The sequence below is a fragment of the Meriones unguiculatus genome, chromosome 4, assembly GCF_030254825.1.
Source record: "Meriones unguiculatus strain TT.TT164.6M chromosome 4, Bangor_MerUng_6.1, whole genome shotgun sequence".
NCBI lineage: Eukaryota > Metazoa > Chordata > Mammalia > Rodentia > Muridae > Meriones > Meriones unguiculatus.
The window spans coordinates 53,540,177-53,612,265 of NC_083352.1; the positions used below are offsets into that span (position 1 = coordinate 53,540,177).

The 72,089-nt window shown below is 42.7% G+C and overlaps 1 protein-coding gene across 3 annotated transcripts; it reads left to right on the plus strand.

Moving 5' to 3' along the window:
- Positions 1–3,831: 3,831 nt before the first annotated feature.
- Positions 3,832–48,266, plus strand: Mfap3l (microfibril associated protein 3 like). Of its 3 annotated transcripts, none has more exons than XM_060381817.1 (4): positions 3,832–4,144; positions 28,885–29,311; positions 31,112–31,207; positions 41,682–48,266. In XM_060381817.1, the coding sequence occupies exons 2-4, from the start codon at positions 29,014–29,016 to the stop codon at positions 42,611–42,613; spliced, it is 1,326 nt and encodes a 441-aa protein (XP_060237800.1). In that variant the 5' UTR covers positions 3,832–4,144; positions 28,885–29,013; the 3' UTR covers positions 42,614–48,266. The 3 variants fall into 3 exon arrangements, with proteins under 3 accessions (XP_060237800.1, XP_060237799.1, XP_021513380.1); XM_060381816.1 differs by lacking the exon at positions 3,832–4,144 and adding an exon at positions 4,504–4,742; XM_021657705.2 differs by lacking the exons at positions 3,832–4,144; positions 31,112–31,207 and adding an exon at positions 4,506–4,742.
- Positions 48,267–72,089: the final 23,823 nt, after the last annotated feature.

The following is a 72,089-nucleotide window of genomic DNA, read 5'->3' on the forward strand; positions in this document are numbered from 1 at the left end:
TCTATCAGGTCAACTTCTGTTGATATTGAAAACACAGATGGCTGAGGTGCAGCCCTTGCTGCCAAGTTTCCAACACTGCAGTGAAGACAGTTAATATATATATATATATATATATATATATATATATATATATATATTCAAGGTCAGATGTCAAAATGGAGACAAGAGGCAAAGTATAAATGAAGTATACAAGTGGAAGTTACAGCAGAAAGGCCAGAGTGTGCCCAGCCTGAACACAATCTCAAATGCTTAATATCTGGCAGGTAAAGTAAGATGACAGAACAAAAGCAGTGTCAAGCCTGTGGAAGTGTCTGTCGGCTTTGCACGATGGGTCATTTGGATTGGCTAGGATACTGGATGTCAGAGAACTCTGGCTGGAAGCATACCTCATGGTTGAGGCACACATCGTGATATAATTTGCCGAAAAGGGAAAATCTAAGGAGGCAGGAGGAGGAGGTATCAAAGAACACCGTGGAGCCTTTTTTAGCAGATCACTGCACTATAGTTAATGATTTCTAGTGATGAGGGGGAGGACTGAAGAGGGCAGTGTAGGTGGGGACACGAGGGACAGGAGCTATTCAGAGATACCCACAGGCAGGTGGGTAGCACCTGTGACCAGCAGGCTGACAAAGGAAGCCAGGTGGCTAGATGTAGAATTTCCAGATTGGTGATCTCTGGCTTGAGTGGAGATACCAGCAGCCTTGCTAGAAAACACTGGCAGCCACGGCTCGTAGACTCTGTGCAGCACATACTGGGTTTGAGTTTCCTGAGGAATACCAGTTGTGCTGTATTGTTAGATTGCATATAAACGTCTGAAATTAGGGAGAGAAAGAAAAAGATACAGTTAGGGACAAAGATGATATAACGTATATGGACAGACACTGACCAATCAAAGCAGGTGTTTGAACCACGTGAAAAGATTGGATATGGCCAACTAAGCCAGGTTGGCCCTGACCATCTTCCAAAGGATGAGAGATCACAGGGCAACAGGAGAAAGCACAGAGAATACCCATAATAGGTTGGGGCAAAGAAGAGAACATGAATAAACAGGATGTGGAGGAAAGGTCCCAGGGATTTAAGAGCTAAGCCGATGCCACACATGGTAGACTGCGGGGGAGACAGCTTCAAACAAAAGTTCCAAGATAGCTGCCAAAGAGACATCCTGCCACCTTTCCCAGGCTTCACTGTTTGTGATACTCATGTCAGTGGAGATCTGAGCAAGATCCAGGGCATCTTTCTAGACCCAAGCAATATCAGATTCTATAAACCCAGAGGGTGAATTAAAATGGCCCCAGGAAGTTAGGATTCGAAGGGGAAGCACAACATAACCATCCTTCCAGGAGGTAAACTCCCAACCACACTGAAGCTGAACTGGGGTTGGCTCAAGCCAAAAGGCTGATATGAAGGCCACTCTCACTCAGGCTATTTCCTAGAATCTTGACAAATTTCATTGGGACATTCAACTTTTTTTTAATACTTTATTAATTACACTTGATTCACTTTGTATCCCTCCTGTGGTTCCCTCCCTCCTCCCATCCCAATCCCTCCCTTCCTCCTCCCTCTGCATGCATGCCCTCCCCAAGTCCACTGATAGGAGAGGTCTTCTTTTCCTTCCTTCTGATCCTAGTCAATTAGGTCTCATCAGGAGTGGCTGCATTGTCTTCTTCTGTGGCCTGGTAATGCTGTTTCCCTCTCAGGGGGAGGTAATTAAAGAGCAGGCCAATCAATTCATGTTGGGAGATAGTCCCTCTTCCTATTACAATGGAACCCATTTGGATACTAAACTGCCATGGGCTACATCTGTGCAGGGGGTCTTAGGTTATCTCCATGAATGATCCTTGGTTGGAGTTTCAGTCTCAGGAAAGACCCCTGTGCTCAGATTTTTTGGTTCTGTTGCTCTCCTTGTGGAGTTCCTGTCCTCTCCAGATCTTACTGTTTCCCACTTCTTTCCTAAGATTCCCTGCACTCTGCCCAAAGGTTGCCCATAAGTCTCAGCATCTGCATTGATAGTCTGCAGGGCAGAGCCTTTCAGAGGTCCTCTGTGTCAGGCTCCTGACTTGTTCCCTCTTTTCTCCTTCTTCTGATGTCCATCCTCTTTGCTTTTCTGGATAGGAATTGAGCATTTTAGCAAGAGTCCTCCCTCTTGATTAGTTTCTTTAGGTGTACAGATTTTAGTAGGTTTATCCTATATTATATGTCTATATGAGTGAGTATATACCGTGTGCCTCTTTCTGCTTCTGGGATAGCTCACTCAGGATGATCTTTTTCAGATCTCACCATTTACCTGCCATTCCTGATCTCAAGCTGTGCTATAGAGCAACAATATTAAAAACTGCATGGTACTGGAATAGAAACAGACTGGTGGATCAATGGAATCTGAATAGAAGACCCTGACATAAATCCACACACTTATGGACACCTGATTTTTGACAAAGATGCCAAAACCATTCAATGGAAAAAAGACAGCATCTTCAACAAATGGTGCTGGTCTAACTGGATGTCTACATGTAGGAAAATGCAAATAGATCCATACTTATCACCCTGCAAAAAACTAAAGTCCAAGTGGATTAAAGACCTCGACATAAACCAGACACACTAAACCGCTTAGAAGAAAAAGTGGGGAAGAGCCTTGAACTCATTGGCACAGGAGACAACTTCCTGAACTGAACACCAACAGCACAGGCATTCAACTTTTTAAACTCAGTGAGAGGCAGTCTCCCCATCTCCCTTCCCTTCTCCCCCCTCCCTTTCTCCTACTTCCTTTATTCTCCTTCTCCTTGAGTTTATTCATCTTAAATCTGTTCTCTTTTCCCTGTATCCTTTTCCCACTTCAGTCTTCTGTGAGTGAGGGTTTAAAGCAAAGCTTCTCTCACACACAAGCACAGTGCCAGCGAGTATTTCTAAGACAGAATGGGAGTGTCCTGCAGGTTCCATGACATTGATAAAGGAGTGGGGAGGATAAGAAATAGAGACGAAGTGAATACAAAAATGCTTTACAAGAATATTCTATGACTTACTTGAACAAAGGGGGATAGATTCCGTGTAGTTCTCAGCTGCAATCATAAGGAACGCTTACTGAATAAGTTGGGCTGAAAGATTGGGCTTTTTAGAGGAAGCGGAGAGGTTCTATGAGCTAAGGCGCTATGAAAACTAATGTCCAAGTATGCTTTCTATTTTCAGGCTCTTAGGGAAGGAATGGGTTTGATATGCTTAGAAACCAGAGCCCACACATCCATGGGGCACAGGAGAGCCTAAGCACCAGCGTTCTTCCCATGTGTCCATGCTATTGCTCGCCCTAAGTCCAGCTCCCTCGGGTCTCCTGAGCCCTGATTTCTTGGTGCTCCTCAACCTTGGGCAGCCAGATGCCAAAGGCAGCCACGTGCAGCCGTCTGGCACTGTCCAGAGCATGCTCAGTTGGGTCCCGAGCCAGTTCTGCGGGTCCGAGCTCTGGTCTTGAGGTCACAGGCAATACTTTGCCTCTGGATTTGCCAGTCATAGAGAAGGAGGTGGACAGGGATCACTTAAATAGCCTCCTGTCTTCTTGACAGCTGTCCCTGACTCAGAATGAAACACAACGGATCTGACAGCCAGAGCCACTTTAGGAGCGTTCATTTGCTCAATCCATCTTTCCGTGTTTTACCAATAGCCTATGACCAACATGGAGGTGGTGGTGGTGGTGGCTGGACTTTAAAAAAAAAAAATAGCCCTAGTGTGGGGCGTGGCCGGAGGGCAGAGGAAGATCCCGAGAGGAGGAGCCTGGTCACTGCCCCAGAAACTGAATAGCTCTCCTTAGAAGAACTGTGTGGCGGGGACTGGGGGCGGGCTGGGGGGAGGGACCCACTAATATTGCAGGATTGTGCACAGAAAACTTATGTAGGTGTTAAAATATTTTTAGAGTACTTATTTTCCCTACCCAAACAACAACTGGCTCGCTAGAGGTGCCGTCGAAACAGCAACTAATTCTAAGGGGCAGTTCTGTCAGTCCCCTCGAAACCCCACCACTCAGAGGCCATCCGCAAGCACCCCACTGCGTCTTATCCGTGTCGCTCCGGGCCGTCCTCTGTGCTTGAGCTGTGGCAGCGCGCCTGGAAGGCCCCGGCTCTTCTGCTCCTGAGGCGGTGTCACAGACAGCCTTAGAGACGAGGTAGGTTAACGTGTAGGTGGGCTGGTTGCCGGTGGCATCCAGAATGATATCCGAAGACGCCTTTCCCTGCGTGTCCTTGAACGCCACTGCGACGCGACGCGCAGGAGAGTTGCGGTGACAACGCCTGCGGCGCCCTGCCCCCCGACAATTAGCAGCCACGCCGCCCCAGCACCACAAGGTCCTGCTGGAAGAGCTGGGGTAAGGCCCCGCGGTACGCCGGAGCCGCGCCGGGTCCCGCCCAGAGGCGGGGCTCGCTGAGCGCGGCGCTCCCCAGCACCCCGCCGGGCCCACCCCTGGTGGGAGGAGCCCACCGCCCCCAGCGGCCCGCCTCCGCCTCGGCTGCCCCGAAAACCCGGCTCCGCAGAGCGCACCGGGCCTCGGCGCCGCCGGGAGGGAGCCGCACTGGGCATGCTCGGCTCTCGCCGGCTCCGGCGGCGCCCGTAGGTGGGAAGCTCCAGCTCCCGGCGGCGGGGCTAGCAGCCCGCAGAGAGAGGAGGCGCAGGCGGCGGAGGTTCGTACCCGCTGGGTGCCGCAGAGCTCTCCGGGTGGCCATGGCGAGCGGCGCACGGCGACCACCGGAGTGGCGCAGTGGTGTCAGGTCAGTGAGGGCACCGAGTGGGCGAGCCTAGGCGGCGGGGTACGGTAGGAGGGAGACCCGCGCGGATCTGTGGTCAGTGGCCGCCCGAGCTCCCGAACTTTCGGATGCCTGGGCCGCCCGAGCTACTCGCCTGGAGATGCCCTGCGGTCCCAACTCGTGGCTGGTCGCAGGATGCTGGAAATACATGCAGGGCGGGTACCGGCGGGCTGGGGACAGCCGCGTCCCAGGCTCATGCCACAGCCTTCAGAGGGCTAGGAGCGCGCTGTCCTTACAGCGCGCTGGCCCTGAGCCTCCCCAGTCTCCAGGGAGAAGGAGGACGCCACACAGGGACGGGGGCCTTCGCCGAGCTGTGGATCATTCTCGTCACGGTGCCTCAGTTTCCCCAGACAGAGGAAGGGGTGTGCTAGCCTTTGCCCGGAAGGCGGCGTGGGGAGCTTTTAGGGCGCTGCGTCCTGATGCTGCAGGAGTGTGGGAAGCAGCCGGTGCTGAGAGCTGCCTCCTCTTCACTGGAGCTCTAAGAGTTTGTCGCATTTGACACCATAGCAAGTTGACACGAAATTGCCTGGTCCCCTGGAATGAGGAAACGTGCTTCTTTGACTAAAAGAGTAAAGATGCAGAGTCTCCTTTTTAAACCTGAGCGTTGCTTGTCTCCCTCTTTAAAATGGCTGGGGTAGCAAATTCCAAGGTTTATAAAGCAACCTGGAAAAAAGAAAAGAAAATGTTTGCAGGTGCATTCGCGGCTCAAACTGTAGAAAATATTATGGCCCAGTTGTCATAGTTTTGAAAGACTCTTGTTCAAAGTTTGGTTACTGCAGCAATCTTTATTTTGCTCTAGCCTTATATTAAGAACTTGGAAACGGCACTGCAGAAACGCAGTGGTTTTTGAAGATTTCTCACTTTTTTTTTTTTTTTTAGATGAAACACATTTTTTTTTTTTAGTTGCTACTATACTCAACATAGTAAAATGTTCAGGATGAAATATGCAAGGCAGAAAAAGAATTATTTTCAGGAGAGACTAAATTAGAGCAAGGTAGTTTGCAGACATTGTGCTAATGCACAAAATATGCAATCTGTACCTTCTACTGCAACTTTACTGGTTTCCTCTACAGCTACCCAGATACATCTATTAAAATATTTGCAAGATTGAAGACTCCAGCACACAAATGGCTATGCTTCCTGGTTCTGTGTGATGCACCACTTTTAAAATCTGCCATGATTACTCCATATAGCTACACCTCGTGCTTTTTAGTTAGAGATAAGTGAAATCTCTTCTTAGCCTTGTCTTTCTGATCTCAGCAGGGTGCTGAGACTTTGCTTACCTCGTGTGACTGTGGAGCCTCCTATAGATAAATGGGCCTCCATCTGGTTCTAAAATTACCAGAGTATTCTCAGTGCTGGGAAATGCAATGTAATGTAACTACCCGGTGCCCTTGACAACGCTTAGCAAACCCTGTGTTCTCACAACCTTACATTAACTAAATTCAGCCGTTAGGACTAAGAGCGTTTTACTATTACTTGTGGAGAAAAAACAACAAAGTGGACTTTGTATTCAAGTGACAAACAGGTGCTAATCTCTCCTTCCTGCTTAAATTGGGTCTTTGAAGCTCAGCTGCAGAGCACAGAGGTTTTATGGGAGTCTCTATGTTTGTATTTCTGTACCCCATGGTTTTGCTAGTGACACTAGATATACATGACAGACCATTTACTTTAAAAATAGATCTCCCACCCTCATGTGACCTTAATTTATTCAAGCACTCCCTCCCTTGGATTATAATTGAATTTTTAAGGCTATTTAAGCAATATAGCTCTTGTTTAATTTGAACTTTCAATAATTTTTTTTTTTATTCAAGAACCCCCAGACACTTAGGTACCAGTAACTGCTGTGGTAACCTAATTGCTTTCAATCTCTGACCAACTCGGTTAGCTCTCTTAGGCAAGTGTGTTTGTGTGAATTCAGAAAATATGTAGACAGTAAGTAGCATTTGCCTAACTTAAAATCCATCCTAGCACTTGGGAACCACTTGTCTTTGCTAGCCAAACCCAAGGGAACACTTACAATTTTGAAAGTCTCCATGGCCAATCACATTATAGTTAAAATCAGTGTTAGGGTGCAAATGGTTGATTATAAATTGGCTGTGATAGCTCCCTGGAATGGTTAAAAGAATAGGAGTTGGTTGATTATGTGGCCATAAGTAATAAAAGGCTGTCAGAGTCTTTCAACAGTTATGGTCCAAACAGAGGCTCCACAAATTTATTGGTCTTGCCTCTGCCTCCACCTGAGGTCTCTTCGTGCATTAAAATATCACCTTAAGTTTTCTTCCCCACAAACTCTTATGGTGAGGTTCCTGAAGCAGCAAGGATGAGTAAGACATCATGACTCACCATCTAGCTGGAGCGAGGCGCCCGAAGACAGATCACTTATAGTACAAAATAAGTACTGCTGTCCGTGTATGTGTGTGGGCCTGAGGAGGCAGAGGAAAAAAATGGCCTCCTTGGGTTTGGAGGAGGAAAAGGACTTGTCAAGGAAGCAGTGACTCTGTGCAAACTCTCAGGGAATTCTGAGAATGGCCTCCGAGTCTTTTAAGCAGGGAAGTGGGTCCTCCATACAGAAGGAGCCTTTTACGGTGGACAGGAATATACGTCCATGCGTGATCATGATGAGACTTTCCGAATAGGAAGGAGAAAGAGCCTTGAGGTGGGAAGATAATTCTGAATCATCCACGTGGGCCCTGTGCTGTCATAGGGCTCTCGGAGCCTAAGGAAGCATTCAGTGGTGTCTTGGGAAACACTCCACGGGCTGCTGCTGGCTTTGAAGATGGAAGGGTCTCCCAAGACAATGTGGGCAGCTGCAGAAGCAAGAAAGCAGTCCTCCTTCAACAGCACCTGAATGTTGCCCTTTAAAATACGTGTGCTAGTTCATGTGTCAACCTACATATCCTAAAAGGGAACCGTGACTGACAAATTGTCCAGACCAGATAATGAGGCACTGTCCTTTTAAAAAAAAATATATATATATATGTATTCTGTTATTAAGAAAACCTTGCAAATAAATAAAAACATCACACACCCAAATTAACTATCAGTACATGAAATATATTCTATACCCAAAGTGTAAAATTCAATGGGACCCTTCACAATGTCGGTTCCAGTGCCAGTTCTAATTGTATAGAAAAGATAGACTTTGGATCTGGTTAATATGGGTATTTTCTTGATTGTTAATTGATAAAGGAGGGCCCAGTCCACTGTGAGAGGCACTATTCCTCAGCCAAGAGCACCTGAGGTGTATAAAAAGGTAGCTGTGAGCCCGAGAATAAGTTAGCAATCAAGCCAGCAACCACAGTCCTCCATGGTTTCTGCTTCAAGCTTCTGATTGAGTTCCTGCCCTGAGATGATCGACTGTGACCTGGAAGTCAAAGGCAAATAAACCCCTTCTTCCCTGTGTTGCTTTGGGTCAGAATATTTTACAACAGAAAGGAACGTGTGGTGAATTTCCAAACCACAGAGCAGTAAGATAATGAGTAAAGTTGCTAAAACTGTGGTACTCTGTGACAGAAGTCTTTGAAAGCTCGTGCCGACATATACAAAGGAAGATTTGGTGTGATGAGATAACAGGCAGAGGCAACCTAAGGGACATAAAGTATTCCCTTCATAGTGATGAATTAAACTACACACAGAGGACTTTAGATTCTATCCCATTATAAGTAAGCAATGGGAAATGAGCTTAGGGCTTTACAATAACAATATGAAGTGAACAGCTTGTTGGCTGGCTTTAGCTGCCAGCTTGACACAACCCAGAGTAACCGGGAAGAGAGTCTTAAGGAAGAGTTGTCTACATCATGTTAGCCATTGGGCATTTTGTGGGGAATTGTTTAGTTTGTTAATGGATGTAGGAAGATACAACCCAATGTGGGCGGCTCCATTTCCTAGGTACGGGGTTCTGAACAGTATGAGAAAGGAGAAGGCTAGCTGGGAGCAAGTGTTAAATCCCTTTGCTCTTGACTGTGGATGTAATGTGATGAATTGCCTGGGTTCCTGCCTTGACTTCCCTGAAAAGGTGGCTTGTAGCTTGAGATTGTGAGCTAAATAAATCCCTCCCTCCTCTCTGCTACTTTTTGTCTGGGTTATCTGTCACAGCAACAGAAACGAAACTGAGGCAGAAATATTTCTGCCAGGTTTATTTTCCTTGAAAAGCAAGGTATAGCTGTGTTAGTTAACCTTCCTTACTGGGATAAAACACCATGACTGGAAGTGACACACGGAAGAAAAAGCTTGTTTTGGATTATGGGTTCAGAGAGAGACTCAGTAATGACAGAGGCCAGTATGGCAGCAGGCAGCTGGAACAGGAATCAAAGAGTGCGCCATGAATGAGGCTACAAATTCTCGAAGCCTGTCCCCAGTGCTGTACTTCCTCCAGCACGGCTCCACCTCCTAAGGCTTCCACAAGCTCCCCTAATAGGACCACTAGCCAGAGACCAAGTGTTCAAGTAACCACGCTTATGGCTAAAGCCACCACAGTAGCTAAACCCCAAATTTCATTAGTCAGTATGATAAGAGAATCTACCCAGAGGGTGTCAGTGGCCAGGAGTGATCGCTGCAATGACATCATTCATATGTATTTCTGCAATCAATAGTTTAAGAAAACTTTTAAAAGCCAGGCATGTGCCTTTAATCCCAGAACTCAGGAGGTAGAGGCAGAGGCAGACAGATCTCTGTGCGTTTGAGGCCAGCCTGATCTACAAAGTGAGTTCAGCACAGCCAAGGCTACACAGAGAAACCCTGTCTCAAAAAAAAAAAAAAAAAAAAAGGAAAAAAAAAGGAAGAAAAAAGAAAGAAAATGTTTATTCACAATTCATTATAGAAGGTCATAAAAAATGTAAGCAGAAGCCAGGAATGGTGGCACATACCTTTAATCCCAGGACTTGGGGAGGCAGAGGCAGGTGGATCTCTGTGACTTTGAGGCCAGCCTGGTGTACAAAGGGAGTCCTGGAGGCCAAGGCTACACAGAGTGACCCTGTCTTGAAAACCAAAATACATACAAACAAAAGCAGATAGACCAAGTCACACATTAAGGATAGCTTAGATATGGCTCTAGTATTAATTATGCTTCTCATTGCCTGAAATCAAATATCTGACAAAAACAGCCTAGTTTAAAGGTATTTCTTTTGGCTCATGGCTTGAGAAGGTCTAGTCCCTAAGGATCTTGAGGGTGCGTGCACAGATCTCAGCAAAATAGCAAGCAGAGTAGATTGGCTCAGAAGTAGGGCCTGGCTATAGCCCCCACTACCTCTCCTCCCTCCCCACAAGTGACCCACTTCCTCCAGCTAGATTTCTTAAAAGTTCCACAGCTGCCCAGAATAGCATCAGCAGCTGAGAACCAAGTATTCAAACACATAAACCTGTGGGGGCATATTTCACATTCAGACCACAGCGCCTGGATTTTGTGATCCTTCAGGATGCTTCAGCCTAATGTATTCTGATCTTATAGTGGCTTCCCGGGACATAGCCTCATTGTTTAAAGTAGGACCATCCGTACTTTAGTCATGCTGTCTTAGCCACAACCATTATTCTGCTGTCTCCATGCCATGCACATTTGAGCAGGGAATTGTGAAAACACAAATTTGGGATCATTAGACTGAGAAGAATAAGATTTTTCATGAGCCTACTCTGCCCAGTTGTTGGCTGCTTACAGTAGCATGGGCTTGCACTGACTCACCTGTGAGTCAGCCATGTTTGCCATGAGCTTCCTACTTGTAGGAAGATCAGTGACAGCTGCTAATACGAGATCACAAAACCTCATGTTTAAATGCAAGAAATTCAGCTCTTCTTTTCAAACATATGTAGCCTCAGTTCTTGCCCTATAAAAACCTGTAATTTTGTTGAGTTGGTATCTGTGCCTAGAGAATCTAAACTGGAAAAAGCTACCTTATTGTTAAAGAATGATTCAGAACTGAAAAGAAACTGTATTTCAGGAAAAGTTAGTAAGAGAAACACTATTTTTTTCAGACAGTGTAGCAAAGGATGTCCTAGGGTATTAATACCTGCTATTAAAAACAATGTCAACAGGACCTTATTAAGATTTATCTTAATAAAAGGAATTGTATGTATGTATGTAGGTATGTATATTGTATAGGTTCCATTTACATAACTCCATACCATAGTTTTGTTGTTTTTACCCAAGTGTCCTTTCACACTGACGCAGTAATTCTTCTTTTCCACTGTGGTTTTATCAGCTCAGAATAAACTTGTCAATCAAAAGAAAAAGTAATCAGGGGGAGATTCTACTAAAATAAATAAATGAATAAATAGATGAATAAATAAACAAGATGTTTAAAAGGTGATATTTATCTGAGAATGACAAGGTGTTTCCTTGGGAATACGTGTGGCAAAGTAAACAATGAGCATATTCAAAGAGGCAAGAGGATGTTTAAAACTCTGGATGAGAAGGATTGCATTGGGTATTTGGAGACCATAATTCTTGATCACAATTTTTACTGACAGGAGAGTCTTCAGTCTAGGGCTCCACGAAGTTGGCTAAATGTCCTCATAGAAGTACTATGCACAGGACCGTAGAAGGCTGTGCAGTGGTTAGACCTCCCAGCCGTGTTCATTTTGTCCGGGTTGATCAGGCAGCTCCATTTTGATTCTAACGAGCCTGACAGCTTTTTCCCAGACCATGCTCTCCTTCCAGAACCTTTCATGCATTAATTAATATTTGCCTTTACTTGTTCCTTTCTTCTTTTAAGATTTATTTATCTTTATTTCTTGTGTATGTGTGTTTTGCTTTCATGCACATCTGTGTCACATGCAGACTGTACCTAAGGAGACCAGAAGAGGGCTCTAGATCCTCTGAAACTGGATTTACACATGGTTGCTAGCCACCATGTAGATGCTGGGAACCCAACCCAGGTTCTCTGTAGCAGTACTCTTAACCACTGAGCCATCTTTCTGGTCCCTACATCTTTCTTTTATTTTTGCTCTTTCTCACAAGGGTTGTTCTGCACTGTCTTGGGATAGCAGCCTTTGTCTTCTAATTTGTAAGCTACTGTGTTCTTTCTGGGTAGTCAGGTTGCCCTGTGACTGCGCCAGTTAGTCACCATATCCCAGTGTTCCTTTGTCTGTATTTCAAACCAACATCTCCCATCTATGTGTTAATTCATGGATTTATTCAGCAAAAGTTGACAGCCTGAGATTTCATCAACCAGTGGAGGGATGGGCATGCACGAAAGACAAAATCATGTGAAATTAAGGAGTTGGGAGGATGTTGATGACCAGAGTGTCTGTGACCTTTTAGCCAAGACTTCCTAGACTAGTGGGGTCTTTCCAGATAGGTAGGGGAAAGAAGTCAGGGTTGGAAGTCCCATAGTTCTTTGAGAACTGTAAGAAGTCTGTGAGGGAACAGAGGGAAAAAGGAAACTCTGAGATGACAGTAAAGTGGGGGCTGAGAATGAGCTCATCGGGAAAAGCCATGTGTGTTCTCATCAAGAGTTCAGATTCACTGTACAAGATGATGTTGTATGTGTTCGTTTCGTTTCGTTTGCAGTTTTGGGATTTGAACCCAGACCCAAATGTGTACCAGGCAAACATTCTATCAACTGTATCCTCAGCCTCTGGAATATGATTTTTCAATCAGATTTTATGGAGTCTGCTGATCACAGCAATAAGACACATGCGCTGAATGCACATGGAACTGGAAATGAATCAAGGATGAAGGAGTCTCTTAGGGTGGTGCCTGATGGAGGTGATGATCACCAGAGCAGAAGCAGGGTGGTGGCCAGATGCCTAGGACTTGCTAGGACTTGGTGATCGATTTGCACATCTGGGCAGGAAACAAACGGAGGCATTTAAAACAACTCCCATGTAACTAATTAGATTATCAGGCATTGCATATATATGGAGGCACACCTGCTTTGGTGCCAGTCTCCCAGGCTCTATACCAGGGCAGTTCTTGGAAGCTTCAGGGAGACTAATTTCCATTGTATGTACTTAAAGTCGGAAGGAGAGGTAACGCCCAAGCCCATGTATATGAGCCTTAATGACCATCCCAGGGCACAGGCTCTGTAAGAGAGATAAACGGAGAGGAATTCATCCCCTAGACTTCACCTCCAGATGGGAGTATGTGAGGCCAAGTTCTGCACTGAGAGGGCATCCTTAGAGGATGGCCAGCCACGGTGGGCGCTGTGATCAGAGAAAAGAGGAACACTTCCTGGACAGATACTTATGTGTAATCCTAGCCCTTTCTTGCCATTGAGGAATGGAGATTGCTGATGGTGAGAGGAAAAGCAAAGGGGAAGGGTTTGTTTCTTAAAGAAATAAATGGGTCTAAGCAATGGGTTCCAGAATTATCCATTAATGGGGCTGAGCTAGGTCACACAGGATCAGAGTGGAGACTTGGCTACTTCAGATGGTCCTCCTAGATTCATTAAAAGGGCATCTCTCCTAGACATGCAAGAATACATACATGCATGCATACATGCATACATAGATACATACACACACAACTCCACCTGCTTGAACTAGCATGGATGTTACTTGTAGCTATGAGTAGTGCACTGAGTTTGGCTTATGGCTCTTTCCCCAAAGATCTAGTTCCTCTGCAGGGAAGAAAGTTGGGAGGGATGTACACACAGCCACTGTGGGGAAAGATGGACACACAGCCACCATGGGGACAGATGCACACACAGCCACCATGGGGACAGGTGGAAAGCCTGTCTTCTCTATCCTTAGCAGAGGAAGATTCTTGACTAGCACCAAGCTTTCCCTGTGGCATGGCTTATGGGATGGCTGTGGACAGCTTAAATTCATAGAAACCATTCAGTTTCCTGCTTGTTGGCTGTCATGACTCATCTCATGTTCTATATGTCTGTGTTATTATAAGTGCTGGCTCTGGAATGGCCCATCCTGCCACAGGCCAGGGTGGCTCTTGCCCTCATTCTGCCTGTCTTCCTGCCACTTCTACTAGTAGCCCAATTTGGAAAGAAGGCTTTGTTGCTCTTATTCTCTCTCTCTCTCTCTCTCTCTCTCTCTCTCTCTCTCTCTCTGTGCATGTGTATGTGTGTGTGTTAACTTCATGCTTTGTACAAACCCAGATGACCTCATCTCCAAGTTGCACTCCTTACACTTATCAAAGTGACCAATTTTTTCTCATTTTCAGGATACTTTCCAGAAGCTTGAGACTCATTTTCAAAAAGCATTGACCTAGTACGCGTCTTTTGCCTTCCTCAGGGCACAGCATTTCTCCATGGACATTTGTACACTGTGGGACTTTAGACTTTCAGTTCCCTCTTCCTTCGACGGATATCTCATTCCTACTTTGAGGCTGTGGTCAGTCACCTCCCTTTCTCTCACAGGAGTGTTAGGTTTGGCTTCCTAGGTGATGAACCATTTATCCCGAAGCCCTCTTTATCATTTCTCTCTTTTAGATTCTATAGTCTAGACCCGCCAGCAGCCCTTTTAGTAAGCTGAATTTTTGGAGTGTACCCCAACACCCCAGAGTTCTTGGGATGGCATTTGGGGGCGGATACAGTAGAAGAGCTTTGTGCAAACATATCACAATGCAGGCTTATATTCATTGCCATGACAATTTACTTCTACCCTTATTTTCCATAATGAAGCCGTTATTCCTGCCGAGAAAACTATGCTATCTTCTTCATTCATCCTCAAGGTCTTGGCCAAGCCTAGGGAATATTCCTGTTTGCCTCCCGTGAATTTCTGTGCCTTTTATTGCTCTATATGGCTAGAAGATAAATACATGGTCTTGAACATGTTTTACTCCCCAGAGAAACTGGTATTAAGCTAACACTAATAGCCTTGTAAATTTTTTTTAAGATTTATTTATTTTATTATGTATACAATGTTCTGCCTGCATATACACCTGAACAACAGAAAAGGACACCAGATTTCATTATAGATGGTTGTGAGCTGCCATGTGGTTGCTGGGAATTGAACTCAGGACCTCTGGAAGAGCAAGCAGTGCTCTTAACCTCTGAGCATCTCTCCAGCCCCACCTTGTAAATTCTTGTTCAGTTAGTGGCTAGATCATCTCTTCTTTGCTTGCCCATGTAAGAAATCACTGAGAACACCCGGAGCTTGTTCTGTACCTAGCAGAGGCTTTGTCCATCTCAGCAGGGAGAAGCTGTGTGTGGACACCAGGGAATTCCTGTTTTCAACTGTTTGGGTTTTTTTAATTATTGATTTTATTTTATGTGTGTTGCATTTTGTCTCCCTGTTTATCTATGTGTCTACTTGTGTGCTTGATGCCCAAAGGGACCAGAATAGAGCATCAGATGTTCTGAAAACAGAGTTACAGATGGTTGTAAGCTGATGGTTGTACCATTGGGTACCAAGAATCAAACCCAGGTTCTTTGGTAGAACAGCCAATGTTCTTAACCACTGAGATATCTCAGCTGTGAATTGCTGCTGTTTGTGTCTAACAATTTGCTGCATTATTACATGTGGGCTTGCTGAGAAAATGATCTTAGTCTACATAATAACAAAGCCAGCTAGGAGACAATTCACATCTAGCCCAACTTCTGAAAAGTGTTATTCTTTTGACCAAAATCTTTGTAATAATGATTAGTTAGAAGTGTATGCAAATGTGTGAAATCTAAGTTTGAATGTATTTGGCATTTGGACAGCTTACCTAAGCTGAGGTGTGTCCTCACTGATCACTGTGTGGAGGTTTCAGGAACCCTAGACTAGGAATCTGATGGAATGAGTACAGTAAGAGGCTTCCCGGTCTAGAGTCTGCAGCTTGACATTGCTTTGTCCAGGGTCACGTGGGCAAAATCACACGGGCCTGCTCCCACCCCAGAGCACAAGGCGGTTCTGAGGGCATAACATCTGAATGTCTTAGAAGCCATAAATGTTGTCGATTATAAAGGAAGTCATTGTCACGCTCTTAATAAGAATTAAGTCACGTGGAGTTTGGATTACAGAATCCCTTCTGATCTGCAGAGGTCTAGTTGTTCCCATGAGTGGCTGAGCCACTTCACATGTGGAATGCTGGTTATGTAACCCCACTTCGTGATAATGGATTGGTAAACCAGGAAAGAGGAAAAGCTGTTTCACTTCCATCTCCAGTTCTTAAGTGCATTTTTTTCAAATGGATCAAATTTTATTCCAATGGAAAAAAAAAAATGAAACCTTAGTTGGTTGATGTCCTTGGCTGTGAATTTGAATGTCTTTAATCATATTCCAAGGCATGGGGAATATGCCCTATGCCTTGAACGGTGCTTGGATATTTGGGAATAGATAGTAAGGGGAACAAGGACTATTTCTAACAGGAACTCAATGTCTGGCTCTTTGACCTCCCTACCCCCCAAGGGAGGAGCAGTACTGTTAGGCCACAGAGGAGGACTTTGCAGCCAGTCCGGAAAATACCTGACAAAAGCGAGTCATATGAAAGGGGAGGAGGTCCTCCCCTATCAGTGGACTTGGAAAGGGGCAGGGAGGAGATGAGGGAGGGAGGGTGGGATTGGGGAGGGAATGAGGGATACAGCTGGGATACAGAATTAACAAAATGTAACTAATGAGAAAAATAAAATTAAAAAAAAAAGAATATATATTTCATGACTTGAAAAGAGGCTCAGTCTTTACTTACTTAATTCTTTCAGAGGAGAGATTGAAGGCATGTGCTGAGCCCAGAAGGATGGTCTCTGCCAACCTTGTGGCTAGCCCCTTCTAGGATCAGGGTTGATTCCCAAAGAGGGTGTGAGTGGAAGATCCTCATGCCTTGAGAATGTGAGTTCATGTTCTGTGTGAAGTTCTGTTCCCCGAGGAGGAAATTTATCACATACAGTTCTCGTGAGCCATCCTTCAAGTCTCAGATGGCTTGTGGTCACAGTTTGACCTGCCGATACTGCGATGAAATTTTTTTTTTCTTTTTAAGGAAGGAAGAGTTTCTTTGGGCTCACAAGTTGAGGGGACAGCCTGTAGTGGCAGGAAAAACATCCTTTGGAAGTGTAAGGATGCATCTGCAATCAAGCAGCAGAGGGATGGGCCTTTCTCCTTTGTATTCAGTCCAAACTCCCAGCTCATGGGATGGCATAACACACATTGAAAGCAGGTTCTTCCTTTCTCTATTAAACGTTTCTAAAAATCACCATGTTAACATCAGAATAGGAGTTTCTATGGTGATCCCAAGCCAAATTAAGCTGACCAGGAAGTCTAACCCCAGGGTAGGATTTTTTTATTTTTAATCTGTGTGCTAACAATTCTCTTATTCTTTCTATTGTCTCCCCACTCCTTATCATTTCTTCTCCTGGCCAGCCCCAGCCCTGGTTGTTGTGCTTAGAGAATTGCCGGTTTGGGAAGGGCCTAAGAGAAAGAAAGGTCTGCAGCTCAGAGGTACTGGCTGACTCGCAGGTGTTATGTAGAGAATTATACAAATAAGGAAATGAGCCACTGTCTTCATCCCAGCGCATGGACCTTAATCCTAAAATTCCAAAGTCTTTTTCTCCTGGGATTTCTTTCCTCCACCTTCACATCATAGCCCATCCTATTTCTCTTCCCAGCGACCGTGTCTGCCCTCTGCCCTTCTGTATTCTCAGCTCGTTGGCTGCAGGAAGATCCTCCGTGCGTTCTTAATTCTGGCTGTAGCCTGGAATACAGTGTATTCCCCTATTGGAAGTTAGCCTTTTTCTTTATTGAGAGCTACTAATATCCTGAAACTCATAATGACTTTGATAGTTTTATTATAGCCTGTGCCCTTGCAAAGTAACCAGCCGCCCCTTATAAAGAGTACATGGGAAACTGCTCTCTCAACTCCGGAACAGCAAGTTAATTGTATTTGGCCAGTTGGGAAGCCCTGTATGCACAAAGACTTATTCACTGTGCAGAGCATGAGACTTTACGGAGTATCCGGAACCAGCAAGAAAATGTAAACTCAGGACTGGTTCCGGCCTGTTTTATAGTTAAGAAAGTGTGTTGAGAATATTATTCCCTGGGCTGGCAAGATGGCTCACAGGTAGACACACTTGCCAAGCATATTAGACGGCCTGAGTTCAGTCCCCAACCTGAATCTGACCTCTGTATCCCAACGATGGAGAGAACAAGCTCCCAGATGTTATATTCAGACCTCTCCATCTCTTATCTCCATATGCATGCCATGACACACACACACACACACACACATACACAGAAAAAAAAATCCTTTTAAATGGCACTGGAGAGATGGCTTAGCAGTTAAGAGTACTTGCTACTCTTGCAGAAGGACCAAGGTAAGCAGGTTTGCTTACCAGCAGCCACATCAGGTCATTCACAACTGCCCGTATCCCCAGTTCCAAGAGATTAGAGGCCCCTTCTAGCCTCCGTGGATAACAGTACATACATGGTACATTTACATGCATGCAAGTACTTGGGCATATACATAAAAGATAACCAAGTAAAGCCTTCTGTAAAATAATATCACTGTTACTTCCTTGTTCATAGACCTCAAAGGCTGCACAGGGACACAGCACAGAGCCAGTCACTCAGCTTGTTGACAGCTAGGAGTTAACATGCAAAAAAAACTCCTCCGTATCCCATGGGATCCTCTGAGCATTCTTCCCAGGCCCCGGGAAGAGTTCTGACCCACTGATGTACCCAGGAGTGTACATCCTGGATGTTCCTGACTGTTCCTACTGGCTTTACTCTGACTTGAGGAGGCACTAAATCATACATACCAAGAAACTGCTGGGAAACGGGCTTGAGATAGGTCACGAACAAGACGTCATTGTATAGATTATTAAGTTAACGTTAAGAAAAATTACTGGAAGGAGCTAGGGAGAGAGTTGAGGCACGAAGTGCCTCTTGCACATCCAGCTTTTCAAGCCACAGAAGCCACGTGGAAAGCTGGGTGCACTCATGTGAGCCTGTAATCCACAGCAATGGGAGATGGAGCCAGAAAGATGTCAGCCAGCTGCTCTAGCTGACAGGTGAGCTTTAGGTTCACGGAGAGACCCTGCTTCTAAAGTTAAGGCCAAGACACCCAGTGTCCACCTCTGGCCTCCACAGGAGCGAGGTGGGTGTGCACACCCACACAGGCATATGCACGCATAGATATGTACTATACACATTGAAAAATCTTGGGACTAGAAATTTTGAATCTTTCTGTATGTTCCCAAATGAATAGGGAAACTGTTTTGTTTTTGTTTTTATTGAGAGTAAAATTCGAGGGGGGGGGGAATATATTCTAATGCTAGATGCATAGAAGACAGGAAGCAGGTAGAAGTGCTTCTGGCCCAGCCTTAGGATGACTGGAGGCTAGTAGGGTTGATGTAAGAGATGAATGATAAACCCCAAGAGAAGCATCCCACCCACCACAATTCTCTGTCTTTTTTGTTTTTCCTTCTTTGAAGCGAGGGTCTCACTGTGTAGCCAGGCTAGCCCTGAAGGAATAACAGTCCTTCTGCTTAGCCTCCAGGGTGCTGGTATTCCAAGTACCTGCTGCCTCATCTGGCTAGTCCCATGAAAACCCTTTAAAAAGCTGCAGCTTGACCCATGGAATGTTGACCTGGCAGTGTGGAGGCATTGCAATAAGTCCACCTTTCCCGTGTGTATTCTGTTCCCAGGTTTCTTCCCCGTCACCAAATATATAAGGAAGTTTCCCTGTGTTCAGGTAAAGGTTTACATTTATTGAGACCCAAACTGTTTTGGCCCATTGTTTTAGCATGAGATCTAGAGGAAGTTAAATATATGCTGCAAGAATGGTCTCCAGTGCCTGTCCCAAGTACTGGAACAACCTTAGCACTGCCTATCTAGTGACAAGAGAGTCTAACAGGCCCCATCCGGGCAGAAGGAGCCACAGGCTCTTTATATTGATTCTTAGCCACTATTCTTTGGCAAGGGGTTGCCTTCTCTTGGTTTCCCTTTCTTATCTTGCATAAAGAAAGATGTTATGAACAATGTCGAAGGTTTTCCAGGACTCATGTTCCAGTTCGGTGAACAAATACATATGTTAGACCTGTTTTCAACTAGTAATTATATCTACAAAGGAAGTCTTTGATAATGTTTTTCCTCTTCTAGAAAGCTCTGTGATTTCTTTTTCTCTATAAAAGACTGTAGTAACAAATCCCTAGAATATATCCCTTCCAATGATCAAGTTTAACAAGCCTTTCTATTTAATACATTATCAACAGTATCTTAAATGTACTTTTAAAATTATTTCATGACAATTTTAAACATGTTTTTAACAATCCCTCTCTTAAGACAAAGTCTCCTATAGCCCAGGCTGGTGTCAAACCCACTATGAGGCAGAGGATGACCTTTGACCTTCGGATCCTCCTGCCTATGCCTTCTGAATTCTGGCATGTACCACTGAGCTCAGTTTTTCTGGTTCTCGGGATCAAACCCAGAACTTCATGCTGCCAATTGAGCTGCTCTACCAATTGAGCTGCACTCCACCTCCAGTCCCTACAGCATGCCTATTTGTAACCGGAACAAGACTATGTAGGGAAGCTGTGAGAAAAATTCATGAATGGCTTCTTAACATTACATGCCATCAAAATGTACAGTTTACATGTAGCATATGGGGCCCTAGAGTTAATTTTTTAAGTCGGAAAAGCTGTGATTTAAAACAGACTATTTTTTGAAAAAAAATATATATATATAACTTTTATGTCAAAAAAATTAACAAAGAATAAAATTCTTTGGAGGATTTCACACTGCTGTGGCTGATAGAGTAGTAATAGCGGTTTATGTAGTGTATTCTCTCAATTGTTTCTAGCAGTTGCTTGCGGAAGTCCTGTGAGTGGGGATATGTATTTTGTTCTGTCCCATAAGTAGCTCGAAACAATCCTGACACTGCAGTAAGTCAGAGATGGACCCACAGCACCATGAGGTCTCCCCTAGCCTTTCTCTTTGTAGGTTAGTCACAGCCTCTACCCTTCAGAAGCTGCGCTAACGTGGATCTTCGTTTATGACAGTTTATCCCTTTGGATGGTTTCGCTTGTCCTTGAGACCTCCATCAGAGACAATGGACCTGTAGAACTAGAAGGAGAAATGAGAGGACCAGGCCAGAACTACCGTTTGGGTCATTTCTAGCAGACAATGGGTAGCACTGTCCAGAGGAATGTTAGTTGAAAGCCGTAATTTATGTGGACACGTGTGTTCTACTAACAGCACTGCACTGGTTTTTGGCAAATGAGATATTTCTTAGATAGTTTAATTGTAGACATCTCTGATCAGGAGATCTGATATTACTTGAGCCTGTTTATCAGTTCATCTTGCACATTCTAATCCTTGTGCCCTTTTCCAGTTTACCCACTCCTTTCCTTCCCTTTTGCTTGTTCAGACTCTGACTCTTCTTTCTCTCCTTGGATAGTGTAGCAGTCTCCTAGCGACCTCTGCATCAGTGACCACTGAGATCTGACCAGCATGACCTTTATCAACAAAGGAAGTGCCCATGTCTTCAGCATTCCATACCCCGCCCTCACCCTTCCCATCTGGACAAGCGTGCCTTTCCAGTCCCTTTCTTTGTGCCTGCATGGAAAGGTATCAGGAATGTGTCTTCAACCAAAGGCATCTCCTGGGCTCATGGCATCACCTGTGCACCAGTGAAAAACAGTGGTGACTCGATAGATGTTATGACAAAACCCCATTGTGTAACTAAACAAAATACTTGTCCCATTGATGGAGAGGTGCCAGCAATAATACTGCCAAGAAAAGAAAACAGTAATGTATATTCATTTTGTTTAAAGGACTCTTAACAAGAGGCCCTTCTTCTCCCCACTCCATAGCTGTAGTCCTGCAGGCTGTAGGTGGAGAAGAAAGAAACGGGATTCAACAGAGCATCCTGTTAAATACTTGTAGATCAAATACAAGTTTTGGGAAATAGGGGCAAATGAAAGAAAGACCACTTGATGTTTGCCCCACGTCTCTTTTTTCCTACTTACAGAAAATGAAGTGTCCCATGAAAGTTTTCCCAAAGGCCACGAGCAAACACACGAAGCTTAACAGTTTGCCCATTGTAGCTCTTGTTAAACCCTGCCTTTGAAATTCATGCTCTTTGTTCTTGCATTTGGAAGGACTGTGTTTTAAGCTGCTGGCTTATAGTCCTGACATTTACACTTTGCTGCCTGAATTGTTTTTCACAAAGTTAGAGTGTTATTAACTAAACTTTTCATGATGCTGTCAGATCCCAGTCTGATAGGCTCTTATTTAAAAAAAAAATAATTTGTAGATTATTCCCCCAACATCCAGGTATGTGATATCTTCTGTGCTTTGGGCAGTGCACTGTAATTTACTCATTAACAATTACCACTGGATTACTGCAGAAGTGTAGCTTCATAAGGCAACTGTAGAAATGTGACTCCTGGAGTCTTTTATTAAGGAAATTCTATGGGTCTGTATACGACATTTCCTCTGCGTGAAAGAGAAAAGAGCAAGATGATGGGGTAGAAAAAGTGTCAGAAGTTCCATAGGCATAGCGGGTGTCACGAGGACACTGGAAACCCTGGGATGTGCCACAAGTGCAAGGTGGAGGGTAGCAGAGCTCTTGGTAACATTCAGCAGACACAACCTAGTTGTATCTCTTCAGGTGGCCAGAGACCCCCTGTACCATCATAAGCCCATACCACGTACAAGCAGCTGTGGCTTTCTCAGGGTAGACTGTGAACTGACATGCCCTAGAGCTTATTTAGCTTATAACACTGTTCATCCCCTGGCAGTATATTTACCACTTAACAAATGATGTGTAAAAACTGGAAGCAAAAGAGTGTGGCATGCAATAGACTGGGTTCCTAAAATAACTACTAATTAATTATTGTCCATCAAGCTGTTTTTCTCCCCCCACCCCAAACTAAATTTTCTTTTTCTTTCTTTTTTTTTTTATTAAAGAAAAATTCTTTCTTTGAATTGTATTACCTGCCCATTAGTAACTTCACAATGACATAGGATAGGAGTAAGGGAGGTTTGACAGCTTGCTGACTAAACTCACACATTAAAATGCAAGTCACTATCTCAGCCCATCTCAGAGACTGAGGAGCCAGGTGCAGAAGCCACCATGTATCTAGCTAGCCCAAGTACCTGCTGAGATTTATCAAAATAGCACTGTAGTGTCTCCTTTATTCTTGCTAGCACATTTGAAAGTGAAATGCCAACAAGGCCAGCCTCTGGTTGAAAAAAAAATCTATTGACATGCACATTAATACTTTAACGAATATCTTTTGTTTGTCCTTAGTTGTGAAAAGGGCTATGGTTTGTTTACTCCTAGTATTTCTAAGTCCTTCTCTCATTTTATCTTGTCGTTAGCCCAAAGGCATTTCCTTTGACCTAAGCATCAGGAAGTAAAACAATGAGAGAATCTAGCCTTTGCCATCAGTGTATTCCTTTGAGTGTGATACCCAAAGAGGCAGCCTTCACATTCTTAGCCTGGAGTGCCTACAAAAGACCCCAAACTAGAAGCCACTGTAATGGCTTCTGGTGACAGGGTAACAATCAATATGGCATTAGATCACCAAGCTACGTTCTCTAAATAGCTTAACTTTAAAAGGAGACTTAAGAACCCAGCTCCTGTAAAGACAGCCTTGTGTGTGGAGCCAGTCATTCTCGTTTATCAAGCCAGGCAGTATGCCAGTGCTGAGTAAGTACTTGCAGCCAATAAAAGTGGTCAGAACCAGGTCCCTGGCATAACCTATGTGAAACCTGAAGTCCCACTCCTAGCTGAAGCCCTGCTCCTAGCCCCTCGTCTGATACAAGGAAACCACAAGTTCCAGCGTCACGTCAGGACCTATCATGCCACACAGCTTGCACTATCTGCCGTGACCATATGGTTTGTGCTGATGGGAGTGTGCTGGCTCTGCTGAGACAGGAAGGCGCTAGAATCCCAGGGAGACTGTGAAGAAAACACTTTTCTTTCATCTGAATAAAAAAAAAAAAAAAAAAGGCCTGATGATGTTTCATCAGTAGTTACCTCTTCGGGTTAATTGTGTTTGAAACTAGAGTCAGAATCCTTTTTTTTTTTTTTTTTTTTTTTTTTTGGAGAGATCTCTGCTCATTCAGCAGACAAATATGCTGAGCATCCTATGTGTCAGAGGCGTAGCAGACACTGCAGATGAATGAGGCAGAAGGTCAGTAAAGTATAGGCATCAGGAGAAGACCTCAACACGAGTGGAACAGAGTAAGTTTAGAAACAGAGCCACTTACATATGATAGTCTTTGACAGGAAGACAAGGCAATGCTTTGGAGTGAGGATAGTCTTTTCTACAGATGGTGCTAAGAGAACTGGGTATCCATATGGGGAGATGAGCCTTAACCCATTTCTGTACTCAAAAATCGCTTGACTGGATCATAGAATGTGAGAACTGGGAAGGGGATAATCAGGAACTCTGGGTGAGAAAAGCATTTTAATCTTATTTATTGTGACAGTTGCATAGGCACAGAAATATGTATCTAAAGTGGGTAAGGATTACTGTATGTAAATAATACATACAGCATTGTGTTTGAAAATGTTTTCCAGTTCCCTTGCATAATGTTCTCAGTGAGCATTAGCTCAGATGCAGACTCCTTATTCTGACTTGCAAAGTCATTGGTCAGGACCTGTGTTACTCTCCCTCATCATACAGCACCCGCTCCTGTGGTGGTTCCTCATCCAGGATCCTTCCTTTGCTGTTCCTTCTGACCCAGAATTCTCTTCCTCCAGGTCTTGGCAATGAAACCCCTGGCTCACGTATAACTTTCTCAGTGAAGTTTTCCCTAACTACCTGACTCAGCACTAAGCATATCACAGTGTGCTTTTCTAAACATGTGTCACACATTGATACTCATACTTTTACATGTACTTAGTTATTTTCTGCTTCTTTGAGACTGTAAGCCCTACTTCTCATAAACGATCTTTGGTGTCTGCCTTTGTATCTCCAAGACTAAGAGTAGAGTCTGCCTACAGGACTTGTTCAATAAAGTTGAGATTTTTGTGGCTCGGGAAAAAGAGAAACACAAAGGAGTAGCCCTGAATGATTTGGGCTGTGGAAGGCAGTTCTCTATGGATGGCTATAGAAACCCGACAGGGAGCTACAGAAGGAATGAACAAATCATTCAGAAAGACTGCCACACAACTTCTGATAAGGTGCTTATGGAGTCAGAATTGATACTGTCATACAGTTTCTCAGAAGAGGCAGTGGCAAGGATGAAAAATGATACAACCAATATTCTTAATTGTTTTTAATTAACTTATTTGTTCTTATTAGTTCTTTGACATTTTCAAATAATTTGTTTTGATCTTGTTCATCCTCTCTCCCACAACTCCTCTTAGACCCACTTGCCTTTCCCACCCACCCAATTTCATTCTTTTTCTTTTCTTTTCTTTCTTAAAACCATTAAGTCTAATTTGTGCTGTTTTGTATTCCTGGATGTGCAACCTACCCACTTAAAAGTGGTCAACCTACCAGGGATCACAGCCATTTGTTATTATCTTTAATTTTTTTCTTGAGAATTTCATATATGCATATACTGTGTTTATATCATTTACATCCTTCCTCCCATCCAGTTTCTCACAGTGAGTTGCTTCCAGATTCATTGCCTCTTCTTCTAAAATTATTAGTTACATACTTGTAAATACTCTACTAAGTCCATTTACCATTGCTCATATGTCCACCTGTTTAGGGCCAACCACTAGAACTAGAGAACCTATCATCAGGGGATTCCTCCCTGGAGAAAACCAGTTCTGCCTCTGTCATAGCTGTTGACTGTTGTACTTCTTCATCTAGGGGTGGGGCCTCATGAAGCTTCCTTCATCCTTGTTGTCATATCTACTTGTGGGATTATCTTGAAGGGCCTGTTGAGGCAACCGTGTGGTTGAGATTTAATGGGTGGAGCTTCCCTGGCATGTATAGAAGACACTGTCTCGCATCGGGCACACTGGTACTCTGGATCTTAAAATCTTTCCACCCCTCCTTCCACTGTGTTCATAAAGTCACAGTGAACTGTAGGAGTTTTGGCATAGATACAGTAATTGGGAATGGCTTACCCCACAGTCTCTGATTCTCTGCATATTGACCAGTTAATGGATTTCTATAGTAGTCCCTATCTGCTGCCAAAGAAGCTTGTGATGAGGTGTAGGAGTTCCATTTATCTTTGGGTATAAGAATAAGTCTTTAAAATATAGTTTAAAGTTATATTGATTTAGGACAGTGGTAGAAGCCGATTGTCTACTGGAGTCTGTTGACCTCCCCAGCCATGCATAGGCCATAGTTTGGCAGCACCAGGTGAAGGCACCATCAAACTGAGTAGGCCCAAATTCAAATTAGATAGGTGTTTGTTATTCTAAGATGCCAATGCAATGATTGCACCATTGGAAATATTTTGCTGGGCTAGTCATTGTGGTTCTTGAAGTGAAATAAACAGTGTGTGTCTACTGACGCTCTAGGAAATGAAACTACAGATACAGACCTTCACAGGTGATAGGACCCTGAACAAAAATAATGAATCCAAGAAATAAAACATAGTTTGAGTACAAAAATGTATTTTTCCTGTAATGTCAAGTTTGAAATGACTACAAAATACCCAGCCAAAGATGGCTAGTGGGAAGTTGACCACACTGACCAGAAACTCAAAAAAGGGATTAAAGAAATGGCTTTAGACACAAAAGGGTTTGGATGGGAATAAAAGCATTGGATGAAACCTTAAACATGACTATGCACTAGAGAGAGAAAGAGAGAGAGAGAGAGAGAGAAATTGAGAGAGGGAGGAAGCTAATGATGAACCCTGGGAATTAACTAAATTTTAAGAAATGAGAAGACCATGATAGCAGGTGCTGGGCATGGTGACTACTGTCTGTACTTCAAGCACTGGGAATGCAGAAGTAGGAGGACTGAGAGTTCAGAAACCATCTAAGTTACAAGATGACGCTCCATCTCAATATTTTTAAAGCATTCAGTAATAACTGAGTGTGAAAATCATGGAAGGAGAATTTTGAAAAGGAATAATTAATAATACCAGTTGCTATAATGGTTTGGGTAGACGAAGGTACCAACTTGGCAGTAAGGAGTGATTGGCGGTCTTAGCTAGAGCTTCTTCAAGAAAGAGAAAGCAAAATATAGAACATGATAGCACAGGAGAGGAAGTGGCACATAAGGAGCTGAGCATAAGATCCAAGATGCTTTCCAAAACATGGATTAAGGTAGTGGGTCTGTATGACCCTAAGCAATGGTAAAAGAAAGATGGTCTCTGCTCTTAAAAGACTAGAATGCCACTGAGTTAAGACACATTATTCTCAAGCTGATGATGTCATAAGCTGTATGGAAAGACAATATTGGACCAAGTGAATGCAAATAGAGTAGCAGATGTCATTAATGCCTGGCAGGAGTCAGAGATCTTCCCTTCATTATCAAAGCAATTACATGGTTGAGCAGTTTTCCCCAGCAGTGTTCTGCCTCCTGAGTGTAGAAGGGAGGACGAAAAACGGTCGGCTTGATCAAGGTCATCGATGGGCTGAGTAAATATGTCATGAAGACAAGGAGAGAAGATGTTGTAGACTGTGGTCTATCTGGTTGGGTCTGAATGAAACATGAATAAAACATGAAAGTCATATATGGGGAATGAGACTGAGAAAAACATGAATCAGAAAGGCCATAAAGGTGTTTTGTTTAGAACCTGGGAATTACTTGGAACTTCAGAATTTAGAATTTGGACACGTTGGTGTAGCTAGGGGAGTAGTGGATGAAATGGGAGCTGAAGGAGGAAGTGAGATTTAGACCTTAGACACAGAAGAGCCATCATGGTACCCTAGACCTCCTGATGATGTTACCCAGCCTTGGGGAGGCAGATGAAGATCAAGACCAGGGAATCCGGTAAGCGACTGTTAGTCAGTGAGTAACCGCAATACTTGTGAGAGGCAGAGAGTCCAGGCAGTTCATAGAGATGGGGAAAGTGGCTGAGGTATGGAAGTTAAAATGAGGCATTATGAGAATTGATTCTGGCAGAGTCTGCTCTGGGACCAGTGAAATGAACTGAAGGACGTGTTTTTTGAAAAGGAAGAAGGGATGCTCAGGTTATCATGAAGGGGTAGGGGTAGAGGAACCTTCTAAACTAAATTTTAAAAAGTGTAAATCAAGAGGTGATGTAGAAGTGAGAAGTAGTGTAAATTAAGAAGCAATGTAATATTCACGTGTGGGGATGCATGTCTATAATCACAATACTTAGGTTAGAGGCAGGAGAATTGGGAGTTCACGGCTACCTTCAGCTACATAGCAAATCTGCAGCCAGACTGCTGTATGATATCCTGTCTCAACAAAAACCAAAAAGAGAAAAAACAACACAAAAGTAAGATGGTATCAATTTAGCATAAGAAATCTATTTGGCTGGACACAGTGGCTCATGCCTGTAATCAGGGAGGCAGAAGCAGGTGTATATCTGTGAGTTTGAGGCCAGCCTTATCTACAAAGCAAGTCCAGGACAGCCAAGGCTACACAGAGAAATGCTGTCTGGAAAAACCAAATATATATAGTTGTTATTGTTTTAATACAGAAATATAAATGTATACTGTTAAGATTTCTGTCATACTCATAACCAAACTTTGGAAAGAGTGTAGGAAATCTTGTGAAAGAAGGGGGAGATAGAAAGACCTGGAGAGGACAGTTGCTGCACAAGGAGAGCAACAGAACCAAGACATCTGGGCCCAGGGGTCTTTTCTGAGACTGATATTCCAGTCAAGGACCATTCATGGAGATAACCTAGAACCCCTGCACAGATGTAGCCCATGGCAGCTCAGTCTCCAAGGAGGTATCCTAATAAGGAGAAACAGGGACTGTCTCTGACATGAACTCAGTGGCTGGCTCTTCGATCACCTCCCCCTGAAGGGGCCCAGCCTTACCAGGCCACAGAGGAAGACAATGTAGACAGTCCTGATGAGACCTGATAATCTAGGGTCAAATAGAAAGGGAGGAGGACCTCCCCTATCATTGGCCTGGGGAAGGGACATAGGAGGAGAAAAGGGAGGGAGGGGGCTACATTTGGGATACAGAGTGAACAAATTATAATCAATTAAAAAATTAATTAAAAATAAAAATAAAAAAAGATTTCTGTCATATAAATTAATATTGGAGCACCAGAATATGTGTTTTATTTGAGAATAAGGATTTATACCTTAGCTGGATTGCTATTATTTTACAAGCTTTATTTAATGTATCAGTGTTAATATTTGTATGTTTATGGTTTTCTTTTTTAACAGATTCTTGATCAGATACCAACTCCATGGATTCAGGACAGGATTGTCCCATGGCCTGCTCTGAGCAGTATACAGTCTGATAGAAGATTCCATTGGCAAACCGTCTCTCGCCTTACGGAACAAGCAAAGAAGATGGATCTACTGGATAGCCATCTGCCTGTGTGCTTACCACCTTCTGTGCCCTTTTTAATTCTAGTATCCATTCTAGCAACTGCTAAGAGTGTGGCCAACAGCACTTTAAATGGCACTGACGTGGTCTTGGGCTCCGTGCCCGTCATCATTGCCAGAACTGACCATATCATAGTCAAGGAGGGGAACAGTGCCGTGATTAATTGCAGTGTTTATGGCATCCCTGACCTAGAATTTAAGTGGTATAATTCTGTTGGCAAGATGCTGAAAGAAAGCGACGAGGAGAAGGAGAGAGGAGGAGGTAGGCATCAAAGTTCTATTCTAAGTTATAAATGGGGATTTAACAGCCCATACCTTTAATGTTCATTGTCCTCGTACAGGTCACTTAAAGATTCTTCTGTGTCTTTTTGTGCACAGGCATAAGGGAGAATGTATACTTTTAAGGACCTAAAGGTGTAATTAATTCATTTTTTCACACATTGACTTGGAAGACAAAGAGCTAAGAATGAAGTTTTTAGAAAGATCTCTTAGAATTGTTATGCTATAACACACTCAAGACATTATAGAGCTTAGAGAAAGATGTTCTGTAAGTATATGTCTCTTTATAAGACTGTGTTTCCTGTCCTGGGAACAGTTCAAATGAGCAATGGAGCAGTTGTGTATCGTTGCATGTCCGTTTCACTTACCCACTACAGATTTAAGGACCAACTTTTTTTTTTTTTTAAATCACAGGTTATTTACTTTGTATCCCAGCTGTGATGAGCCCCCTCCCTCATTCCCTCCCAATCCCACCCTCCCTCCCTCATCTCCAACTTCTTAAAGAATTGTTTGTGTGAGCTCTCAGCCACCTGCTGAGTCCATCTCATGCTCCTGGAGACCTGCCTGAGGTCAGCTGAAAGGAGGAGCCTGGGAACCTGGGGACAACACATGAGACACTTGACTTTTAATGAATGAGTTTCTGACCCAAAATTGTGAATCCTCTCCACAAACCCTGAGCTTCCTTCACCAGATGCTGCTTCCAGAGAAAGGCTTTGCAGCAGATTATTCTTGTTTAAGATGTGAGAAGTGATCTGTGAAAATCCTAGCACGAGGTGATTGACGTGAAGGAGTTAATCTGCTTGGTTTGGCTTTTGACTGTGATGAAGTAGGGCACTGGCAGTGGGGGAATACAAAGACTTGTTCAGAAGCAGCCTCTCTTCCCCTCCTTCCTCTGCTTTGCCCTCCCCACTCCTTAACCCTCTAACCAATGAATAATCCCCCAAAGAGTTTCTCCTCCAGAAAAAAAAAACTACATATTTAATCTCTTCCCCTTGTATTATCTTAATTGCTCTGCAAATGGGGAAAGCCGAAGGCTTTGCATCTCCTCAGGAGGTTCTTGCAATTGCACTCTTCTGTTTCACGTTTATGTTCCCAGTGGAGAAGGCTGCTAGAAGTCTGCCTGGGATGTGCCCCTGGCTGTCATGCTACTGCTGACATTGTTTTGCTTAGCCACCCGCAACTGTAAGATAGTATAGCCACTTCCCTTCAATCAATATATTATATTATTATAAAGCATATGTATGCTTAACCTAGCCAAGGAACAGCCATTCTCCACCAACTCCAATTGTGCTGTCATTGGAATTCTAAGGTAGCAGGGACTTGACAGGCATTACAGTCATCTACTTTACTAAAATCTGCCCAAAGTCCTGCTGTCAATCAAATGGTTATGGCTAGAACCTTCACTACTGACAGTGGAAAGATAAGAAACACCACCTCTCCTTCCACAACCATAAGTCAAAAGGATGATGTCACACTAGTGAAGGGAGGACAGTAGCCATGGTAACACACATGCAGGCCTCAGAAACCTTAGCAGGTCTTTTATACAGGGCTGGGCCACTCATGATGTGATGAAACTGAGAGGATCAGGAACACCAAACCAGAATCTGCCTTTCACAGGAACCCTGAAGTAAAGGTTCCTTCTGGCTATTTACAGAGGAGTTTGTCCACTGAACTGCCGAGGCCTAGAGAGGAAGAAACTCACGGTAATGATGTAAGCTAGAGACTGAATTTCAGTCACATCACTTTGAATGCTGTTCCACAGTTATACCTTGCTGCTTCACAGAAATACACAATGTCTTCATTGGAAAGGTCCATGGAACCGTGGAGTCAGTCTCAGCAAGTAGACACCTTGGCTTGTCTTCTTCATCACTATGCAAAGGTGATTGAGCTATACTAGATCGTAGATATATTTGTTTTAATGGTATTTTGTTTGTGGAATCACAGGCAGCCTGTTTGAATACCCTGTCTGTAGACTCTAAGCTACCCAGCAGCTTGAGAATTGCAGCACCAGAATTCAGCTCTCACATTTTCCTTATAGGCTTGCTGATGAATCAGTTAACTGTCTTAACTCTCATAAAGGAAGATGCATTTTCAATTAAAAAAAAAAAAAAAGACCTCATGATAGCAGTACTAGATGTCCCAGCACAGATTTTATAATTACAATACGTAATAATAGTAATTTCAGAGCATAGGCCACATGGGGAAATGTGGCAGCACGCAGCACACCTATGAAGCAGGCAGCATGTGGGAAGTGGCAGAAAGGAGAGAGTTCTTCGGGAGGCATCAGCACTACCATGGTGCTGGTGCAGCCTGGCAGAGCCCCTACTCTTTCATTTCTCACTGCTGATAGAGTAAATGTCCATTTTATAACATAGACGTAGATTTCTATTTTCAAGCCAGATGAATCAAATTCAGATAATCTTCATTAACAACTATCGTGCAGTGCTCTTAACTTTAGTCAGGTAACCCAGAAACAGAAAGACCCTCCTGGTATGTACTCACTTATAAGCGGATATTAGCTGTAAAATACAGGATAAACATACTAAAATCCACAGACCTAAAGAAGCTAAACAAGAAGGACGCTAGGGAGGATGCTTAAATCTCATTCAGAATGGCAAACAGGATAGACACCAGAAGCGGTGGAAGGGAGGAAACTGGGTGGGAGCCTACTGGTAGAGCTCCTCTGAAAGGCTCCACCCAACGGGATTGAAGCAGGTGCTGAGACTCACAGCCAAACTTTGGGCAGAACACAGGGAGTCTTATGGAAGAAGAGTGGAGATAGAAGGACACAGAGGAGATCGGAGCCCCACAAGAAGACCAAAAGAGCTAAAAAATCTGAGCCCATATGATCCCGCAGAGACTGATGCACCAACCAAGGACCATGCATGGAGACCTAGACCTCCTGTTCAGATGTAGCTGATTGGCAGCTCAGTCTCCATGTGGGTGCCCGAGTAAGGGGAGCAGGGGCTGCCTCTGTCATGAACTCAGTTGTCTTTTCTTTGACTACTTGCCCTTGGCAATGCAGCCTTGCCAGGCCACAGAGGAAGAGGATCCAGGCAGTCCTGATGAGACTTGATAAGCTATGGGCAGATGGCAAAGGAAGAGAACTCCCCATTTCAGTGGACTAGGGGAAGGGGCTGGAGGTAAGAGGGAGAGAGAGGGTAGGACTTGGAGGAGTTGAGGAAGTGGTCTTCAATCAGCATATATAGTTACTAAATTGTAAATATAAATATATATATATATATAATTAACAACAACAACAAAACAACTATCACACATAATCCTGTGCACCAGGTCACCAGGTTATATGTCAAACTTTTAGTCCTTAGAGTAAGTCTGTAAGTGAGGTGTTATCAATGCAGGTGGGAAGTCGGGAAAGGGGGTGGCTTGCTGAAAGACGTTATTCAACCAGAGCAAAGCCATTTGGTGTCGTTTTCACCTCTGTCCAGCCAGATTCTGTTTAACCTTAGAGTCTCAACCAGTGAGAAATAGTGCTGAGCATCTAACAGCTAGAATGAATATGGGAAGACTTCCTATAGGGAAAAAAAAACCTCTTAACCACTGTCATCTTAGTCAAAGTTAGGATTTTTGTGGAAAGGTGTGTGTGTGTGTGTGTGTGTGTGTGTGTGTGTAATGGACAAAAATCAGTGTTCAAAATCAGTGTGTTCAAAATCAGTGGTCAGTTTGCTCATAGGAGCTGATTGCCACTGACTTTGTAGTTTTTTCAGGGAAAGAAACAATTTCGTACCTTGTTTGTGCCAAAATAGTGAGCTAGCTACCGTGCATGGTAGCCCCCCCTGTGCTGGAAAGAATGGAGCCATCTCCTGTCCTGACAGTAGCAGCAGCTGGTGTGTTTCGCTTTCCTGGTTCTCCTCAGTTTGTTTCCACGGGATCAGGAAAGCATAACGTGTGATCTCTATCTGGAAGGTTGCAGTTGGGAAGTTCACTAAAAGAGTGCTTTGGATGGTCCACCAACCGTGTTGCAAAACTCAGTCAGAATTTAAACATGCATGAGCACAAACAGCCAGAAATGTTCTCTTTTCCTTTTGCTGGAGGTGAGTAGAAATGTGTACGTGGCTGGGAAGCACTAAGAAAAGTCCTTACTATTTCAGACACGCCAATTCTCTAATGTGTTTCACTGTGCTTTCTTACTGAGATGTTAAACCATTTAAATTCACGTTAGCACCGCTATCAGAGGTATGTGTGATAAAAGTAAAAAAGCATTTCAAGAAAGTTGAGTGCACGACCCTGGAAATATGCCTGGCTATTAGAGATGGCAAATTCTTCCTTTGCACTTTGCACCCTGTGTCCTACAGTCTACTTTCTGTGTGGATTTGTTTTGTATACTACTCTGTCACCAAAAACAAATTGGAATTTTCTTGAATAAACAGCCCAGGAGAAAACTGCCCAGAACTGCCTTTACATTGCTCCACTGTTTCACAGAATCTTTTACTAGACTGGAAATGCCTTTCAACCAGTTATGCAAGATGCAAGTCACTCAGGTTTCAAAAGGGTCATTTCTCTCCCCTCTGCTTTATCAAATACACACACACAACCATACGCTCACACATATACATGCTCATCCACAAGCACACACTCACACATATACACACTCAAGCACATACATGTATACACATACACTCATGAATATATATACACATGCACACACACACACACAAACCTAAAATATATATATATATATATTATGTACACTGTGCATAACATATAGGGGATCAGTTCTCACAGCAATAAACATAAATCACCCTATACCTTCAGTATAAAGTAGGAAGTCAATGTATAAAAATCTACACAAATTCCTCATTTAGTACATTGAATAAAAATATTCACCCACAGGCACTGAACCAAGTTTATGCAATTGCAGTGGTGAGCTGTTCTAAGCCCTGGTTTCCCCTCTAAACCAGAGAGAATCATTTCTTTGCTCCCAAGATGACTTGCAGGTCTTGAATAAACACTTGTCTGTTAAGTGCTGGCCGTAGTACCTAGAACTTGCCAAGCTCACAGGAAATGACAGCTGCTACTATTGTTAGTGCTTTGCTCTGCCCTCGCAATAATATCGTTAAAGTGTTAAAATCCCCATTTCCTAATATAGAGTCTCTCCTATTACAAATAATTTTTTGGATAATTTTTCATTCTTTGTCTCAGTTTTTCAACCTCAGTTTTTGGGAGCTGGAAAGTTGGCTCCTCAGTTAAGAGTGCTGGCTGGTCTTACAGGAGACTAGATTCCATTCCCAGCACCCACATAAGGGCTTACAACCATCCAAACTCCATTTCCAGAGGATCTTCTGCCCTCTGCTGGCCTCTGCATGTACCAAGCATTCATGGAGTACACATAAATGTATACATACTTACATACATGCAGGCAAAACACTCATACCCACAAACCAAAATAAATAAACCTTTTAAAATTTTCTTTGGGGGCTGGTAACACAGCTCAGTAGGCAAAAGAATTTGCCCTACAAGCCTGGCAACTTGAGTTTGAGCCTTGGGCACCCACAGTGGGTGAAAAACAAATCCAGATGCCCTCTTTGACCTCTGTATGTGCATTGTGACACACACTAGTAATAATCATACAAATTTTTTTATAAGTGCAAAAACAAATTATCCTCTTAAATGCTCTTTGAAATTTCAAAATAAGCTCTGTTCTTTTGCACAAAGTACTTTTTGATAACTGATATCCTTCTTCTCCTGGAGGCAAAAATATATAGAAATTACAAAGCATATTACAAAACATTCCATTTTGACTTTGTTGTGTGGATGTTCAGCTGGAACCACCAAGAGTCCATGTGGCTGGTTCCAAGACAGGTTTCCTTCTCGTAACCGAGGATCTCCAGGGACACTCCCCTGTCCACATCTGATGAACAAGGGCCAAGCTTGAGCAGAATAGGTCCCACAGCAACACTGAATTCATCACTCAGCACCACATGCAGCCGCGGCACACATCCCAATGAGAAGCCGTGGCCTGACCCAAAGAGACACCCCCCAATTCGCTAAAGAAACCTGCTGAGTTCAAGATTGGTCCATATTAAAGAGCAACCTTATAGCCACCCTTTGGAGTATTTCTTTAGTGAGTTGTGCTTAATTTGGGATGTAAGCCCAGACAGCTCCAGTCTTGGCCATGAAAAGACCCTTTCAGATCTATCACACATAAGAGTGACAACTCACTTTCTCCAGATGGAAGCCACTTTTGTGAAGCTAGGGTATTGTGCTCCTGTTTTGGAAGACTAAGTGTACCCACTCTCATAAAAGCCTGTAGCTAGCATGCATAGAACAACAGGCTTGACATTTTTTTAAAATTGAAATTATCATATCAGATTAGCAAGAGGATCAGTTTTTCTTTTCTTTGCCAGGATATAAGGATTTTCAGGTATTAATTCCTCTAAGCAGAACAGAGCTTCAGATTTGAACAGCAAATCCTTCCAACCCAACCTTCCTGCACTGAAAGCTGAGCTATTATCCCAAGCCACCTTTGCCCCAAATGACATAGGAAATGGCTTGTAGATCTGCCCCAGCATTCTGTCTGAAGAGGACTCTCAGGAGGGTTGAGGAGTAGGGATAAGAGCACCAGAGTGCTGGCAGCTTGTGGTATTTGTAACCCGAGTCCTCAGTGCCTTCAAGGGGCTGACATCTGTCCTAGAAATCTTGGAACAGGTGCAGCCATGTGGCACTGAATTTATTTGTAATTATATTTTAGAGAGAGGCATGGGATCCTTTTGCCTTAGCAGCCTGGATTTGGCACGGCTGAAAATAGGCCCAAACACACACATTCTGCATGTCAATGGAATGTACTCATTCAAGAGACTGGTTGTTTATATTTGGATAAATGTTCATTGGAATGCTCTCCACCTAATCATTTATATGTATATTAGTTTTAAAAAATACTAATTTTGTCAGAACCTCTGCTCTTTGGCAAGGCTGTGAAGCTTAAGAGCCCAAGTACCCAAAGGAGATTGGGAACAGGTTTAATCTATTTACCCTCCCCTGGAGATAGAGGGGAGTCACCTATAGGCTGCTTTACGTATACATTCAAGGTAATACTGCTAAGGAGAAAACCCTTTCCTTCAAATAAATAATCGGTGGACATTCTGAGAGCATAATGATTCTCTAAGGTTCCACCTCGGAAAAGCAGGGAAGATGCAGGACTGGTTTTGGAGAGGCAAGTTGTGACTGCGTACTGGGTCCTTGTAGGTTATGGCCCTCACTTTCCTTGTGGCACTTCAGCTCCTAAACTCCTTAACGGGGTTCACAATCGTGCAGCGGTGACTTGATCACAAGTCGTTGCAAAAGTGCTGGAAGGTTGTGGTGGTGCTGAGTCATGATAGTGCCTGCATTGGAGGATTTCCTTGTTGCTTACAAGCTAACTCCAAAGACATAGTCCTGACAACCTCATTGCCAGAAAGTCTGCTGTCCTATCACAATGACATTGTGATGTATCTCATGCGCAAGCACGGCACATGACCCCAGGCTCATCACTTACCTGCTTTGGAACCAAGTTGCAGCTTCTTCTAGATACAGACAGCAGGGAAGGAAAGTTCTGGAGCCAGGGACAGGACAGGAATTCCAGGGGGAAATAGAATCTAAGCAAAAGACACATTGGTTCGCTAATGTTTGCCCGTCAGTCGAGGGGTTTGCTTACTGTGGTAAATTTCTAGAGGTCTAGAGGAAGGTCACAGATACTCTGGTCATGCTTCTGAAAGTTTATCCAGCCAGTTTAACCCACCTGCATGATGGGCAGTGTCCTTCCCCTCATTATGAGTGATGCAGTTTATAGTCATTGCCCTCCTCTTTATTTTGGCAATATGAAAAGTGAAAGTTAATGTTTTAAAATGGGAATTTGATCCTTATGCATATAATTATGGTTTCTTTAATAAATCCTGGCTGGAAAACTCGGATACTATTTCTGGTCCTTGTTTCTTATGCTCATGTACTTTCCCTATTCTTTTTTTGGATTTTCTCTTAATTGATAATGGTTTGTTGTTATTGTTGTTGTTGTTTACTTGTTGTGATGTTGTTTTACATTTTATAGTTGTTAAGCATTTGTCTGTCACATATTCTAGAATTTTCTCCCAATCTCTAACTTCCTTCCATTTCTTCATTGACAAATTTTGCTTTAAAGCTTCTGAAATTCATGCCTAGAAAAGGCCTCGCCCCCTAGGTTCACCAAAGTTTTATGTCCTCTATTAATTTCATAGTTTTAATTTTATAAGAGTGTTTGATAGGAGTTTTATTTATTACATAAAACAGAGATTTACGTGTCATTTCAATGTCTGTTCGGTTATTCCAAAAGTCTTCCTCTTATTTGAAATCCCTTCTTACTAATTCTTAAAACTCCTACTAGTTACTTTTAATCTGGAATTTCAGATTTTCTTGTGTGTCTGGAAAAGCTGATTAAAATAAAGCACAAACGTTGAAGGGGCGCCAGTGTCCCTGTTCTGCTGGGTGCTGTGCACCCTGCCCCCTGGCCCTGCATTCCTTTCAAGCCTGCTTGGTTTTATGCATGCTTTGTCAGCTCAGCACCTCACACTGTGTTCTCTCTCTCTCTTGCTTCCTCCACCATCCCCCACTGGCCCTAAAAGTCTCTTCTCTGTTCCCTGGCCCCTCTGCCCATCTTCACCCCCTGCTGCCCTCCCTCTTCCACGTGCCCTTGCACTTGCACATGGCACACAGTACTAGAGTTGTTTGTTGGAGTCCTTTCCCCTTGGGGACTGGATGATTTTTGTAGCCAGGAATCATGTCTTACTCATCTTAGTATTGTCATCATCTAGTGCAGAGCCAGCTCGCAGACAATTTACTCAGTGATTTCTGTTGACTGAAGGAGGGAGGGAGGGAGGGAGGGAGGGAGGGAGAGAGGGAGGGAGGGAGGGAGGGAGGGAGGGAGGGAGGGAGGGAGGGAGGGAGGGAGGGAGGGAGGGAGGGAGGGAGGGAGGGAGGGAGGGGGGAAAAAAAGCTTGCCGCCCTTCTGAAAACGTCAGCCTTGCTGTGAAGCCCAGCACATGCCCGGCAGCACACCTCAACCCCCACATCTGGTAGCTCTTCTTTTTGCAAAGGAGAGGTTGTCACAACGTATCCACTCAGGTGTGAGACATGTTCTGCCTGGATTTCCTGGAGAGAGACAGTGACATATTGCTCAGTGACCACAAATCTACAGTAACGAATGTGTCTTTGTCTTAGCCTGAAGCCTCAGAGATGTTGCACTCCAAGGTAGCACTGGGAAGAAAGAGGATGGAGGGAAAGAGTTTGGAATTTGAGGGTAAGCTACAACCTAAGCAAGACACAGAAAGTGGGTAGAACAAACTCAAATAAGTGCTGGGAAAATGCTGGGTGTTCAGTCTTTTGCTTTCTTTTCACAAGGTAAGTAATCGTCAACAGCTTCCCCCATGTTACCGCCCAAAGCATTGCTTATGGGGCTGCCTTGACTTCAGCTGCTGACACTTCAGGTTTTTATTTGCACTCAAGTGGCACAGCCTCATGAAAATTCAGCGCATAGCTCTGACATTCCTACCAGCTCCAGTTCCTACCGCCCAGCAGCGGCCTGGTGTATGCCTGCTTCATATTCATGGCACTGAAGATTTCCCCGTGACAGTCACTGTGGGTGTTCTTATGTCTTTCACGTTCTGGCAACCAAAGTTGGGGCCCTTCCAGAATAGGTCTCCCACAGGGTATTCTCGCAGATGGAGGTGGATGGAACACTATGGCACAGAGAACCATGTACCCCGTGATTCCAGCGGGGGAGCTACCGTGCGGAGATGTTTCTTGAGCCTGGTCCAACCTGATGGAGGAAAACCACAAAGCAAAATTCATGGTATCTTCCTGGTTTTCACGACTCTGTCTGTTAGTAGACCGTGTACAGATCCATTCTTTACTGCTGATCAGAGGGGAAGCCGAGGTTAAGTAGAATTTGGAAGCTTAAAGTCTAGAAAAAAGAGAACTTGCCAGCAAAGTGATAGAAACAGATAGAGATGTACCTAGCCTTTTCAATCAGAGGATCAGAACCCTAGTGTGTCTGACGTAAGCATTGGAAGAAGTGTGTGTGTGTGTGTGTGTGTGTGTGTGTGTGTAGGCTTCCAGTATTTTGACTTGCTTTGTGGTCTGGTGACAGAATGTAAATCTAGATCACGTGTCCATTTTACCATTTGACACATGGGCAGAACCCTAAGTGGCATTGATGTTACCTGAATCCATTAAACAAACATGCTGTTGGTTTCAAGAACTGAATCAATGTGTTAGTGTCCTCCCACGCTGGAAGGGAAAATGCTGTTATTTAGCTAAGGTAATGGTAAAAATTCAAACTGCTTGGGGATCATATCTATTTATTTTATTATTCCTTACAGTTAAGTCACAATACTGACTTGAGATTTTAAAAGCAACTGAGTCTGGAGAGATGGCTCAGTAGTTAAGGGCACATGCTGCTTTTTGCAGAGAAACCAGGTGCACTTCCTAGCATTCATATGATGGCTCACAACTATGTGTAACTCCAGTTCCCTTTTCTGGCTTCCTTGGGCTCCAAGAAAGAATGTCATGCAGGTTCATATGCCTATACATAAATTAAAAAAAAAAAAACTTTAAAAAAAGAATAAATGAGATTTGTAAGGGTTGGATAAAGTAGTTAAGAGATGTTAGTTTAAGGAATAGTAGTTCTGAGCTTCGCACCATAATATATCTGTCAGTAATCACTTATCTGCTGAAAGACCGGTTTCCCCAGAGTGAACTGCAGGTATCAACAAATCTGGTGGTGAATCTAGCCTCTCAAAACATGTCCCTTGGCTTAGAATACACCAGGTCTTCTGACACCTTGTACAGCAGTCCTTCGACACCCTGGCTGTTTGGGAGTTCTGGAAGTTAGCAGTGTTGGGGCTTGAACCTGTGAATGCCATTAGAAGTTGTTGAGCCAGTCTCAGCCTCATTAGACTTTTCATGGCAAGTAGAAGTCACTGCCCTGAGGGGAAGAAGCAGTTCAGATGCATGCCAATAAGGGGCACTTAAAACTGTGTTAAATTATCCCACCTCCTCTGGATGCTTCAGAGGAGAAGCGGCCTTTTATGAAGAACTATCTGCCCATTCCTCAAAACTCCCAAAAATCTTAGCTTGGAGCTTACTTGCTCTGTAGGAGCCAATATGAGGTGGGTATTAGTATTTAATTTTTGACCCTGATCCAATACCTGGAAACCAAAGCTAATATCTTACTTGACGGGAATCTTGAGAGCTGCAGGGCACAGGCTCAGAATTTATCCCATCCACTGGATTTAGACCTGCATTCCCAGGCTATCATGAGGCCGTATTTATCAGAGTGCCTTCTCCCTCTTACCAGGCTTATCATCACCCTGATGGGGTTTCACTGGTTTCTTTTTCAAGGCTAAAGCTAATTGATATTAATTCATGTTTGACCTCTGAATCATCGTTATCAACTTATAACTCCAAACAGTATAGATAATCTACTGTGAAGTCTCAAAATTAATGACATAAATTATGTTTAATTAGCTGAAGTCATAGGATAAAAACACAGATATAGGTTGCCCAAGCAAACAATTACAATTTAATTGATTTTCCCCAGGTTTTATGTTGAACCTAAAATGTATTCCATTCTAAGAGGCCTTAGACTCCCCGAAGAACTGTGTTCAGTGCAGTTCTGCTCACAGGCAAGCTAGAAATGCAGATGGTACCTTAAGGAACTCTTTCTTTAAGATGCTGCCTTTTTCCAGATTATCTTAATTTGTAACACAATTTTGGAATTCTACGCTACAGTTAACAATGTAACTTTGCCTGCTAAGGAAGTCCCACTCCTTTGGGGACATCACCTCTGGTAGGCTGCCCAAATTCCAGTGAATGTCCCCACACCCACAAGTACACAAACAGCACTAATTGGACTGAGAGGATAATTACTTTTAACAAAGAGGGCATGAAGCTGAGAGGGAGGGATGTGGGGAGGTAGGGTGCTAGAGACTTGGGGTACAAGCCACTGATAGAGCAATCTGTCTAGTGTGTGTGAGGCCCCGGATTTGAACTGTCACCACAAACAGAAAAACGGGGGGAGGATACAGCCTTTTAAGTCCAAATCCATGCTTTTGTTATATATACTACTTTTAAATATGTAACCTTAGTAAAGTTGCTCATCTGTGCCTCAATTTTCCCGCCCATAACATAGGGCCAATATTAGTGCTTCTTTACAATGTCCCAGAGGAGATGGATTGGAGGGTGTCACAAGTAGCCAGCAAGTACATCTGTTACATGTTCAAGGCTATCGTCAGTCCCTGTGGATGTTTTGAGATGTGCATAAGATGGTGTTACAATGGAAATCATATACCCTCGGTTCAATTCTCTTCCCTCCTTTCCGATAGGAAAATGGCAAATGCTGGATGGTGGCCTCCTGAACATCACCAAGGTGTCTTTCGCAGACAGAGGCAAATACACGTGCATGGCGTCTAATGTCTATGGTACTGTAAACAACACAGTGACCCTGCGAGTCATTTTTACCTCTGGAGACATGGGTGTGTACTACATGGTCGTGTGCCTCGTGGCCTTCACCATCGTCATGATCCTCAACATTACCCGCCTGTGTATGATGAGCAGTCACCTGAAGAAGACTGAGAAAGCCATCAATGAATTCTTTAGGACAGAGGGTGCGGAGAAGCTGCAGAAGGCGTTTGAGATTGCTAAGCGCATCCCCATCATTACCTCAGCCAAAACTCTAGAGCTCGCCAAAGTAACTCAGTTCAAAACCATGGAATTTGCCCGGTACATAGAAGAGCTTGCCAGGAGCGTGCCCCTGCCTCCCCTCATCATGAACTGCAGGACTATCATGGAGGAGATCATGGAAGTGGTTGGGCTAGAGGAGCAGGGGCAGAATTTTGTGAGGCATACCCCAGAAGGCCAAGAAGCCACAGATAGGGATGAAGTATACACAATCCCCAACTCTCTGAAGCGAAGCGAATCCCCCACCACCGACTCGGATGCCTCGTCGCTGCATGAACAGCCTCAGCAGATTGCCATCAAGGTTTCAGTTCACCCCCAGTCCAAAAAGGATCACGTGGATGACCAAGAGGGCGAACAGTTTGAGGTCAAAGATGAAGAGGAGACAGAACCATCAGAGGAACACTCCCCAGAGACTGCAGAGCCTTCTACAGACATAACGACCACAGAGCTGACATCAGAAGAGGCCTCGCCGGTAGAGGCACCAGATCAAGGACTGCCACCAGCACACCTAGAAACGACAGAGCCAGCAGTGACATGTGACAAAAACATCTGCATTATCTATGAAAGCCATGTCTAATCTTAACTTCGAAAAGCTATGCATATCAAGAAAATCAGGGGCTGCTCCTTGTAATACAAATGTAGTATGCACTTGCCGCTAAGCCTTACCAGGAGACGCTCATCCCTTAGGTTGGAGTGATGCCCCATGAGGGAAGACACCTGCACAGAGTTCGTTTGACTAGAATCACCCCAGAAGGAAAGGATGTGAGAAGTGCTGGGGTATGGAACTGATAAGATGGGGCAGAGGTCTGTACCATGTGATCTCATCTGTATAGAGGCCACTCTCTGCCAAATCCCTTCGTTGGTGGTGCCCTTTTGGCCAGGAGTACGCTATTATTGTAAGATGTTCTGAGTTCAGGAGGCCTGTCTAATGCATACTGCATTGCTTTTCCTCTGAAAATTATAGGTCTGCTGCAGTAGCAAATGCTCATACATGGGTTCATTGCACTTTCTTCTCAGTTTAAATTATCTTCACGGTTCTTTTATAATGGAGTAGTTGTTATTATATTAATATTAATTGCTCTTTCTGCTGGAGTCTTCTGTGTCACCTTTGTCCTTATTTTTCCTTAGTATGTTTACCTCAGAGTCTTGGGTGTCAGCCACTGACATGACTGACATCTGCAAGTCATTTGTAATACTCTGAAGTAGTTCTTGTTCTTGTTCTTTAATTTTTTCTTTAGAAAAATAAGAACTTCACATCTATCTCATATACTTTTTGTTTTCAATGAAGCTGCTATTGTGAAACTGAGAAAAACTTTGCCCCCAAGTAGCACTTTAACAGTCAAATAAGAACGTTTACCTGCCCAGTTCTGAGAGCATTCAGATAAGCTCTGCTGAGGTGTGGAGCAAGATCGCAAATCCTTACATATCCCCCATAGCACTCATGAAAATGGTTTACCTGCAAGTGTCAGCACCCTCCAACCTGGGAAACGTGCTGCTTCCAAAAATAGGCCTTTGGAGAATTCCTTTAGGTACGGCATGTCAGCTTCCCAGAAGGCCTTGCAGGGCCTATAGGATGTTGTCAGCTCAGCAGCAGAAGTGTGTGGGGCAGGAACTGGCCCACTAGCGGCTCTGTCATGAGCATAAGCAGGTCCCCTTCAGACTGCATACTTGACTTGTTGGTCATGGAAAAGGAGCTAGCAAGCTGAGTGAGGATGATGGCATAGATGATTTTATCCTGGAGTGATTGAATTTTTTTGCCCCGCTAGAATGCATTATGTGTAAGGTAGCTTGACATTAGAGAAGAACGACAAACCAGCCATCCAGGGATTTAATACTTGACCGTGCCAATAACTAGCTGCCAGGCAAGTAACTAGCTGCTTATGGCAAATCTGGGCCTCAGTTTTCCTTTCTGTAAGAGAGGGCAAACCGGACTGAACTCTGAGCACCTTTTTTTTCTCTCCAATAGCATCACATTCAGAGAAAGAACACAGTATTTTTTTAAAATACATCTTTTTCATGATTGTTTTGAGAATTTTTGCTTTCATCTCTGAGTTACCAAGCCATTTTAATGCTATTGCTTGCTCAAATGCAAGGGATCGTGGTGTCTTCAACAATATCTAGAATTTTTTCCCTCTGAAAATGAATTATGAGGCTCACTTCTACAATTTAGATTTAATCTCTGAAAGAAGGGCAAGTGCTGTTATTTTATTTTCAAATACAAACAAGGGAGACCGAAACTTAAAAAAAAAAAAAAAGGTGGGGGGGGGATCAGAGTTAGGCCACATAGTGTGGTGAGTGTGATGAGGGTTAGGGTTTTGATCTTTTTTATTTAAGTGGGACTAGAATATGCACGTAATTATCTAGATGACCCCTGAAGCTCCCTCAGAATTTCACGGAAGTCTTCAACTTCTAATAACCCTTCTAAGTCAATGGGAGCAAAAGTAGGCCCGTGCGGTGAGGTGCGTGTGTGATACGACCTTACAGGAGGGTACCTGTAATTGAGGGTAGTAGAATTGTGCGTAGAGTGATTGGGACAGAGTTATAGACAATCCATGTGGAAAACAATCTGATGAGACTTGGAGTTTGATCGCATTTCCCTTTAAGAGGAATTTATTAGCACCTAATTGAAATGTCTTATGAGTCTCTTAAAAAACAAAACAAAACAAAAACCTGTAGCCTGCAGCCATAAGAAGCCATGACTTCTTTGGTGGTTCTCTGGATGGGGAATTTATACAATCACATTGAAGAAAAGTCTCTTAGAATATGCCAAGTCCATGATTTTCATGAAGATTGACAAATGCTACGTAGACTCTATTATATTCAGCTCTCATTCCATCCGAACCCATGTACGGAATTCCTCATGGAAACTGCAGAGCAAGGTATCCATGCCATATAGATACTGATTTAGAATAATAAGCTAAAGGAGGCAGATTTTCTATGAAACAAGAGCTGATATATATGACCAAAGAATGTATCCAGGCTGATTCTGATTCTTTAGACTGCAGTAAGCTAGAGAGTGAGAGGATGATTTTCGAACCGCTCTCTTTATGGCATCAGATGTTGTTAGTGTAAGAATCTCCCACCTTAAAGGGATCTTTGCTTCATATGGAATTTCTCCATCAGAAATTCTATGCTCTTGCTACCCTCCAGGGAGCCTTCCAAAATGAGAACAGCCTTTTACTAGAATTTATAAAATGTGAAAGACCTTGTAACACTCAGCTGATAGTTTCCCAAAAAAGTAAATCATCCAAGTTCTTAGAATTATAAACGGAGTCCCGCTGAACCCACAGCCACACACTTGTGTGTACAATGGACTCATCTGGGCAGTTTTTAAAGTTCCACACTCAATCCCAACATGCAACACTCAATCCCAATCTTTGGATGGATCTTCTATACTCATTCTTTAAAAAAATAAATAAATAAACAATTTCTGGTTTCTGAGTCATCCTGGTCATGCCTCTAGCAATTTTTTTTCTTGAAATCCTGAAAATGATTCACACACATATGCATATTTAATTTTCTTAGATGATCTATAAACTTGGATGGTATTTATTCTAAATGGGGAAAAAATACCCAAAATTTTATATGGGAAAAATCTATGTAATTTATAATGGTTTGTTTTATATATTTATATTTTCATATCTTTAGGGCACATCTGTTGTTTTCATCTTTTTGTACATCGCAGTTGGCAAAAAGAAATACTAATACTTGACTAAAATCTCTAGGAACCAAATGTGTCATATGTGATACATAATGTATATAAGTTACTGTAGAAATACCTGAATGTTCTCACCCATGCCAAGCATTGTTGTGTCATGTCCTTACCACCAGAATGTCTGGGGTGCTCACAATCACTACTTTTTCACAAGGAAGATTGAAAGGCCTGACATCCCACACAATGGGTTTCAGGATCCCTTCCCCTTCTTTTTCTTGTTTGTTTCTTCTTTAACTAGACACGTCCTTCTGAAGGGCAAATGGGAGGTGATGAGGAAGCAACGTGAACGAATCTAGTTGTGGCTGTGTAATCACATTAACAGACTGAGGACGTGCTTTCTATCCCGTGCTTGGGTTGTCACTCACTGGTGAAGTGGCGTTCCCTCAGCTCTGTCGCACACAAAGTATAGGGTATGAAGAATGAATGTTTGCATGTTTTGAACAGGCACAGTGGACATTTAATGCAGCCACTATTGGTGACTATGGGGACACCAGTCTGGCACTGGAAGAAATGTTTTAGAAAAATGAACCAGTTACATTTTCTTACATGGTTTGAAGTAGTATGTTTATTCCTGTGTTAGAACTTTTAAATAGCAGTTCCTTTGGTTACCTTAATTGGGGATTTCCTTTCAGTGTTTTTATTTGGTAAGAAATGAGGCATCGAAGTCTATTTCAAACCCTATTTCCTCAGCACATTCAACTGCTATCTTTCACGTATCTTCACACATCCTCTCTGCAACCCCCTGAGTAACTCCCTATTTTTATTGTGTCTTCTCAAACACTTGCTTGTAGTCTTTACATATCAGCCAAACTCCATTATATATCCACATATTTTGAAATCTGTTAACTTTAAGCTATTGATTTTACATTTCACCGAGAAAGACTTCAAACCAGTAACAAAGTTGATTTTCTTACTGAAATTTTTATGATTTCTTCAGAGATTAACAGGCTTGGATGAAACAAATCATTTGTGGGTATAAAATAATCAAATAGGACAAATTATTTATTATATTTTCCAAAAGACTAAGTGTTTGACTATTATACAGTAAAATCTCATGTAAGAAAGATGCTCTTTAAATTACTTTCTTTCCTTAGAAATGTTAATGTAAATGGGCTAACACTGAGAAAACTACAATCACTACAGATAGCTAGAATAAAGCTAGAAAGTAAGTCATTCTAAGAACATCATGGAAAAATTAATTTTATTATTTAACCAATTACAAAAGCCTCAAAAGTGTATCTTTCTCACACTACAGAACCATGAAGCGTGAGTGAGTTTCAGAGACTGCGCTCCCGTTCATTTTTGGTTTACTGTGCTTCACTAGTTCTGAACATTCTTTGCTAAACAGGAAATGAGATGGAAAAAGTATCAGGAAGAAATAAGAAATAATTTAAATATATAAACAAATGACTAGGATATAAGTTGATATCACTGTAGTAAGAAGAAAACATGATGTATGATTCATTCTGTGTTCTGATTGTTGCTTTAATAAAGGGTTTACACAGATGTGTGGAGTGTGTGTCATATCCCCTCTGAAGAGCACTTAGTTGTGGTCTGATTCATAGTGAATCCTTGTAAGTGATAGTAATTCTGTGCCCAACTCATATCCCCACTTTAATTTTGCACCTGCACATTTCTTGGAAAAATGGAAAATGAATTAATTTTTATCCTACTTCAAACCCTTTAGCTCTACCCTACAAACTTTATAGAGAAGTTTATCCCCATGACAAAAGTTTTAGCCATAACATCAAGCAGAGAATTTTTCTGGGATTAATTTTTGACCAGGAAACACCCATCTCAAACATCGCATAGGAAGAATGCATCTGTAGTGGAAATTCTTTCAGTCAATTGGACAACACCAAACCCAGGCTGAATCCAAAGACTCGCTGTGTAGGTTTTTCATGATCATTGAGATGGCAAGCAGGGGTGGGGAGTGGGTAAGAAAGGAGACTAAAAAATAAGTGGAAAAGAACTAAAAGGATTCTGCTATGGGTGGACCAACTACTACTGCAGATAGACAGGACAAAAAAGATGAATGTGTTTCCCAAGACATCATGAATATAATGTCCATATGTACTTTTGCTTAAACAACAAAAACGTTTAAGAAATTTGTGTTGGCTTTTAATAAGTGTATTGTCAGCTTCATCATGATAGGAGAGAAATGAAGATGTTTGCCCTGGTGTATTTGAACTGATTTGTATCATAAGGACCCAAAACACTACCAAAAATATTTTTACAGGTTCTGAAGTGTATGGGTCAAGTTCAATGTTTGCGAGTGACTTTCAAAGGAAGCGTATTGTTGTAGAGTTGGAAAGCCAGTGGAAGGTTATCTGATGTAGTCAGTGACAAATAGTTAGTCTCTGCTTGGAATTACAGGAGAGAACACTTTACCCCAGGGAGTAAAGTATTCTGCTGTTTTAGGTGCTGAGTTAAAAATCTTAATGTCTGTCTTAAGTGGTTCTTTGAATAGAAAGAATGTCTTGGTTCTTCCACAATAAAAATGTCTTCTAAACTATCAACACAACCCAAATTTTTTTGTTTCATTGGCTGGTTGATTGGTTATTTGGTTTGGTTTGGGTTTGGTTTGGTTTGGTTTGGTTTGGTTTGGTTTGGTTTGGTTTGGTTTGATTTGGTTTGGTTTTCATGACAGTGTTTTTCTGTATAGTATTGACTGTCCTGGACTTGCTTTTTAGACTGGGCTGGCCTCAGACTCACAGAGATCCACCTGCCTCTGCCTCCACGCTCTAGTGCCTCTAGTGCCACCACGCTCAGCCTCAACACAACCCAAATTTAATGCACATGACACCCGATTATAAACAAAAAACTGTGCACTTCTGACAGTAGTCCATTAGCTGTTCCATGTGGAGAATATGACCGAGAGAATGGCTTCTGTCAAAAAGGACATTATTGGTGCTTCTGATGATGCAGGCTAACCAGAAAGAAGAGGTTTAGTTAGCTCACAAATGTGGCTGCTGAAAAGAGCACCGCAGTCCATGCAGAACCTGCCTGGGTTGTTACCACTAAGCAGGCATAGCAATGGCAAGATTATAGAAGGAAAGATCATATCTCAGAACAGGAAGAGAAGAAGGTCCTTCCCTTCTGCGTAGACACTCCCCAATGACCCAAGTAATCCCACTGCACTCCCATCTCTTTAAAGTTCCACTACCACCTCACTGAGGAGGAAGCCTCTAACAGGAAACGTTGGGAGACACAGCTCCATTCAAACCATAGTGTCAGTGGCAATAAAAACCCATCGAACACAGGAGAGTGGTGGCTCAGGGTGGGAACTTAACCTTCCAGGAAGGTCCAACCAACCACCTGGCTGTGGGACCACCTCTAAGAAAGGGGACTCACTTTAAGTCATGCTAGAGATAGGCAGAGTAATTTTCCTTTAAGGAGACACAGTACTTTTCCTTCCCAGGAATCCCCACACACACACCTTCCATCCCAGTCGCAGGGAAGCCACCATCAGGTTCAACTGGATCTACCTGCCTTTCTGGGCCTGAGTCAGAATGGCACAACTTTTTCTTTTTCCATCTCTTTTGGATGTTGACAAGAACCTAACTATACATTTTGTGATACTTTGGTCATCTTTATCTTCCACTAAAGCCCTTACCAACACTTCCATGTGGCTTCTTGTCTGCCATGTCTGATCTTTTTGCTGGCTCAAATGGCTTGGCATTTTTTTTTTCTCTCTTCCATTATTCTTTTATGGTCAGCTGCTGAAATTTACAGCTTGCCTGACATGACATGGTTTGTTTTTATGATTGGTTGGTTTTTTCGGTTGTTTGTTTTTCTTCTAATAAAATTGTCCTCAGACTTCTGTTTCAATCTATTCTTAAATTCTGTTTAATAAATGTGTGGAGGCAGATCTACATACTTAGTACTTCAATACATCACTGTTTTCAAGGAATTACTGGAATTGACTTGAAAAAGCATATATTATATGTTATGTCATGATCCTTCTTAAATGGCCAGCACTAATTGCCTTCAATAATGTTAGGCAAAAGTCACCAAAGTTGAAATAATTTTACTAAAATAGTAATGAATATTAAATACAATTAAATTTAATACGGTATCATGACTTTCTCAAAACAGTAAATCTTACTAAATTTCTCATTATCTACTTGTTTTCTACTTCTTGCTCAATATTTATTACAAAGGTGAATTATTTTGGTGAGTACTTGCAACTAACTTAACATTGGGTTTCAAGGAAACGAGGCAAAAGGTTAACTGAGGAGCCTGTTAATATATCAAAGCAGACACTGGCCACCAGGTTCTCCCAGCATCTCCAGGACCTGTTACAGAGTCCTGGCTCCTGTCAGCACTTCTTAGCCCTTGTCTTAAACCTGTCCAGCCCGTGAACACTGCTTCCCTCCACCAAACTTTTCTTTCCCATATGACTCAGCCATTTAGCCAGGTACTCTTTTGGTTCTTGGTTCCTCTCTTCATCCATTTGTCCTCTTTCCTCTTCCCTCTCTCTTCTCTTCCCCTCTCACTAACCCCTCTCTTAACCCCCCCCCCCCACGCACACATACACTCCATAGCCTAGTCTGGTCTGCTGGTTCAGTCTAGACTGTTCTTGATGTTATCCCTCGTACAATAAAAGCCTCCTTAACCTAGGAGTGGTCATGCCTTCATGGTTTTTCCTATAGTTGACTCAGGTTTTAAAATTCATAGTAGAATAGGAAACCCAGTGAACCACACAAAAATCACCTGAGATAGACCTTTAGGAGCCTTTCTCTTGTTCCTTGTAAATCCTTCATAGCATGTTATGGTGCAAAAACCAGGAGCTAACACCAAGATATTACAAGGTTAAAAAAAAAAATTATTTATGACCTGGCCAAACTTGCAGTCTTCCTCAGTAGGAGAATGAAGCAGCCCAGATCCAAAGCAGGGAAACCTCTTTATAGCAAGGGAGCAAATGATAACAAAAGAGGAAATTTGCAGTTATTTTTATGATCATGAAAAAGGTACATGCTATGGGTTTATGGTTGGACAGTTGCCTTAACATACCATGAAACAATAGAGACAATTTATGCTCTATAAATAACAAGATTTTAGAGGAGAAGCAAGTCAAAAACTAAAAAAAAAAAAAAAAAAATACATACATACATAAACACACACATACATAAAATAATAAATAAAGCAAATTGACCTTTAGCTGAGGACATGATTAGAGAGAAGAAAAACATGATAACGAACAATATAGAGACTATAGAGATGAATCAAATTTTAATATTATGTTTAACAAGGAAAGGAAAACAAATGGAGTCAGCTGTCCCTAAACAAGCATGGTCTTGGAATTGTTTATGATTCATACAAAGCTCCTCCACTCTGGAGACATTTGAAGTGATCAGTCTCTTTATATTTAAGTCTGGTTGGACTCCCTGTAGGTGTTGATGACTTATAGCTTGGACAGGTGAATGAACAAAGTCCTGAAGCTTCAAAAGGCTCCGGAATCCCAACCATCAAAGTTCTTAAATGAAACAGAAGAAGAAAGGCTGTCTGAAGAAGCAAGTCACAGCTTTGCACACTGCCCTCATTAGATGGACTTGTATTGCTACAGATGTTTCCATCTGATGCAAAATTTTGACAGTTTTGAGGCCTCAGATAATGTAATTTTATGTTCTACATTATTTTGTAGGGGAAAGGGGGGATTGTGATCACTAGATTTTTATAATGTGCAAAGTGTAGCGTTCCCTGTCATCAGCTCATCCCAGTCTATGTCTTCACAATAATTGAGATGCATTAGTGATGTCTCTGAATGCTGCCAGATCCTGGAAAGAATGCAAATGTAAAATTGTGTGTATTTTTGTAAGCTGTTGAGTATTTTATGATACCTTCTCTCATTCCCTATTGAATTTGAAGGAATTAAGTACGTTTTACTTCTACGAATCCTTTGAAATTGTTAATTGCTGTGTTTCAGAGAAACACACAGGCTCTCAAAAGCCAAACTACATTAATCAAACATCCCACACCCAGACATGCTGAATCAATGAGGGATTTACAATATGACTATAAAAACAGCAGCTGCAGCTAATAGGGAAGGCATCCTAAGACAATACAAGAACAACGCTTCCTCACAAAGAAGATACCGTGGAAAACATAGACTGTGAAATTTCCCACATTTCCTCCAAGTCCTTATGGATAGATTTTTATTTTTACTTCTAGATTAAAAAAAAAAAAAAGTTCAGAACACACCAAAGTCTAGGAGTCAGGCAGATCATATCAGGCAGATATATGGGGAGACAGGGTGCGGGGAGGCAGGGGAAGAGCCTTTAGGTAGATTACCATTTAACATGTCCAGCTTCTCCCTCTCCAAGATAAAGATTTGGTGCCCCTCCTTCTTGGACTTCCAGATCTCCCTCAAGGGAGGCTCCTGTGTCAGGAACCAATCAGCTTTCTTTTCATTGTCTGGGTTGACTAATCCCCACAATAACCCAAACCAACTCTGGAGAGAAGGGAATTCATCCTATACCCAAGCATAAATATTTGAGCTTTGCCAGTCAAGCTATGACAGCATCCTCAGGACCTCTTCCCACTCTGGGAATCCATCTCTTTGTTGCCAGGGGAGCTGAACGTGGAATCCATCAAAGAACCTAGAGTCATCTGGTTGAGGGCTTACCTCCATTAGAGCCTGTGGGCAAGCTGTGGATATTTTTGTTAATGATTGATGTGGGAGGTGCCATGCCTGGGCAAGTGGTTCTCAGCTGTAGACAGAAGCAACTGAGCAAATTGTAAAGAGCCACTGTAAGGAACGATCCTCCATGGTCTCTGAAGTTCCTGCCTCCAGATTCTTGCCTTCCTTGAATTCCTACCTTGGCTTCTCTCAATGATAGCCTGTGTTTAGAACATGGAAGCCAAATAAACCCTTTCTTCCCCAAGTTGCTTTGGGTCATGGTCCTTATCACAGTAGTAGAAGCCAAACCATGACATCCCTGTTAAAGTTATTTTTATAAAATTTGTGTTTGTTTCTCTCTTAACCTGGCTATCACACAAATAATTGAGCCTCTTTTTATATTTGTTTAATAATAAGCTTCATAATACAATAACTGAACAACTATTACTCTATTCTTAAACTCTCTAGGCTAATCTGGCTTCATCCGGCATACATCCCAGAGATACTTACATCCCAGAGATACTTGAACTTTGTAGCTTCCTTGACCCAGTTCTTTCTCTTGATATTTCTTGGACCTTTACTGGTGGTTCAATCCCTTTCTTCCACCTCTAACTCCTCCCCTGCCTGGAAGGAAGTTCTATTCTCTCCCTACTTGGTGATTGGCTGTGAGCTGCTTTATTGGCATATCAGGGGACAATTGGGGAACAGTACTTATACAACATTAAGGCAGGAGAGTCTCAGAATAAGTATTGCAACCAGATAGGAGGTGGGTACAGAAATCAGCATTTCAATTACACAATAACCTTATGCGTACACACTCCCTCCACGAAAGGCATAGAAGAGAGTTCAGGGTGCCACTGAAGCAAGTCCCGAGAGACAGATGACACAGATCTCACTCTGAATCCCCAGGTCATCACCTGTAATCACAGACTGAGGAGCCACTGATAGTCACTCAAATATCTTTCTATAAATAAAAGATCTGTTTACGTGGGAAGACTAAGATATCCTTAGGAAGCTGTGCGATTATTTGGAGTATTTCAAAAATTAAGGTTTCTGCTTCATTTTAGGTTTTTTTTTTTTGTCTTTTAATTTAAAATTTTCTGAATTGTTGTGCCTCTTTTGGAATTATAACCATCATCTTCAATGGAAACCCCTGTTTCCTGAGGTCAATTTTTGACCAAACTAAGTGTGGTTATTCTAACTTTAACAACAGTAGAGAGAACTGAGAGTTGGGGAGATTAATGAGAAGGGAGGGATACAGTCACTTGGTGACTCTTGTTTGTTATTAAACATGGCACAGTTGCCATTTTTCTCTAGTTACTAGTTGGCTCTGAGATTGTAACTGCTTTGCTTTGGGAAGCCTGTGATTTAAGTTGCTGCTTTACAAAGCCCCATTCAGTAAAATATAATGGTTTCTCACTCCTTTCTAACTGAAGAAGATGGTACTAAACCTACAAAGTAGCTAGTTAGCAATTTTACCAGAGCAGAATGCATTCAAACATAAGCCTATCCTGGATTACTTAATTCTATTTTATTGAACAGTTGAACATAGCTGCATTTAACATCCTTATGCAAGCCAGATGTTGGTAATCCACACCTGTAATCCCAACACGTGGGAGGAATACTTTTCTTGGTTTTGACATGAGTTAGTTAACAGACAACAGTACCATTCATGAAGCAGGAAGAGCTTCCTTTTAGAGGGTCTAGGAGTGAGGGTTGTGGTGGTAATGAAATGATATTGTTTAGCACTATGTTATACATCTACATGGTTAAAAATAGCGACTAGAAATGTACAGTGACCAGGGAGTGTGGAGCACAGGTAACAAGAACACTGGTGACAAGAAATACAAGTCACTTACTTAATATTGGATGATGAACTGTTGACAAAGGTAGAGACATCAAGACAAAGACACCAAAAGTCTGAGGACACAGAAGCAAAATAAAGACTTTAAAATATCCCTACAGGCATTGTTACTTGAGAACATTGGAATCCTCGATAGAAAAGTTCCTTTTGCCTGTCCTTACCTTTCAATATTTAAGTAGAGAGGAATTAACAAATTCTTGCAACTCTAGTCTGAGGAGGACCTGTGATGACCTTAAAGACTCTAGCTTCTCGAGAAGTCAGATTTAGTCACAGGATAAACATTTCTATCATTTCCTATTGACTGAAGGACCCTTGTAGCAATATTATAGCAGTTTTTCTATCTAAGAGCAAAACTCAAGAGGATGGTTACTCTTTATAATACCTACCTTAGAGTCAGTCTGTTGCCCAAATGTGAATTTAGTAGCAAAACAAAACCTTGACGACTGTTGTGAGCATGGGTGTTTGCTCGCATGCTGTGCAGGGAATACTATCTTCTGAATACTCCACATCTGGGACACAGGACACATATTTCATCAAGACTTTTTATTGTAGTCTAAGTCTAGATTCATATTGACTCAAGAAAGCAGGGTCCAGTGTATATGTTACCTGATCTCTAATGGCGATAATTTGTTACACCATAACCTTAGTACAGTTCCCTAGCTATAAGTTACTTTTCTCATTACTGTGACCAAATGTCTGACACAAGCCAAGCTAAGGCAGGAAGCATTGACTTGATTCATGTTTGGAAGCACAGTCCACCGTGGCAGGCAAGGCATTAGCAATAGAAGTGGTCCATGGTTGTGGCAGCGGGAGCAGAGAAAGAGAATGGTTATGTCATTTTGGCAGTTAAGAAGCAAAGGGTTGGGGCAGAAGCACAGTTGGCCTATAAAACCCTTTGGTCCTGCCTCTGTGGCAGCCCACTTGTCCCCATGTCTGAAAGGCCTCAAGAGCTCCCAAAGCAACATCTGTGGACCAAGTGTTCAAACACACGAGGTGTTGAGAGATATTTTACATTCAAACCATTACACCAGTCTTACTGAGTTTTCCCATTTCACAGGCACTCATTTGTGTGTGTTGGGGGGGGTATTTAATTCATCTACCTAACCCTGTTCACTGAAATGTGAGCATCTCAGGAGGTAGGCAAGTTGAAGGAAATAAACAAAAGCAACTTTGACCCTCTAGGGAGAAGTCAAGAGAGTTAGTGGAGATAGCACTGCTCAGCACAAGGGAGCATCTTGAATCCAGCCTCTTGAAAATTGAAGACAGTAGCTGCTTAAGACTGAGAATATTGAATATTAATATAGGCTAAACATACTAAAATCTGTACACTTAAAGAAGCTAAGAAGGAAGGAGGACCCTGGGTAAGATGATCAATCCTCATTCAGAAAGGCAAACGGGATAGACATCGAAGTGAGGGAAAACAAGAAATAGGAAAGGACCCTACCACAGAGGGCCTCTGAAAGACTCTATCCAGCAGGGTATCAAAGCAGATGCTGAGGCTCATAGCCAAACTTTGGGCAAAGTGCAGGGAATCTTATGAAAGAAGGGGAAGATAAAAAGACCTGGAGGGGACAGGAGCTCCACAAGGAGAACAACAGAACCAAAATATCTGAGCACAGGGGTCTTTTCTAAAGCTGATACTCCAAACAGGGACCATGCATGGAGATAACCTAGAACCCCTGCACAGATGTGGCCCATGGCACCTCAGTCTCCAAGTAGGTATCCTAGTAAGGGGAACAGGGACTGTCTCTAATGTGAACTCAGTGTCTTGCTCTTTGATCATCTCCCCCTTAATAGGCCACAAAGGAAGACAATGCAGCCAGTCCTGATGAGACCTGATAAGCTAGGGTCAGATGAAAGGGGAGGAGGGCTTCCCCTATCAGTGGACTTGGGGAGGAGCATGTGAGGAAAAGAGGGAGGGAGGGCATGATTAATTGGGAGGGAATGAGGGAAGGGACTACAGCTGGGATACAAAGTGAATAAACTGTAATAAATAAAATAATAATAATAAAAATAAAAATGCTGGGGAAAAAAGACTGAGAATATTAAAAGGCAGCTCCTTCATGCTGTCAACCATGATAGCTATGCCTAGATGCTAATCAATGTGTAACATATGGCCTATCATATCTGTATTAGCATATGTAAATTGATCAGTAAAATCATAGAAAATTACCTAATTTTCAGTCAAGAAGTCTCTTCAATTTTAGCTATGGTTATTTCTTCAACAGGCAGAACCTCCATGCTTAAAGCATTTAGTTATAAGTTAACTGATGTACTGTTTTTAAAAATCAAATTGTCAGCTCTTTTTCAAGAAATTATCTCTGCCAATAGTAGAAGGTAGACTTTCATTCAAGTAGCAACATTAAGGCATCTTTCAAATGCTCATTTATTCAGAGTGTGATGAATCAATTGGAATGCTTTGGTTCATCAGCCTCAAAAATGTGCCTTGCAATTGCCTCATCAGTAATACTACTATTCAGTGGGTTCCTCTCAAAATGTGAGGTTAAGAATAAAAACTTATATACTATATTCTAAACTATGAGGTTCAAATTTATTCTAAGCTATGCTCTTTCTTCTGCTCATGATACATTTCACAGTTTTAAATTTTTGTTTATGCCCACTTATTAACAGCAAGATTTGACGTTTCCTGTCACTTTTTTTTTGGTATCAGAATATTTCCCTAAGGTAGGTAAACCTGTAAGTCTTTTCTTTAGTTTGTCTCCATGACAATATTCATCCTCCTTCCTCCCTGTGGTGTAGGCTGTAAGAAAGGAAGATAGCTCATCCCACAAAGAGCCTGCAGCAAGCCTAATCTCGAGCTCCAGCACTGATGCAAAAGGCCAGGCATGGTGGTACATGGGAGGCAGAGCAAAAAGGTCCCTGAAGCTCTGATCAGCCAACCTAAGCAGAGGACCCCAGATCCCAGGAAGAAGCCATATCCAAAAAAAAAAAAAAAAGGAAGACAGCCATCGTAAGAATATTAGATGAGATTGACTGACCTCTGGCCCCCACACACAAAATAAAACTAAATTCCCTAGGACCACAATAGCAAGTTCATACAGATTCTGTAGCAACTGGCATATGAGCTCTGCGAAGAGCAGAACCACATGCACATCTGCATATGTCTCCCCTCCCCAAGATATCCTAGAGACTACTGGCTTTACTGAATATGGGTTTAATTAAAATAGTATCTCTCCTGATTAATCAGAGTTTATTGAAATTGTATTAATTAAGCAATCCCAATGAAGGACAGTGCTAGAGATCAAACCCAGAGGTTCATACTTTAGCCCTCCCTAAGTGAGGTATGCCCCTAAGCCCCCAAAGTACATTTTGAAGAATCTCTTTAAGTTTTAAACTTCACATATACAGACCTCCATACCCAAGATTGTTTCTACAATCTAGATGTTTCTGTACATCTAAAGTCTGTAGGTTAAAACCTAACCCACCGTATAGGAATGTTAGAAAATGAGGCCTTCATGAGGTAATTAGTTAATGATGGAGAAGCCCCCAAGAACAAAATCCTTACAAAAGGGACCCAAGTGAGATCATTTGCCCCTTCTACCAACAGGGGCCCCAAGGAGAAGCTGCCACCTAAGAAAGACCCAACTGTCGCTGAATACCTGCTCTGCTGTCTCCGTACCTCAGGCTTTCTAATTTTCAGAGCTGTAAGAGATAACTTTCTTTAGTTTATATACTAGCTAGTCGGTGTTATCGTTACAGCAACCAAATAGACTGAGACTGCATTTCCCCAGTATGTTTTTTTCTTTGCAAGAATAATAGCCAGGCGTGGTGACTCATACTTGTGCCCCAAGCACTCGAAGGGCATGACAGGAGGATTGCTGTGAGTTTAAGGCCAGCCAGGACTACCTAGTGAGTTTCATCTCAGCTAAGGTTACAGTATGAAATGCCTGTATCAAATTGCAAGTGAGAAAACATGATGACTTTTAATTTTCCCCATTTTCTTTTCTTTTTTACTTTAACCTAACTTTAAAAAAGTTCATTTCCACTCATTTCTGTCAGAATAAGCTTTTTTTTTTTTTTTTTTTTTTTTTACAATTAGAAATCTTTGCTGAATTCAAGACAGGTAAAATTGTGGCACTGAATTTACTTCCATGCCATTGTGCGTCATATCCTGTGTCAGTACTTTTATCACTAGAGGACAAGGCAAAACCAAACCACCTACTTCCCACAAAGCAGATATTTTCAGGGACAGGATGGGCACCCGGCTATATGGGCTCCCATTTATATGGGCACCCAGCCATAAAACACTTAACTGTTTATAAAGACATGGTTTAATCCCAGGTTTCTTTTCTAGCAAAGGAAACAGTAGCAACAAAATTCTGGTTTTCTAGTGAGAAACAAAATTGGAGACTCTATTCGCTGAAGGCTGTTCAACTTTCTCCATTGTCACCAAGATAGACTTCCTCCTATGAAAAAAATAAAATAAATAACCCAGCAACAGCAAAGAGTTTAAATGTTCCTTTCCTCATTGAAAACTGTGTTTATCTGCCCTCCCTCGCCCCTATGCCCTACCCCAAGTGTTTTTGCTAAAAGAGAAAAAAACAAAAAACAAAAACTTGAGTCATGATCATGACTTGAGGGTATTGGTTCAAGACTGAGAGGGGAATGAACACAGACATAACCAACGGATTGGAAACTCATGGAGTCCAAAACCCCAAGAGCTTGGTGTTGTGGTATTGTTCACAGTGATTGATGAGTGACCCCATTCACAGCATCCATGAAGGGAGGGAGGATGTCTGCAGCTTGCTGCCACTTCCCTATTCCAAGAAGTCACCATTTCCTCTGCTTAGAGAAGGAAAGTCTCCACCTGACTTTCCATGCCCTCCATCTTGGTCGTCTATGGGACACACTAGACGAGGTATCTGGAAATAAACATCTTGCTTTCTTGTTGCCTGAAAGATAGCCCAATGCTTGCAGATAAACTAGTATCTAAATTTATGTAGGCAACTTGTTACCTGGAAGACCACTGGCCCTTCCTGATTCTCATCTTTTGCCATTTTATTAGACAATTTTCTCTAGAGCAACTAATAAAATGGAGCTAATAGAACATGAACGTAATTATATAGATGTGGTTTATAATTCTGGCCCACACAGTCGGAGGCTGGATAGTCTCCCTGTGGCAGCTATCTGCAAGCTAAGGCAGTAATCCACAAGCTGCTCAGTCCAGGAATCTGGATGCCTCCAAACAGAAACCAGTGACATAAGCACAGTGTGAAACCCAGGGCTTGGAAGCACCCTGCAGAGTCTGGTACAAGTCTGAGTTCGAAGGCTGAAAAGTCTGAAGTGCAGTATCTCTGGCTGATGACAGCAGAAACAAAGGAAAAGAAAAGAAGTTCATACATTTGGGAAAATAGAGCCCACAATCCCAGGGGATTCCCCAACTGCTTTTACTCCTTGTTCTAATCTACTGGCGGTGGCTTGGTCAGCGATGCCTACTCTCAGGTGCACGGTCCCCACTCAGTGACTGTCTCTAGAAACACACCTGGCAATGTGTCTAAGAGCATGCTTTACAGAATTTTTAGGCGTCTCTCAATCAAGTCAAGTTGACATCTCATGAGGGTCATGAGGCCATGACCCTCATAAATATCTCCAGTCAACCCTTGACATCCTTAGTCACCATGTGCACCCAACAACATGCATAAAATGTCCAAATAGTATTTGAAAACATATCTCCCTCCCCCTTACCTTACAAAAGCCTTTGCAAGTCAAGGCTGGATCTTCCACTGGCTGGAAAGGTGGCTCAGTGGATAAAGCCTTCGACAGGCAACCAGGAGGACCAGAGTTTGGGTCCCCAGAACCCACAAAAGAGGCAAGCTTGATGGCTATCAGTGTTCCCAGCACTGCAAAGGCTAAGGAGAGAGCCCAAGGGCAAGCTGGCCAGCTAGACTAGCTAAAACTGGTGAGCTCCAAGTTCAAAGAGAAACCCTGACTTAATAAACAAAATGCAGTGGGATTGGGCAACATACGTGCCATCAACTACAGGCCTCCATATGCACACACCACGTGTATCCACACACTTTAGAACATGCATATATGCAATTACCAAACACACATACACAGGCAAAAATTTTTTAAAGCTAGATACCTCTTTAATTCCTCCACACTTCCCAAACCTAAAAGAAGTGGGGCTTGATTTATCTCTACTAACCTCCTTACTGTCCTGTTCCCAAGATCTCACGAGTACAACTCATTTTCCTCTTTCTGAGGCTTCCCTCTAGGAACATACACCCTGCCACTGTTACATCATCATCAAAACATGGAGAAAACTCATCTTAGAAGCCTCAAGCAATTTGACCCCTGAACAGTCTCCCCATGTGGCAAACCGCTTACACATCTACACAGCCCATATCCATCTACACAGCCCATATCCTATGCTTTCTACATACATATTTTACACACAGCCCAGCACACTACTGACAACAGGAGAGAGAAAAACACGTCCCAATAAGGTTCCAACCTATTCTGATAACTCTCAAAAAATAGGAACTATGGGAAAATCAAGAGTGATGAGTTTATATTGGCAGAATCGTACCAGCATACGGCACACAGAGATCTTGTAGCACCCGGAATCGGAATAAAATCTACTCATCTCTCTTATTGTACAAACACCGTCACGTCCAAAGCAGCCCATTCTCTGTCTGACTCTACCACCACCATCTTAGAGGTACAAATAATTCTGCAGACAGTCATGAGGACAGGATTTGGAGCCAGATTCTAAACTCTTTGTTTAAGTTTATGGCCTCTGCCACACTGCTTTGAAAGGCCAAATTCTACAAGCACCGTGTCCTTAACCTGAGGAGATTCTTGAGTCTCAGAGTTCTCCGTGACCTGGTATTGAGAGAGGGGCTCAGCAGCTGCCTTCTTGCCATCAGCCTGCCAAACAACCCTGAAAACCTCTTTTCTGGCATTTGCAGAATCGTGAGAAAGTGGGTTCTTGGCATTATTTAACTAAAATGACAGTAACCCTTTTCTACCCTTTGTCAATTCGTATCTCCTGACTTATGGGCTGTCTTGGAGCACCTTGTGGGCCTCTCTGATCTCCATTTGATAAAGGAACTGTTAAATAAAGATGTGGGCAGAAGGTGGGCCCTGTTGTGTTTTTACTTTTATGAAAATATTATACAAATAAAATATGACTTATTATACAAATAAAATATTCTTGCTGTAGACATGTGAACCTAATTTTGCCAATTATAAAGACGCTTATTTTGTAATCTGTCCTTAGACTAATGAAGTCAGAACAAATCCTCCTTTTCTACTGAGCTGATCTTCTTACTCAGTAAGGAAAAATGTTCCTGAAAATGAATAGAGTGTATTTACTATTTAACTTTTCTGATCTCATAGCCTGGGGGTCTGCTTCTGTTTTGCACTCTAAATTAAATAAAATATAAACAGCTTATAGATAAACATAAAGATAAAATGTGAAACATTTGTAGGCCATTTCTCAGAACCCCTCACGCATGGGTGCTTGTTCTGCAGGCTTTCGGCTGATTTGGGGGTCCTGAGATTAAACAGGATTGCCCTGGATCTGACTGGAAATGGCATAACTAGGTATCCACACCAGAACACCTACGAGGCCCAGCCACACACTCACTCACCTTGACAATAATGTCTTTCAGAGGGGAAATAAGCATTAATTCTTATAAATATGCACCATCTACATGCTGAAGTGCTTTGGGCTCATCAGGCAATGGTGGTCTGTCTGCATTTACTTGCTAAAGCTCAATGTGTAGATGGAGGGTGAGAAAATACGTATAAATTTAGAGACTATTCCTGAAGCATTTATCTGATGTTCAAGCTTCTTTTCATACAGAATGTCCACAAAACAGAAAACTAAGGCATGGATATACAGTTGAAAAGTATATGATTCTGAGTTCATCACCTCCTTCATAAATAAATGATTTTCCTTTTAAGAAATATTTGAGCCAGGCATGGTGTTACATGCCTTTAATTCCAGCACTCAGAAGGAAGGCATAGAAAGGCATATCTCCGAGTTCAAGGACAGCCTGGTTCACAGAGTATGTTCCAGGACAGGCAGGACCACACAGAGAAAACTTGTCTTGAATTTAAAAAAAAGAAAGAAAGAAAAGAAATCTTTGAGTACATTTAATTGCAATCAGATAATTATAAGGTTTGGATATGTGGAAGGCTTGGCAGAAAGCCTGTTTTTCTTTGGTAATTGAGCTTTATTTACTGGGTGTCTGCAACAGCCACAGATATAACAGACATCAAAGAGAACAGAAAAACCAACAAAAATGGCTGTTATTCTCGAGACTCTACCTTCAGGCAAGAATTTCTAAGAAGGGTAAGCAATGATGACGATAGAAACAACCATTGGTAACAATAAAACTGTCGTGAAATTTAGGGGGATATTGAATTTTAATTAAGACAATGCTGGAAAACTTTGAAAAGAAAAGGTAAGATAAAGGCAGAGGGTTGAAAAGATCTAAGCAAAGGGAGATAAAGAGACAAAGCAAAAGCCATTGGAAGGCTAGAATGTAACACATGGTCAGCGGCCAGGCCAGAAGCCCAAGGCCCATTAGGGCCAGCTCAGGAGACCTGGAATTCAGTGAAGAATTTTTTCCTTTATCTTTGGGCAACATAGCTGCTCTTACAGGAGAGCAAGCATGGCAGGTACCTCCTAGAGAAAGATAAATGAACAAAAAGTAGAGACCCAGAGAACAGTTCGTGGAAAGTTTTCAGTGACCAGAGGCTACAAGAGTAACAGTTTATTGATAGGGTGATGAACTAGACTTGTGACCCTGAGCGTAGGGCATAAGGTATAGGAAATATTTCTCAGAAGGTGTCATCGGGGGCCCGACAAGCAATGGCATCTCGAGTAGAATGGGAGAAGAATCAAAATAAGTTGGAGGTTTTTAAGCCTCTATGACTAAGAGAATATTGGTTCTGTTAGCAAAATTAGCATGAAGACATTTGGAATAAATTTAAGTTCTTAATGTGATCCTGAGAAATCCATTCTCAATCCTTACAACTGTACTTAACGTTTCTGTCATATGAAAATGCACTTTGACAGAAACACATTCTCCCTCTTGATAGATTGGAAATTATGAAGTACTTTTCCTCAGGATGCCTTCTTTAAATGCCTTCATTAAAAGCCCACTGAGAGATGAAAACATTCAATAACATTTTGTATATTAACATCAGAATACAAAAACAGAATTAATAACTGGTCTTCCGTTGGAAGCACTTACTGTCTTCTACCATGATGTAGTTAATTACCAGAAACTCTGATTGTTCAGAAGTCCCTTGCTAATAAAGAGAGGGGAATTATGGAGTCACATTGAGCAAATGAGTAGAAAAGAAATGTCTTATTAAGAAATTTTAGAGTCAACAGGAGAAAATCTGACTCCATGTAATTTAAATGTTTCTAAGCTCATGTAAGAATTTTGGAGATATAAAAGTTTCCAGACTGGTTAAATTGCCAGTATAACTAAGTGCCAAGGTTTTCTACAGTCTTCAATGGTTCCGTTAGCACCCTCCTCACGACCTGAAAATGGCAGAAACAACTGTATATATCATCTCTTCATACTGCCATTCGGAAACATGAAAGAGCCAGTTCTTCTTATTCTTGTTGAATTATGTCTTGTTTCAAGGAAAGAGGATCTTTCTCAGAAGTACATCTAGCAGACAGACATCCCTCATAGCTCATGTCTAAACTAACTGAAAAGCCCAACCCTAGATGAGTCACTGCCTTCCAGTAACTGTTAGGGTGACTGTCTCCAACTTGCTCAAAACTTTCCATCTCAGATTCATGAAGTATTTACCCATTGGCAGGTTTCAGGCAGCGCATATGTCCAGGAGTGACAGACTTGTCTTAATTCAAGCTGGACTATGGAAGAATTTCTGGCAGTAAGATAAAAGCCAGCATTCCTCAGGAACCTATGGACCGGTTACCATCTAAACAAAAGAGTACATGCCTCCACTGACATGTACCTGTGATTGCATATCAAAGACTGTGTTGTCCCCATGTTCCCTCAGTTCTTATTCTTAAGTACCTGTTATGTATTTCAAAGCCCCCACAGGTAGCCTCCTGGCCCTTCTCCCTTCCACCCAGGCTGTTCCAGATTCTCCCTCAAAGTTTTTTTCTGCCTGTGCCCTCCCTATCCCCACTATTTTCCCCCACCATTCTCCTTTCTTTCATAGATAGCCCTGGCTATTTCCAGTCTACTCTTCTCTGGGTTTGTTTGTTTGTTTGTTTGTTTGTTCTCTTATCCATAATAAAACTCGGCCCACTAACCATGGAGCAGCCATTTCAGTGGTTTCTTTACTATGCCCCTTGCATATACTCACGGATCCAATTTTCACTGCTGTCTTACCTCCAAGACTTATCTTTCCAGACTAAAACCTGTGATAACAGTCTAAGGTCTATAATAAATGAACATAGAGCTGAACTCTTGGTATCTTCATGTCAAGGCCCGTCCTAAGTGTTGCAGCTCTGGCGGGAACAGCCTCCCTTATAGAAGTTCTGCTCCAGCTTCAGGGAGTGTTCCTTCAATGCTGGTCTAACAGCTCTTCTCAGGTGGTGGGGTGGGGGGTTCGGACCATGTTTCCCCAGCAAAAATGTTACAGCTCTGCCCCAGTAGGTCACACCATACAACAAACCCTACCCAAGAGATTAATTGGGGAGGAAAGAATCGAGAAAGTGGCAGCCACTGCTCGGACTAGGAAGAACACATGGTTTTGGGGGGGGACAGAATGGAGCCTTCCGGGTGGCCTGGGATTGGAGGGATTACGTGGCCTGATCTTTGGACAAGCTCAGGGATTGGTGGAATTTTTTTTTTCCTTGTAGGGTGGGGCCTGGCCATTCTCCAGCCCCTATAGCTGTTAGAAAGTGATTGTTAAGGGCAATAGGAAATTCAGGGGAGGAGACGCAGGGCCTGGCCACTTGAGAAGTAAGCTTTTCGGCTGCTTCTCCCTACACACACACACACACACACACACACGCACGCACGCACTCACGTGCACACATACAAACACGATGCTGCATGTAAACTTACGCAGAATGCTTTGTCTAGATGAGAATACATCCACACCAAAATCCCCTCTGGCTCAGGTGTAAGCCCCTTGAGTCATACAAGTGGCTAGGCTCCAGCCCTGAAGACCTCCAACTGCCAGGATCTATCCACAGAACTCTTTACTTGTCCTACAAAGTAAAAAGCTCAAGGACTTGAAATCCCACCAATCCCTGAGCTTTCCCCATGCTCTAAACTTGAAATCCCACCAAAATCCACTCTGGAAAGCTCTGCCCTTCTCTCCTCAAGAAACACTATATAAACCCTGTCTTCCGGCCAGTTCTATGCTGCTTCTCACCCAAGCGGAGGCAGTCACACTCCTGGGTTCCTCCCTCCTAATAAGGTTTGCTGCACAGGGTGACTTTGTGGTATTCCTTGGCTCAGCACTGCCAGGATGCATTTCCCCTTAGAGCTGTAACACATCAGGGACTTTATTACACAAGGATAACAAGTTGCATCAAAACAAGGGAATCAAATACAACAAGTCCACACTGCATCCAACAAGTGTTTGCTGAATGCCTGCTGCATCCCAGACAGTCTTGGTTCCAGACACTCAAGATAAAGTGTCTAACAAAACAAAATTCCTTCCCTCAAATAGATAATATTCTAGGGAGGACAAACAGACAATAGACAAGAAGATCCATGTTTACATTGTATACAGTAAGTGCTAAGACAGATAATGAGGCTGGATAAAGAGGAATAGAAGAGAGGTGGGAACATTTTCTGTTTCATCTGTGGCCTCAATAACAGAAATACACTGCAAAGTAGGATGAATGGGCTTTCTGGGACACCAGTGATCCAGTGTGAGGCAGCTGAAAGAAGAACATGTGGTGATAAGACAGAAGGTGGGGGTGGGGCAGATATTGTGATAGTGATGATAACAACTGTTACTTTAATTTGGGATGGGACCCTTTTGAAGGGTTTCGGTCATCCATGAGGAAATCTGTAAGTGGAAAAGTCTCTAAGAAATAAAGTCCTAGCTGGATCTTGAGGAAGCGCTATTCCTAGTTGTCTGAGAAAGCGCCAGATTGATTTCCAGAGTGGTTGTACAAGTTTACATTCCCACCAGCAGTGAAGGAGGGTTCCCCTTTCTCCACAACCTATCCAGCATGTGTTGTCTCTTGAGTTTTTGATCTTAGCCATTCTGATGGGTGTAAGGTGAAATCTTAGGGTCGTTTTGATTTGCATTTCCCCAATGGCTAATGACATTGAGCATTTCTTTAAGTGTTTCTCTGCCATTCGAATTCCTCTACTGAGAATTCTCTGTTTAGCTCTGTACTCCATTTTTTAATTGGACTACTTGATTTTTTGCTGTTTAACTTCTTTAGTTCTTTATATATTATATATGAAAAGCTCTGCCCTGCAGACTATTAATGCAGATGCTGAGACTTATGGGCAACCTTTGGGCAGAGTGCAGGGAATCTTAGGAAAGAAGTGGGAAACAGTAACATCTAGAGAGGACAGGAACTCCACAAGGAGAGCAACAGAACCAAAAAATCTGAGCACAGGGGTCTTTCCTGAGACTGATACTCCAACTAAGGACTATGCATGGAGATAACCTAAGACCCCTGCACAGATGTAGCCCATGGCAGTTCAGTATCCAAGTGGGTTCCATGTAATAGGAACAGGGACTGTCTCTGACATGAACTGATTGGCCTGCTCTTTAATTACCTCCCCCTGAGGGGGAAGGAACATTACCAGACCACAGAAGAAGACAATGCAGCCACTCCTGATGAGACCTAATTCACTAGGATCAGAAGGAAGGAAAAGAAGACCTCCCCTATCAGTGGACTTGGGGAGGGGCATGCATCCAGAGGGTGGAGGAAGGGAGGGATTGGGATAGGAGGAGGGAGGGAACCACAGGGGGGATACAAAGTGAATACAGTGTAATTAATAAAGAATAAATAAATAAATAAATAAATAAAGTCCTAGGTTGAAAATAAAATGATGTTTGGTGAGGATTCTGGCCTTGGTTCAGCTTGCCCTAGTGTGTCACCTTTGAAGCCCATGCCTCTGCTTTCATCCACACTACACGCAGAGTCTCAGTGGGAGTCGCCAACCTTGTCCCTGTCTACACTGGCTTCTGTGATATACCATGCAGTGAGTGCACATCTGTTATTCTTTTAGGCAGCTCAGAATCCAAAACCCTTTCCATCAAGAAGTGTGCTGTAGACCTGTCATCCCAGCCCCTTAAGAGGCTGAGGCAGGAAGATCACAAGTTCAAGTGCTACCTGAGCAATGTAGCAAGACCTGGTCTGTCTTATTTAGGGTTTATTGCTGTGAAGTGTTGGGGATGGTTTTGTGCACCATGTATTCAGATGCTGATTTATATTCCCAGAGATCTGGTTGCAGTCTGGATGTGGATATTGTCATTTCTGTTGAAGTGTCTCCTGTGTCGATGTTGTATAAAAATTGTTCTCTGTCATGTCTGGTTGGTTAATAAAGAGCTGGACAGCTAATAGCTGGGCAGAAGAGTTGAGGTAGGATGTGCAATCCCAGAAAGAGGGCCCCAGGTGGAAGAGAGAAAGAAGAGGGTTGGAGGACAAGGTGGCCCTGAGGAGGTTACCATGATGGAGTTGCCAATGAGGACAAAGATGGAGCAGGAACAGCCATGGCGAGACTAGATGACAGGTAACAGGGCACATGCTTGGGAAATAGTCCAAACCAGCATAGTTGGGTTAGAACAGATGAGTATCTGCCCAGCTATAGTGCCTAAAGCTATTATTAATAAGTGTCAAAGGTCTCTGTGCCATTATTTAGAAGCTAGAGTAGGCATAGAAAAATTTTACTTTTATTTTTACAGTGAAGCAACACAATAACCAAGACAATTCTTATAAAGGACAACATTTAATTGAGGCTGGCTTACAGTTTCAGAAGTTTAGTCCATTATCATCATGGCTGGAAGCATGGCAACTTTTAGGCAGACATGGTGCTGGAGGAGCCAAGAACTCTACATCTTGATCCAAATGCAGCCAGGAGGAGACTGTCACACTGGGCATAGCTTGAGCTTAGGAGAACTCAAAGCCTGCCTCCACAGGGACACACTTCCTTTATAGCACCACATCTCTCCCAGTAAGGCCAATCCTCCTAAGATGCTGTTCTCTGTGGGCCAAGTATTCAAACACACAAGTCTATGGGGACCAAACCTAGTCAAACCACCACCAGGTCTCAAAAGTACATCAGAGGACTACAGAGATGGTCCAGTGGGAGAACAAATACTTGATTAGCTTGTGTGAGGGCCCAAGTCCAATTCCTACAGTCACAGAAATGTAACAAATAAAGCTTCTTCTCTGTGTTTCACATTTCCCCTGACCCATATGCTGGAACCTACCTGTTACTCTGGAAGTTGAGAATGGCTAATGCTCTATCTCTTGCATCTCAGACACGGCTTCACAAACAAGACAAGCCTTTCCACCAGAGTATGAGAAGGAGGCTAGTGATCTGGGAGCAGGTTCAACCTTCTGAGGGCTGGAGAGACAATTAGGACAGCAGTGGTAGTCCCATGCTACCATGTCAATCCAATGTTCTGATTTTCTATTTTCTTTCTTTCTTTTTCTTTATCTCATATGTCCCAGATTGTCCTTGAACTTGCTGTGTAGTACAGGATGACCTTGAACTTCTGATCCTGCTGCCCTTACCCCACATTTGATAGGATTACAGGCATGAAACTTCATGCCTGGTTTATGTGGTACTAGAAATCAAGCTCAGGACTTAATGCATATAATCAAGCATTCTACCAACTGAAAAACATTTCCAGCTCCCCCCCCCCCGATTTTCTATTTCTGCACAATTACATTAACATACAGATTATACAAGTCAGGAATCCATGCAAAACACAATGAGAACAGGCTTCGTTTGTTCCATAATATCTGGCCTTTTGGGTGGGTTTCTAAACTGTCAGAGTGAGAGTGATCTGGGTATTGAAACAGTCTGGGGTGGTGGGCCTTCTTTTACACCTGGTACTGTGAACTTGAAGATGGCAGAACCTCTTTCGTCTGTAGCCATGGCTCTCTCCTTTAGAGAGCTATGTGTAGCTGTGGAGAAGCTGGATTTTAGTCATAGTGATTCAAGTCTTCAAGGGCATGAGACTCAGCTAGGAAGCCATCACCTCTGCCATATTCTGCCATTCAGAGTCGCCACAAGCTCACTAAATTGAAGAGGTGAATACACTGACTTGACTTCTTGAAGGGAAGTACATCAAAAACATTGGCAGCCAGATGTAAAATCTGAGGTCACCTTTATGAAACTAAATGCTGCAGGACACCCAATACATCTAATAAAGCCTTTATAGGATCAGATCACCCAGAGCATGGTCTAGGTTCTCCCTGTTCTGACTGGCACTAACAACCAGTATCCCCTGAAGGGTTCTTTCCCAGGCTAACCTGCCCCCTTCTGCTACCTTTTTGTTTGTCCATTTCATATCTGTTCTCCAACTTGCTCACAGAAAGATCTATGGTTTTAGCTAATCTAAGCATATTGCTCTCTTCTTGAAACCATTCTTAGCTGTTCCTGTGATGTCAGAGACACTCAGTCTACCTCCTTGTCCTTATCTCACTTTCACTGGAGGTTGCTCTGTCTCTCCCTTTAGCCTAGTGTTTGCAAGTCTTTATCTCTACTTTACTGATTCAAAACAACACATAATCTCAAATGCTCTCCCCCATGCCTTGGCTTGTGAGAATCCCTATACAGGGAGCGTTTTTATTCCTTTTTACTTTCCAACATCCCCACTTATTCTGGTTCACCTCTAGAATCATTCCCTTCTTCTCTAGTCTGACTTGATCTCCTTCTCACTGCAAGTACCCTTGAAACTATACCTAGAATATTGTAATCATTCATAAGTCTATATACCATCAGCATCAGAACTCTATGAAGATGAGATAGACAGATCTTTAGTGATGCATCTTCAGATCAGAGTTCATATCAAATTAAAGAAAAGACATTTTAGCTAAGTAGCTGAGATAAACTGGCAGTATATTCTGTGTCTGACTGAATTTAGGCTGGCTATCTCAGGCTCCTATAAGATTAAATGGACACACAGTACATGCTGAAATTGCCAAAGTTCAATGGACTTAGTTCTGTTTTGTTTTGTTCTTTAAAGTGGGGGGAGATGGAGATTAATAAATAATTCAAGAGACAGATTTCATAAATAATGGTACCTTTCTTACACAGCAACACCTCTGTGGCATGTATGGAGTATTCAGAACATCTCAGTGACTTCCACTGTTCTCTTGGAACAATTTGAAGGGACATACAGATGGTTCAGTTAATAAAGTGTTTGCTTTGAAAGCAGAAAGACCCAAGTTTATATCCCTAGCTCCATGTTAAAGCTGGACACCGTGGCAGTGTCTATAACAGCAGCACCAGGGGAGGATGGGGACAGGCAGATCCCTAAAGCTCACTGGCCAGCCTGTCTAGCCAGCTGGTGGGCTCCATGTTCAATCCTCTCTCAAATAATGAAAAGATGTGAAGAAATGGAGGAAGGCACCTGACATTTACACCTATCCTGCACACACAAACATATGTGCACACAGAGAGGGACAGAAAGAGATGAAGAGAGGAGAGGACAAAGAGGAAAAGGAGAAACAGAGAGAGAGGGAGATGCATTCTCTCAACCCAAAGTATTTCTCTTCCCATCATCCCTGAAATCAGCTCTTGGTTCTGCAGCCCTAGGGCTTTGTGTCTATTAAAACTATACATATATTTTCCCTTTTCTCTCAGCTAGCATTTCCTCTGCCTCCTTCAAGACAGGAAACAATTTCTTAGAGTCTTAGCCAGAAACCTCCATCTCTCTTCCATAGGTCAGGTTACATAAGAAGGACACTTCACAAGTGTCACTCTCAAAGGACAACTGTTTCTCAGACTAGTAGGTCAAAAGATGCAGAAGCCAACAATGAGCAGAAATAACAAAAGAAGATGATGAAATTCACAGTTGGTGCTACTACACATCTTAACTATTCATGAAGTGTGCAACATGAGGGTTATTCATCTAAAAAGAAACATTTTACAGGCAAGCTCTAGTCTTTCAAACTCACCTATCCACAGATTTATTATTTATGAAGAGTTCTCCACTTAAACAGCCTGTGCCTTGACTAGTAATTGCATCTTGTCGGGGATCTTTCCTGAGACTGATACTCCAACCAAGGACCGTGCATGAAGATAACGTAAGAGCCCTGCACAGATGTAGCCCGTGGCAGTTCAATATCCAAGTGGGTTCCATTGAAATAGGAACAGGGACTGTCTCTGACATGAACTGATTGGCCTGCTCTTTAATTACCTCCCCCCTGAGGAGGAAGCAGCATTACCAGGCCATAGAAGAAGACAATGCAGCCACTCCTGATGAGACCTAATTGACTAGGATCAGAAGGAAAGAAAAGAAGACCTCCCTTATCAGTGGACTTGGGGAGGGGCATGCATGCAGAGGGTGGAGGAAGGGAGGGATTGGGATGGGAGGAGGGAGGGAACTACAGGAGGGATACAAAGTGAATAAAGTGTAATTAATAAAGACAAAAAGAAAAGAAAGAATGTCTAGCATAAGAATCCATGAGCAAATACAACTATTAAAACATCATAAGTTCCCCAGAATCTCAAAGGTATAAAACATTTCAATCGTGAGTGTAGCCATTAATGTGAAATGCTTGGAAACATACTTTAGATTTTATTTCTGTGTGTGTGTGTGTGTGTGTGTGTGTGTGTGTGTTTCTATTGAGTAGAAGCATCCATCACTGGGTATTGCTCCTATATTACCATTGCTACAACAATATCCTCAGAAGAAACTTAAGGGAGAAAGAATTTATTTTG

What these genes read in the sequence shown, in the direction of transcription:
- Mfap3l (XM_060381817.1), top strand. Translation starts at nt 29,014, where the DNA reads ATGGATCTACTGGATAGCCATCTGCCTGTGTGCTTACCACCTTCTGTG. An exon ending in GGAGAAGGAGAGAGGAGGAG is followed by an intron (nt 29,312 to 31,111) that starts GTAGGCATCAAA and finishes GCTGCTTCACAG; the next exon opens with AAATACACAATGTCTTCATT. An exon ending in TTCTTCATCACTATGCAAAG is followed by an intron (nt 31,208 to 41,681) that starts GTGATTGAGCTA and finishes CCTTTCCGATAG; the next exon opens with GAAAATGGCAAATGCTGGAT.